Source organism: Leiobunum rupestre, chromosome 6 (genome assembly GCF_980474605.1).
Source record: "Leiobunum rupestre chromosome 6, qqLeiRupe1.1.hap1, whole genome shotgun sequence".
NCBI classification, from domain to species: domain Eukaryota; kingdom Metazoa; phylum Arthropoda; class Arachnida; order Opiliones; family Sclerosomatidae; genus Leiobunum; species Leiobunum rupestre.
In genome coordinates, this window is record NC_143389.1 from 58,051,716 (window position 1) to 58,123,333 (window position 71,618).

The 71,618-nt window shown below is 33.2% G+C and overlaps 1 long non-coding RNA gene and 30 other non-coding genes across 31 annotated transcripts; 30 read left to right on the forward strand and 1 right to left on the reverse strand.

The window, feature by feature from the left end:
- Positions 1-6,408: 6,408 nt before the first annotated feature.
- TRNAH-GUG (transfer RNA histidin (anticodon GUG)) lies at positions 6,409-6,480 on the forward strand. The gene has a single exon. It is a non-coding gene; the product is annotated as a tRNA-His (tRNA).
- A 5,282-nt stretch (positions 6,481-11,762) lies between these two features.
- On the forward strand, positions 11,763-11,834 carry TRNAH-GUG (transfer RNA histidin (anticodon GUG)). Its single transcript has one exon. It is a non-coding gene; the product is annotated as a tRNA-His (tRNA).
- An 804-nt stretch (positions 11,835-12,638) lies between these two features.
- Positions 12,639-12,710, forward strand: TRNAH-GUG (transfer RNA histidin (anticodon GUG)). Its single transcript has one exon. It is a non-coding gene; the product is annotated as a tRNA-His (tRNA).
- Positions 12,711-13,607: 897 nt separating this feature from the next.
- TRNAH-GUG (transfer RNA histidin (anticodon GUG)) lies at positions 13,608-13,679 on the forward strand. The gene has a single exon. It is a non-coding gene; the product is annotated as a tRNA-His (tRNA).
- An 804-nt stretch (positions 13,680-14,483) lies between these two features.
- Positions 14,484-14,555, forward strand: TRNAH-GUG (transfer RNA histidin (anticodon GUG)). Its single transcript has one exon. It is a non-coding gene; the product is annotated as a tRNA-His (tRNA).
- Positions 14,556-15,359: 804 nt separating this feature from the next.
- Positions 15,360-15,431, forward strand: TRNAH-GUG (transfer RNA histidin (anticodon GUG)). The gene has a single exon. It is a non-coding gene; the product is annotated as a tRNA-His (tRNA).
- Positions 15,432-16,235: 804 nt separating this feature from the next.
- On the forward strand, positions 16,236-16,307 carry TRNAH-GUG (transfer RNA histidin (anticodon GUG)). The gene has a single exon. It is a non-coding gene; the product is annotated as a tRNA-His (tRNA).
- Positions 16,308-17,111: 804 nt separating this feature from the next.
- TRNAH-GUG (transfer RNA histidin (anticodon GUG)) lies at positions 17,112-17,183 on the forward strand. The gene has a single exon. It is a non-coding gene; the product is annotated as a tRNA-His (tRNA).
- Positions 17,184-17,987: 804 nt separating this feature from the next.
- Positions 17,988-18,059, forward strand: TRNAH-GUG (transfer RNA histidin (anticodon GUG)). Its single transcript has one exon. It is a non-coding gene; the product is annotated as a tRNA-His (tRNA).
- An 804-nt stretch (positions 18,060-18,863) lies between these two features.
- On the forward strand, positions 18,864-18,935 carry TRNAH-GUG (transfer RNA histidin (anticodon GUG)). The gene has a single exon. It is a non-coding gene; the product is annotated as a tRNA-His (tRNA).
- An 804-nt stretch (positions 18,936-19,739) lies between these two features.
- TRNAH-GUG (transfer RNA histidin (anticodon GUG)) lies at positions 19,740-19,811 on the forward strand. The gene has a single exon. It is a non-coding gene; the product is annotated as a tRNA-His (tRNA).
- Positions 19,812-20,615: 804 nt separating this feature from the next.
- TRNAH-GUG (transfer RNA histidin (anticodon GUG)) lies at positions 20,616-20,687 on the forward strand. Its single transcript has one exon. It is a non-coding gene; the product is annotated as a tRNA-His (tRNA).
- An 804-nt stretch (positions 20,688-21,491) lies between these two features.
- TRNAH-GUG (transfer RNA histidin (anticodon GUG)) lies at positions 21,492-21,563 on the forward strand. Its single transcript has one exon. It is a non-coding gene; the product is annotated as a tRNA-His (tRNA).
- An 804-nt stretch (positions 21,564-22,367) lies between these two features.
- On the forward strand, positions 22,368-22,439 carry TRNAH-GUG (transfer RNA histidin (anticodon GUG)). Its single transcript has one exon. It is a non-coding gene; the product is annotated as a tRNA-His (tRNA).
- A 928-nt stretch (positions 22,440-23,367) lies between these two features.
- Positions 23,368-23,439, forward strand: TRNAH-GUG (transfer RNA histidin (anticodon GUG)). The gene has a single exon. It is a non-coding gene; the product is annotated as a tRNA-His (tRNA).
- Positions 23,440-24,243: 804 nt separating this feature from the next.
- TRNAH-GUG (transfer RNA histidin (anticodon GUG)) lies at positions 24,244-24,315 on the forward strand. Its single transcript has one exon. It is a non-coding gene; the product is annotated as a tRNA-His (tRNA).
- Positions 24,316-25,119: 804 nt separating this feature from the next.
- Positions 25,120-25,191, forward strand: TRNAH-GUG (transfer RNA histidin (anticodon GUG)). Its single transcript has one exon. It is a non-coding gene; the product is annotated as a tRNA-His (tRNA).
- Positions 25,192-25,995: 804 nt separating this feature from the next.
- TRNAH-GUG (transfer RNA histidin (anticodon GUG)) lies at positions 25,996-26,067 on the forward strand. Its single transcript has one exon. It is a non-coding gene; the product is annotated as a tRNA-His (tRNA).
- An 804-nt stretch (positions 26,068-26,871) lies between these two features.
- TRNAH-GUG (transfer RNA histidin (anticodon GUG)) lies at positions 26,872-26,943 on the forward strand. The gene has a single exon. It is a non-coding gene; the product is annotated as a tRNA-His (tRNA).
- An 804-nt stretch (positions 26,944-27,747) lies between these two features.
- TRNAH-GUG (transfer RNA histidin (anticodon GUG)) lies at positions 27,748-27,819 on the forward strand. Its single transcript has one exon. It is a non-coding gene; the product is annotated as a tRNA-His (tRNA).
- An 804-nt stretch (positions 27,820-28,623) lies between these two features.
- Positions 28,624-28,695, forward strand: TRNAH-GUG (transfer RNA histidin (anticodon GUG)). The gene has a single exon. It is a non-coding gene; the product is annotated as a tRNA-His (tRNA).
- Positions 28,696-29,499: 804 nt separating this feature from the next.
- Positions 29,500-29,571, forward strand: TRNAH-GUG (transfer RNA histidin (anticodon GUG)). Its single transcript has one exon. It is a non-coding gene; the product is annotated as a tRNA-His (tRNA).
- Positions 29,572-30,375: 804 nt separating this feature from the next.
- Positions 30,376-30,447, forward strand: TRNAH-GUG (transfer RNA histidin (anticodon GUG)). Its single transcript has one exon. It is a non-coding gene; the product is annotated as a tRNA-His (tRNA).
- Positions 30,448-31,251: 804 nt separating this feature from the next.
- On the forward strand, positions 31,252-31,323 carry TRNAH-GUG (transfer RNA histidin (anticodon GUG)). The gene has a single exon. It is a non-coding gene; the product is annotated as a tRNA-His (tRNA).
- An 804-nt stretch (positions 31,324-32,127) lies between these two features.
- Positions 32,128-32,199, forward strand: TRNAH-GUG (transfer RNA histidin (anticodon GUG)). Its single transcript has one exon. It is a non-coding gene; the product is annotated as a tRNA-His (tRNA).
- Positions 32,200-33,003: 804 nt separating this feature from the next.
- TRNAH-GUG (transfer RNA histidin (anticodon GUG)) lies at positions 33,004-33,075 on the forward strand. The gene has a single exon. It is a non-coding gene; the product is annotated as a tRNA-His (tRNA).
- Positions 33,076-33,879: 804 nt separating this feature from the next.
- TRNAH-GUG (transfer RNA histidin (anticodon GUG)) lies at positions 33,880-33,951 on the forward strand. The gene has a single exon. It is a non-coding gene; the product is annotated as a tRNA-His (tRNA).
- Positions 33,952-34,755: 804 nt separating this feature from the next.
- On the forward strand, positions 34,756-34,827 carry TRNAH-GUG (transfer RNA histidin (anticodon GUG)). Its single transcript has one exon. It is a non-coding gene; the product is annotated as a tRNA-His (tRNA).
- An 804-nt stretch (positions 34,828-35,631) lies between these two features.
- On the forward strand, positions 35,632-35,703 carry TRNAH-GUG (transfer RNA histidin (anticodon GUG)). Its single transcript has one exon. It is a non-coding gene; the product is annotated as a tRNA-His (tRNA).
- Positions 35,704-36,507: 804 nt separating this feature from the next.
- Positions 36,508-36,579, forward strand: TRNAH-GUG (transfer RNA histidin (anticodon GUG)). The gene has a single exon. It is a non-coding gene; the product is annotated as a tRNA-His (tRNA).
- Positions 36,580-52,086: 15,507 nt separating this feature from the next.
- Positions 52,087-53,814, reverse strand: LOC149942786 (uncharacterized). The gene is made up of 3 exons (XR_016481156.1): positions 53,678-53,814; positions 53,521-53,590; positions 52,087-52,173 (listed from the first exon to the last, which is right to left on the reverse strand). It is a non-coding gene; the product is annotated as an uncharacterized LOC149942786 (long non-coding RNA).
- Between the last annotated feature and the right edge of the window lie 17,804 nt (positions 53,815-71,618).

Consider the following 71,618-nt stretch of genomic DNA (forward strand, 5'->3'; position numbering starts at 1 on the left):
CTTATGTCAAATACTATTTTGGAAATTGAAGGCCAATTCACACCAGCCAACATTTTTGCAAAGCTTGGTTGTTGAGCATAATTTTCGACGTTAGTTCATTGGCGAAAACAATTATTACTAGTTCTTAAAAAAAACATTAACTACCAAATATGTCGATTTACATAAATTAAGGTATTAAATATGAATATTATTATCTCTTAGTTCTATTGAATCAAAAACTTGTTTATGAAAGTAATTAAATTATAAATTTTCTAGCTACGCATCGTTTTTTAAAACTTTGTCAAAAAAAGGCGTTTGTGAATGTATTAACTTGGCGCGTGCCCAAATATTATTTTTCAAAAGCCATGTGGTTTTTTATTTTTATCGTTTAAATTTAAATTAATTTTTTTTTTTAATTTTTATGGTTTTTTTTAAACCGAATCGTTTAAAAGAATACGACATTCTCGCGTTTATCTCTCACTATCGGAATGCGTACTATTAAATAATTGATTATCTGAGAGCGAAACCACTTCCGCTTGTGTCAGTTCTTTTGTATGTCGCTGAGCGAGTTTCATTATAATTCGGTGGGTGTGCGCCGCTGATCGGCTTCCCAAATTAAACCCAGTTAAGGGTTCCACGCCAGAGATATCAACATTACTCCCTAAATAGAGAATAGCACGTGCGCCGTATGCTTGTTCGAAAATGGGATCAAGATATCGAACACACCCATAAACGTTGCGCTTAGACTCTACAATAGTACACGCTATTACAAGCTGTTTATTATAATTTGACCCTTGACAAGTTGTATAACGAGTACGTACGCTGAGACGTAATTTCCTGTTTACCGGAATTCAAAACGACATATTACTTTGAAGCAATGGCTAAATATAGAACGGAATCAAAACTAGGAAGATGCTAATTTGGCAATACGAGGGGTCGGACATTCAGTTGATTTTTTTATTTTTCTTCCCTGAATAGGTATTTTTCAATGATTTCTGGATTTTTTTTAAATAGTATTGTAGTTTAAAAAATCAATGTATTAGGATTTTGTGCTGGATTTGTGACTGTTGTGCATTTGTTTCTTGGATTTTGTGGTTTTGTTAAGTTAAAAAAAATTTGTTGATGTTGTGGATTATATTTTCGAATTTTTTGGTGGATTATTTGTATATGATACAAAATCATTGAGATATTTATTTTCGTTGATTTCGGAGTTTTGAGTAGATTTGTGGAATTTTATGTGGGTTTGTGAAATTTTGAATATGTGGATTCTTGTATGTGGACTTCGAAGATATGTATAAAAAACCAGTATTTGTAAAAAGTACAAAATCATTGGGGATGAATTTTACATGAACTTTGTATAGTTATGTAGATTTTGTTGATTTGTAGATTTTTGTGGATTTGGTTGATTTTGTTGATTTGCAGATGTTGATTTGTAGCTTTTTGCGGATTTTGTTGATTTTTGGATTTTGTTGATTTGTGGATTTTGTTGATTTGTAGATTTTTGCGAATTTTGTTCATTTGTAGATTTTGTTGATTTGTAGATTTTAAAAAAAAAACAGCATTTTTAAAAAGTACAAAATCATTGCGGTTGAATTTTTCATGAACTTTTGTATATTTATGTGGATTTTGTTTATTTGTAGATTTTTGTGGATTTTGTTGATTTGTAGATTTTTGCGGATTTTGTTGATTTGTAGATTTTTGTTGATTTTTAGATTTTGGTGGATTTTGTTGATTATTAGATTTTCTTAATTAATAGATTTTTGTCGATTTTTTAATTGGTAATTTTTGTGGATTTGTAGATATTTTTTTATTTTTTAATTGGTGATTTTTGTGGATTTGTAGATATTTTTGTATTTTTTAATTGTTGATTTTTGTGGATTTATTTGATTTGTAGATTTTTGTGAATTTGTAATTTTTTTGGATTTTTAATTGGTGATTTTTGGACGATTCTGTAGATTTGTGTTAAAATAAATTCTATATTTTTACTAAGTACAAAACCTATGCGAACCTTTTTCGTTGATTTAGTATTTTTCGGTGAGCCTACGACACTTTTCTGAATGTCTAACCCCTAGAAGTATTTTCTCCGCTTAGCCTTGTAACGGGCTTGAAATGATAGAGAGAGATTACGTTTAGTGAAGAATTCGCCAAAAGTGGTTTTTTCAAGGCATTTCTTAAGCGTGGAACTACGAGAAGTTAGGCTTATCAAATGCCCTAGAAAAGCTGTTTGTTCTTAGACGTATTATCCAGGGTTCTGAATATCCGTACGATATCAGACGAGAATGGAGTGTTGTTGTTCGGAGTGAGAGGTGTGGTAGTTGAGGACAAAACAAACAAGCCTTAATTAGCGCGGAGAAAAGTAGAGAATTTCGTTTGATATTTTTCATAATGCCTTCAGCCCCGTCATTAAAAGTCGACAGTAATTAACGCCGATAACTTCTCGTAAGTGGCGGCTTAAATATACAGGGTGATTACAATTCCCTTCAATATTTCTTAAACATTAGGAAATTATATTTTTTTATTATATGTTAAAAAATAAAAGGAATATATAAATTTTTAATTTAAGAAATTTATGAAGTTGAATAAAAATCATTTTCCGAAAATAGATGTTCCTCTAAAATAAATCATTTTATAATAGAAGTATAAAAGTTTTTTTCATATGTCACAAGACTGAGCGTCATTAATATAATCGTAGCACGCGCGATTCGCACGCGCACTAGAAAATCCAAAATTCCTGGTGATTCTATCACGTTCTCCTAGGCTTATAAAAGTAAGTGACAGTGACGTAAAAGCAGTGGCGTAGCCAGGGGCGGCACGGGGGCACATGCCCACCGAAACGTATGGTCGTACGTACAAATATTTTTATTTTTTTTATTTTTTTTTCAACGGTGTGCCCCCCCCCCCCCGAAACAAAATCCTGGCTACGCCACTGCGTAAAAGAGACATTGAAATGAGCTAAGATTGATTTGAAATAGCAAAACAAAGATACTACTAGAATTTTATCTGAACAAAACGACGAACAAGCAAAAAAAATGTTTTACAAGAAGTCATCGAATTTGTACAAAACAAAATATATAAAAACTTTGCATTTAAAAATTACAACCTTTTTTAAGATACGTAACCATGTGTAGCATACGTCAATATGATTGTATCTACAAACTTGATATTGAAAATGTATAACTATACCTAACGCCCATTTAATTTGTAAGAAAAATTTATTTTGTTGGAAATAAACATTTTAATTTGGAAATTTAACTCATAAACAATATTATATTATTATATTATATTATATTTAAAATATTATAATACTTTATATAGTTTATGAAAACGTTTCCCTGAACGAGCGATTTAGTAAACCCTGTGTAAGATAAGTTTCTTTCGCGGTGTCGAAAGAACCTCCTTTTACTGTATAGCTAAGCCTTAATTACTAAGCGCTAATTTACAGACACTAATCTTAATTACGGTGATTTTCCGATACTCTTTTGGGGGGAACTCCCTGTAGGTCCCCTAATTACGGCTATACATTCGGAACAATGTTCTAAATCCGAATAATCATAATCGGTAATACTTATCGGTTGATTTCATAAGAGCCGCGGTTTGAAGCTGAATATTTGTATGATAATGTTCTCCGGGGCTTACTAAGTCATAATTATCAAAGTGTTACAGTTAAATACCAAACGCGCTCCTCCGTTCAAAGCAGAGTCCTTCGAAATTTGGAGGATTAATAAATTTATTATTATTATTATTATTATTATTATTATTAGGGTATACTAATAATTATGATGCTATAATTGTTATTCGTTTTTCACTAAACCATCGTATTTTTTATATATAATCAACACTTTTATCTGAAATAGTGATGGGCATTTTGCTGAAAAAGGCGCTCAGCTCACGAACCGCTCGTGCTCGCTATATTTGTATCCGCTCACGCACTTGCTCATTTGAGAGGTGAAATTTACATTATTCTCTTTTCACTCTCATTTTGAGAGATAAAATCACCGTTGCACTCTTTCCGCGCACATTTTGAGAGGTGAAATGTATTTTTAGTAGTTAACACAAAATTTCATGTCTATAGTTTATAATTAACAATTAATTAAAACTAAATTGAAATACAAATTTTAAATTTAAGTACAGATAAAATAAGAAAAATTGAAAACAACGGTACTTATTGTGCACAATATTTCAAAACTATAATATAATATTATATAATAATAATATTGTGCATAATAAATTTATTTTTTATTTTTTTAACTTACGCACAAGTATCTAAAAAAATTTAAAATGTAGATATAGTAACAATAAACAAAATTAAATCAGTACTGGATTTAAAATTGAAATTGAAATTTAAGATTAGAATGATGTAAGTTTAGTCTAGTTCAGACCATTAATAATTTTAAATTAAATTCATTTCCATACCATTTCGCACGATCTATATAATAAATAACTTAAACGTCAACAATACATTTTTTTCAATTATTTTCCCAAAACGGATTATCCCCGGGGCAAATTTGTGTCAAAGAACGCTTTATTTGCGAGCTAAGGAGGGAGTACCCGCCTAGATAATCCGTAATGAAATCGTAACGTTTTTTTAAGTAAAAGTCATACGCCCTCCCGGGTTTTTTCAAAGTTTAAAAGTATATAATGATTTTTATGGGAATACAAGCTCGGGTTGTGTATAGATGACCGCTTCTAACAACGCTTTCTTCGCAGGGGTGTTTTTGCGAGACCTTTGGGTTTCCCCGACTGTGTAGACAGGAAAAGGTCAAAGCGAGCCGCGCCTCGCTAAAAGTTTGTATTCTCGAAGGTTTTATGTCGAATTCCGGTAACTGTTTCTTGTCTAGCGTCTCAAAATGTTTAGCGCCAAACGTGATCCGCGTTTACAATCTCACGAAACAGTCAACTCGGATGCATACATTTTAAGACGGTTGCGAAATATTGTAAGACGTTTATACCTAATGTACGACCCACAAATGTTTACGTCAACTATAATTTATTATTGTTATTATTTTTGGTCAATTTCGTTCGCTGTCATACGTTTAATAAGATATCTTTTACCACAGTAGTATATCTAGGAATTGACCAATAAAAAACCAACGATACACTCAATACGGAGCAATATTAGCTTAGATGAAAGTCTTTTTTGAAAATTTCTAGTGGATTTATAAAAATTGTGAGGAATTTTCCAATAATTCTTAGGGATTTTCTTAAATTGTAAAGGATTTTTTAAAAATTGTAATTAATTTGTGAAAAATTGTAATTAATTTTAGAAAAATTGTAATTAATTTTTGAAAAATTGTAATTAATTTTAGAAAAATTGTAATTAATTTTTGAAAAATTGTAATTAATTTTTGAAAAATTGTAATTAATTTTTGAAAAATTGTAATTAATTTTTGAAAAATTGTAATTAATTTTTGAAAAATTGTAATTAATTTTTGAAAAATTGTAATTAATTTTTTTAAAAATTGTAATTAATTTTTGAAAATTGTAATTAATTTTTGAATAATTGTAATTAATTTTTGAAAAATTGTAATTAATTTTTGAAAAATTGTAGTTAGTTTTGAAAAGTAGACAATACACAAAGTTAACACATTCCCGTATGATTTTTTAAGGGGCGAGTTCTGTTCTTTAGGTTAATAAGTGCTTGGTTTGTGGAAAAAACTCAGAAAGAGAGCATTTTAGGGTATCGTTTTAGCTCACTTTGTTCCGTACATTTCTACATGATTTATCAGAAAAATTCTAATGGGGGAAAGATAGTTTGTATCAGTGTGATTAAATTATCAATTATTTTTGTTTAATAATTTTTGCGTAATTTGTCTACTGAAATAAATGAGTGGTATTATACGTTGGTGGCAATGTTAAAAGTGGTAAATAATGGTAAATAGTGGTAAGTAATGGTAATTTGTAGTAAATCTGGTAAAATTATGATAAATAATGGTAAATCTGGTAAAATAATGATAAATAATGGTATATCTGATAAAATAATGGTGAATCTGATAAAATAATGATAAATAATAGTAAATATTGGTTTATATGTGAAATCAAGAAAATCATAAGAAAACGAAATATATCAACTTTAGAAGATCTTAAACTTTATTTTCATTATTCTGCAAGTCTTTTATAAATCTTAAAGGTCTTATCTCCATAAATGTGGGTTTAAAGTTTCAAATATTATACTGTAAATAATTCATGAAAATATATTATTTACCATAACTTAGCACTTTTCCAAATTTATACCCTGGTCACAAGAATATTCGCTATTGACGAACGTGGAATGGGGAGGATTTCGGAAGGAAATAATTCCACAAGTTCGTTGAGTACTCTGTCGTCGACGTCACATTATCGTTTTGCATGAGTTACTTTTAAGATTGGGGAAGCGCTATCGCTCCAGATATTAGAAGACCATTCGATGAAGTCAGTAATGTGAAGGGGATAGCCGTGATCGTATAGTGGTTAGTACCTTGCGTTGTGGCCGCAATAACCCAGGTTCGAATCCTGGTCACGGCAAAACCTCATTTTTTCAACATTTTAAATTAAACTTTATTTCATTTTATTTAAAAAAAATCTGGTCAGCTAAGAAATAAATATTTAAAGGAAACAATACATTATGGGCTAGCCAGAAACACGACCCCGACGTGGGCGAAAGGTCAAAAACACCAGGTTGTAATTTATTCGGAACTCGAAACCAAGTAACTCAGTCACGCAACCTACATAACATGGTTTTTTTTTCTGTCTCGGGCCAGTGTCGAAATAAGTCATCAAACAATGATCGTGTCTCTTTAAGAGGCAGCGTGTATTTGATTCGTCTTAAAAGCTTCGCTAATGCGAGTTTATAAACAAAAGGAGAGAAGTATTTCAATTGCAGACTCCTAAATTACAGGCCCGGGTGGATATTCACCCTTAAAACATTCGCTTTTAACTGCGCCTTCGTTCCCAATTTCCACATTTTCATTTTTCGGTTCATTCTTAGTTACCAAAGTACACGCTATTTGGAAAAACACAATACGTTGTATTTTTTTTTAATAATGAGGATTAAGAGGGATTACGAGAGATTTAGATTGGGGATATAATTCGGATGTTATTTTACTGATACTAAAACGCGCAAAATATTATTACAGCTTTTTCTACAAATACTGTAAGTACGCATTAAACGAAAATGAAAATGTGGTAATTCAGAACGAAGGGTGCAGTTGAAAGTGAATGTTTTAAGGGTTCGATTACTACGCACTCGAGCCTGTAATTTAGAAATATATAATTTAAATATATTTCCTTTTGTTTATAAATATTTATTTTACTTCACCAGTGGCATTTTTAGTCTTTATTACAGAAGAAGTGGCCAAAGCAATTAGTACTGACCAAAGCAATAAAATAATAAAAATAAAAATAAAAATAAAATAGCGCAATATTACTCTAAAGTACGGGGACCCCGCCCCTGACCCCGGTACCGAATATTCAAAATTAAGTCGGGATTGGGTTCGGGGCTCAATCTGAAAAGGAAGGGGAATCGTTCCTAAAGATACAAAAATTTCCATATTCATTGGTTTTAAAACCACTCATTTAAAAATATCTTTCCTTTCCAAAACGTTCTCAGAATCCAAGAATTACATTCAATAAAGTGAATTTTGCTGCGTTCTTGCTAAAATTACATTTGCTTATACCGAAATATTAGTATATTATAAGTACTATTTACTTAAAATAAGGTAATCTCTAACATTGCCCCGACCCCCGACCCTTATTTGGTTTTTCCGGGTGTAACACTACCCTAACCATGAACCCGTCCAAGATACTTTTCTGAACCCGCACGAACACTTCTCCAAAGTAATTCGACCTCACCCATTATTATAAAATTATCTCAAGATGGCGGCCATAGAGAGATACTGCAGTCTTAAATGTAAATTTTTGCGTAAGTATTTAGAATTAAGTCGAAAGGTTGCTTAAGATTCTGAATTAAAGTGGTAAGCGTTTGCATAAACGCGAAATGTACTCAATAACTAGATGGTCAATACTAACTGCCATATTGTACGTAAAAATAAATCATTATTATTGATATTTACAAAGGTTTAATTAGATCGATAAATTAATAAAAATTTGTTAAAATTGGTAATAAATTCCTAAATCTTAACTAATAATTATATCCCTTATTTTTACGCGAAATATACTGATTTTATAAAAATATTTAACATTTTATTTTAAAAATTCATTTTTCAACAATGCAGACATTCCAATAAGCACAGAGTCCCAAAACCGGAGTATTTTGAAAGGGTAGTGTACCAAGATATTAGTTCTCAAAATGAAATAGTGAATCTCTAAAGGCACAGATTTCTAAAAGCGCAATACCCATAAATGCAGATTTATTTTAGCGCAATACCCATAAATGCAATTTCCATTAAGCGCAATACCCATAAATGCAATTTCCTTTAGGCGCAATAACCATAAATGCAATTTCCTTTAAGCGCAATACCCATAAATACAATTTCTTTTAGGCGCAATAACCATAAATACAATTTCTTTTAAGCGCAATATCCATAAATGCAATTTCCTTTAGGCGCAATAACCATAAATGCAATTTCTTTTAGGCGCAATAACCATAAATGCAATATCTTTTAAGCGCAATACCCATAAATGCTATTTCCTTTAGGCGCAATAACCATAAATGCAATTTCCTTTAAGCGCAATACACATAAATGCAATTGCATTTAAGCGCAATACCCATAAATGCAATTTCCTTTAGGCGCAATAACCATAAATGCAATATCTTTTAAGCGCAATACCCATAAATGCAATTTCCATTAAGCGCAATACCCATAAATGCAATTTCCTTTAGGCGCAATAACCATAAATGCAATTTCTTTTAAGCGCAATAACCATAAATGCAATTTCTTTTAGGCGCAATAACCATAAATGCAATTTCCTTTAGGCGCAATAACCATAAATGCAATTTCCTTTAAGCGCAATACACATAAATGCAATATCTTTTAAGCGCAATACCCATAAATGCAATTTCTTTTAGGCGCAATAACCATAAATGCAATATCTTTTAAGCGCAATACCCATAAATGCAATTTCTTTTAGGCGCAATAACCATAAATGCAATTTCCTTTAAGCGTAATACACATAAATGCAATTGCCTTTAAGCTCAATACCCATAAATGCAATTTCCTTTAGGCGCAATAACCATAAATGCAATATCTTTTAAGCGCAATACCCATAAATGCAATTTCTTTTAGGCGCAATAACCATAAATGCAATTTCCTTTAAGCGTAATACACATAAATGCAATTGCCTTTAAGCTCAATACCCATAAATGCAATTTCCTTTAGGCGCAATAACCATAAATGCAATATCTTTTAAGCGCAATACCCATAAATGCAATTTCCATTAAGCGCAATACCCATAAATGCAATTTCCTTTGGGCGCAATAACCATAAATGCAATTTCCTTTAAGCGCAATACACATAAATGCAATTTCCTTTAAGCGCAATACACATAAATGCAATTGCATTTAAGCGCAATACCCATAAATGCAATTTCCTTTAGGCGCAATAACCATAAATGCAATATCTTTTAAGCGCAATACCCATAAATGCAATTTCCATTAAGCGCAATACCCATAAATGCAATTTCCTTTAGGCGCAATAACCATAAATGCAATTTCTTTTAAGCGCAATAACCATAAATGCAATTTCTTTTAGGCGCAATAACCATAAATGCAATTTCCTTTAGGCGCAATAACCATAAATGCAATTTCCTTTAAGCGCAATACACATAAATGCAATATCTTTTAAGCGCAATACCCATAAATGCAATTTCTTTTAGGCGCAATAACCATAAATGCAATATCTTTTAAGCGCAATACCCATAAATGCAATTTCTTTTAGGCGCAATAACCATAAATGCAATTTCCTTTAAGCGTAATACACATAAATGCAATTGCCTTTAAGCTCAATACCCATAAATGCAATTTCCTTTAGGCGCAATAACCATAAATGCAATATCTTTTAAGCGCAATACCCATAAATGCAATTTCTTTTAGGCGCAATAACCATAAATGCAATTTCCTTTAAGCGTAATACACATAAATGCAATTGCCTTTAAGCTCAATACCCATAAATGCAATTTCCTTTAGGCGCAATAACCATAAATGCAATATCTTTTAAGCGCAATACCCATAAATGCAATTTCCATTAAGCGCAATACCCATAAATGCAATTTCCTTTGGGCGCAATAACCATAAATGCAATTTCCTTTAAGCGCAATACACATAAATGCAATTGCCTTTAAGCGCAATACCCATAAATGCAATTTCCTTTAGGCGCAATAACCATAAATGCAATATCTTTTAAGCGCAATACCCATAAATGCAATTTCCATTAAGCGCAATACCCATAAATGCAATTTCCTTTAGGCGCAATAACCATAAATGCAATTTCCTTTAAGCGCAATACACATAAATGCAATTGCCTTTAAGCGCAATACCCATAAATGCAATTTCCTTTAGGCGCAATAACCATAAATGCAATATCTTTTAAGCGCAATACCCATAAATGCAATTTCCATTAAGCGCAATACCCATAAATGCAATTTCCTTTAGGCGCAATAACCATAAATACAATTTCTTTTAGGCGCAATAACCATAAATACAATTTCTTTTAAGCGCAATACCCATAAATGCAATTTCCTTTAGGCGCAATAACCATAAATGCAATTTCTTTTAGGCGCAATAACCATAAATACAATTTCTTTTAAGCGCAATACCCATAAATGCAATTTACTTTAGGCGCAATAACCATAAATGCAATTTCTTTTAGGCGCAATAACCATAAATGCAATATCTTTTAAGCGCAATACCCATAAATGCTATTTCCTTTAGGCGCAATAACCATAAATGCAATTTCCTTTAAGCGCAATACACATAAATGCAATTGCCTTTAAGCGCAATACCCATAAATGCAATTTCTTTTAGGCGCAATAACCAGAAATGCAATATCTTTTAAGCGCAATACCCATAAATGCAATTTCTTTTAGGCGCAATAACCATAAATGCAATTTCCTTTAAGCGCAATACACATAAATGCAATTGCCTTTAAGCGCAATACCCATAAATGCAATTTCCTTTAGGCGCAATAACCATAAATGCAATTTCTTTTAAGCGCAATACCCGTAAATGCAATTTCCTTTAGGCGCAATAACCATAAATGCAATTTCTTTTAGGCGCAATAACCATAAATGCAATTTCTTTTAAGCGCAATACCCATAAATGCAATTTCTTTTAGGCGCAATAGCCATAAATGCAATTTCTTTTATTCACAATAACCATAAATGCAATTTCCTTTAAGCGCAATACCCATAAATACAATTGCCTTTAAGCTCAATACCCATAAATGCAATTTCTTTTAGGCGCAATAACCATAAATGCAATTTCCTTTAAGCGCAATACCCATAAATGCAATTTCCCTTAAACGCAATATACATTTTACATAAATGCAATTTCCCTTAAGCACAATACACAGAAATGGAATTTCCCTTAAACGCAATACACATAAATGCAATTTTCCTTAAATGTCATTTCTTTAAAGCGCAAAATTGAATATAATGTAATATGATTCATTTTCATGTGCAGTTCGGTTCAGTGCCGTTCAGTTTCCATTGAAGAAAGTGACAACAAGACGTGTCGCGTATAGCATGACGTCGTGTCCCCGCGGTCGTGCTTCAGTTGTTTCTGGAAGGATATTTTCAGTTCCTCCGTCTGCAAAAGAATTTGAAGATGTCTCATGAACGTGAAGGGGATAGCCGTGATCGTATAGTGGTTAGTACCTTGCGTTGTGGCCGCAATAACCCAGGTTCGAATCCTGGTCACGGCATCGTAACCCTACTTTTTGCCCCATTCACGATAATTTAATTGTCATTATTATTTTTGAAAATGTGCTCCGATATTTGATAATATATTTTTAAGCTCTAGTTGTGAGCAATAACCATAAATTCAATTTCCTTTAAGCGCAATACCCATAAATGCAATTTCCCTTAAACACAATACACATAAATGCAATTTCTTTTAAGCGCAATACCCGTAAATGCAATTTCCTTTAGGCGCAATAACCATAAATGCAATTTCCTTTAGGCGCAATAACCATAAATACAATTTCTTTTAGGCGCAATAACCATAAATGCAATTTCTTTTATTCACAATAACCATAAATGCAATTTCCTTTAAGCGCAATACCCATAAATACAATTGCCTTTAAGCTCAATACCCATAAATGCAATTTCTTTTAGGCGCAATAACCATAAATGCAATTTCCTTTAAGCGCAATACCCATAAATGCAATTTCCCTTAAACGCAATATACATTTTACATAAATGCAATTTCCCTTAAGCACAATACACAGAAATGGAATTTCCCTTAAACGCAATACACATAAATGCAATTTTCCTTAAATGTCATTTCTTTAAAGCGCAAAATTGAATATAATGTAATATGATTCATTTTCATGTGCAGTTCGGTTCAGTGCCGTTCAGTTTCCATTGAAGAAAGTGACAACAAGACGTGTCGCGTATAGCATGACGTCGTGTCCCCGCGGTCGTGCTTCAGTTGTTTCTGGAAGGATATTTTCAGTTCCTCCGTCTGCAAAAGAATTTGAAGATGTCTCATGAACGTGAAGGGGATAGCCGTGATCGTATAGTGGTTAGTACCTTGCGTTGTGGCCGCAATAACCCAGGTTCGAATCCTGGTCACGGCATCGTAACCCTACTTTTTGCCCAATTCACGATAATTTAATTGTCATTATTATTTTTGAAAATGTGCTCCGATATTTGATAATATATTTTTAAGCTCTAGTTGTGAGCAATAACCATAAATTCAATTTCCTTTAAGCGCAATACCCATAAATGCAATTTCCCTTAAACACAATACACATAAATGCAATTTCTTTTAAGCGCAATACCCGTAAATGCAATTTCCTTTAGGCGCAATAACCATAAATGCAATTTCCTTTAGGCGCAATAACCATAAATACAATTTCTTTTAGGCGCAATAACCATAAATGCAATTTCTTTTAGGCGCAATAACCATAAATGCAATTTCTTTTAAGCGCAATACCCATAAATGCAATTTCTTTTAGGCGCAATAGCCATAAATGCAATTTCTTTTATTCACAATAACCATAAATGCAATTTCCTTTAAGCGCAATACCCATAAATACAATTGCCTTTAAGCTCAATACCCATAAATGCAATTTCTTTTAGGCGCAATAACCATAAATGCAATTTCCTTTAAGCGCAATACCCATAAATGCAATTTCCCTTAAACGCAATATACATTTTACATAAATGCAATTTCCCTTAAGCACAATACACAGAAATGGAATTTCCCTTAAACGCAATACACATAAATGCAATTTTCCTTAAATGTCATTTCTTTAAAGCGCAAAATTGAATATAATGTAATATGATTCATTTTCATGTGCAGTTCGGTTCAGTGCCGTTCAGTTTCCATTGAAGAAAGTGACAACAAGACGTGTCGCGTATAGCATGACGTCGTGTCCCCGCGGTCGTGCTTCAGTTGTTTCTGGAAGGATATTTTCAGTTCCTCCGTCTGCAAAAGAATTTGAAGATGTCTCATGAACGTGAAGGGGATAGCCGTGATCGTATAGTGGTTAGTACCTTGCGTTGTGGCCGCAATAACCCAGGTTCGAATCCTGGTCACGGCATCGTAACCCTACTTTTTGCCCCATTCACGATAATTTAATTGTCATTATTATTTTTGAAAATGTGCTCCGATATTTGATAATATATTTTTAAGCTCTAGTTGTGAGCAATAACCATAAATTCAATTTCCTTTAAGCGCAATACCCATAAATGCAATTTCCCTTAAACACAATACACATAAATGCAATTTCTTTTAAGCGCAATACCCGTAAATGCAATTTCCTTTAGGCGCAATAACCATAAATGCAATTTCCTTTAGGCGCAATAACCATAAATACAATTTCTTTTAGGCGCAATAACCATAAATGCAATTTCTTTTATTCACAATAACCATAAATGCAATTTCCTTTAAGCGCAATACCCATAAATACAATTGCCTTTAAGCTCAATACCCATAAATGCAATTTCTTTTAGGCGCAATAACCATAAATGCAATTTCCTTTAAGCGCAATACCCATAAATGCAATTTCCCTTAAACGCAATATACATTTTACATAAATGCAATTTCCCTTAAGCACAATACACAGAAATGGAATTTCCCTTAAACGCAATACACATAAATGCAATTTTCCTTAAATGTCATTTCTTTAAAGCGCAAAATTGAATATAATGTAATATGATTCATTTTCATGTGCAGTTCGGTTCAGTGCCGTTCAGTTTCCATTGAAGAAAGTGACAACAAGACGTGTCGCGTATAGCATGACGTCGTGTCCCCGCGGTCGTGCTTCAGTTGTTTCTGGAAGGATATTTTCAGTTCCTCCGTCTGCAAAAGAATTTGAAGATGTCTCATGAACGTGAAGGGGATAGCCGTGATCGTATAGTGGTTAGTACCTTGCGTTGTGGCCGCAATAACCCAGGTTCGAATCCTGGTCACGGCATCGTAACCCTACTTTTTGCCCCATTCACGATAATTTAATTGTCATTATTATTTTTGAAAATGTGCTCCGATATTTGATAATATATTTTTAAGCTCTAGTTGTGAGCAATAACCATAAATTCAATTTCCTTTAAGCGCAATACCCATAAATGCAATTTCCCTTAAACACAATACACATAAATGCAATTTCTTTTAAGCGCAATACCCGTAAATGCAATTTCCTTTAGGCGCAATAACCATAAATGCAATTTCCTTTAGGCGCAATAACCATAAATACAATTTCTTTTAGGCGCAATAACCATAAATGCAATTTCTTTTATTCACAATAACCATAAATGCAATTTCCTTTAAGCGCAATACCCATAAATACAATTGCCTTTAAGCTCAATACCCATAAATGCAATTTCTTTTAGGCGCAATAACCATAAATGCAATTTCCTTTAAGCGCAATACCCATAAATGCAATTTCCCTTAAACGCAATATACATTTTACATAAATGCAATTTCCCTTAAGCACAATACACAGAAATGGAATTTCCCTTAAACGCAATACACATAAATGCAATTTTCCTTAAATGTCATTTCTTTAAAGCGCAAAATTGAATATAATGTAATATGATTCATTTTCATGTGCAGTTCGGTTCAGTGCCGTTCAGTTTCCATTGAAGAAAGTGACAACAAGACGTGTCGCGTATAGCATGACGTCGTGTCCCCGCGGTCGTGCTTCAGTTGTTTCTGGAAGGATATTTTCAGTTCCTCCGTCTGCAAAAGAATTTGAAGATGTCTCATGAACGTGAAGGGGATAGCCGTGATCGTATAGTGGTTAGTACCTTGCGTTGTGGCCGCAATAACCCAGGTTCGAATCCTGGTCACGGCATCGTAACCCTACTTTTTGCCCCATTCACGATAATTTAATTGTCATTATTATTTTTGAAAATGTGCTCCGATATTTGATAATATATTTTTAAGCTCTAGTTGTGAGCAATAACCATAAATTCAATTTCCTTTAAGCGCAATACCCATAAATGCAATTTCCCTTAAACACAATACACATAAATGCAATTTCTTTTAAGCGCAATACCCGTAAATGCAATTTCCTTTAGGCGCAATAACCATAAATGCAATTTCCTTTAGGCGCAATAACCATAAATACAATTTCTTTTAGGCGCAATAACCATAAATGCAATTTCTTTTATTCACAATAACCATAAATGCAATTTCCTTTAAGCGCAATACCCATAAATACAATTGCCTTTAAGCTCAATACCCATAAATGCAATTTCTTTTAGGCGCAATAACCATAAATGCAATTTCCTTTAAGCGCAATACCCATAAATGCAATTTCCCTTAAACGCAATATACATTTTACATAAATGCAATTTCCCTTAAGCACAATACACAGAAATGGAATTTCCCTTAAACGCAATACACATAAATGCAATTTTCCTTAAATGTCATTTCTTTAAAGCGCAAAATTGAATATAATGTAATATGATTCATTTTCATGTGCAGTTCGGTTCAGTGCCGTTCAGTTTCCATTGAAGAAAGTGACAACAAGACGTGTCGCGTATAGCATGACGTCGTGTCCCCGCGGTCGTGCTTCAGTTGTTTCTGGAAGGATATTTTCAGTTCCTCCGTCTGCAAAAGAATTTGAAGATGTCTCATGAACGTGAAGGGGATAGCCGTGATCGTATAGTGGTTAGTACCTTGCGTTGTGGCCGCAATAACCCAGGTTCGAATCCTGGTCACGGCATCGTAACCCTACTTTTTGCCCCATTCACGATAATTTAATTGTCATTATTATTTTTGAAAATGTGCTCCGATATTTGATAATATATTTTTAAGCTCTAGTTGTGAGCAATAACCATAAATTCAATTTCCTTTAAGCGCAATACCCATAAATGCAATTTCCCTTAAACACAATACACATAAATGCAATTTCTTTTAAGCGCAATACCCGTAAATGCAATTTCCTTTAGGCGCAATAACCATAAATGCAATTTCCTTTAGGCGCAATAACCATAAATACAATTTCTTTTAGGCGCAATAACCATAAATGCAATTTCTTTTATTCACAATAACCATAAATGCAATTTCCTTTAAGCGCAATACCCATAAATACAATTGCCTTTAAGCTCAATACCCATAAATGCAATTTCTTTTAGGCGCAATAACCATAAATGCAATTTCCTTTAAGCGCAATACCCATAAATGCAATTTCCCTTAAACGCAATATACATTTTACATAAATGCAATTTCCCTTAAGCACAATACACAGAAATGGAATTTCCCTTAAACGCAATACACATAAATGCAATTTTCCTTAAATGTCATTTCTTTAAAGCGCAAAATTGAATATAATGTAATATGATTCATTTTCATGTGCAGTTCGGTTCAGTGCCGTTCAGTTTCCATTGAAGAAAGTGACAACAAGACGTGTCGCGTATAGCATGACGTCGTGTCCCCGCGGTCGTGCTTCAGTTGTTTCTGGAAGGATATTTTCAGTTCCTCCGTCTGCAAAAGAATTTGAAGATGTCTCATCAACGTGAAGGGGATAGCCGTGATCGTATAGTGGTTAGTACCTTGCGTTGTGGCCGCAATAACCCAGGTTCGAATCCTGGTCACGGCATCGTAACCCTACTTTTTGCCCCATTCACGATAATTTAATTGTCATTATTATTTTTGAAAATGTGCTCCGATATTTGATAATATATTTTTAAGCTCTAGTTGTGAGCAATAACCATAAATTCAATTTCCTTTAAGCGCAATACCCATAAATGCAATTTCCCTTAAACACAATACACATAAATGCAATTTCTTTTAAGCGCAATACCCGTAAATGCAATTTCCTTTAGGCGCAATAACCATAAATGCAATTTCCTTTAGGCGCAATAACCATAAATACAATTTCTTTTAGGCGCAATAACCATAAATGCAATTTCTTTTATTCACAATAACCATAAATGCAATTTCCTTTAAGCGCAATACCCATAAATACAATTGCCTTTAAGCTCAATACCCATAAATGCAATTTCTTTTAGGCGCAATAACCATAAATGCAATTTCCTTTAAGCGCAATACCCATAAATGCAATTTCCCTTAAACGCAATATACATTTTACATAAATGCAATTTCCCTTAAGCACAATACACAGAAATGGAATTTCCCTTAAACGCAATACACATAAATGCAATTTTCCTTAAATGTCATTTCTTTAAAGCGCAAAATTGAATATAATGTAATATGATTCATTTTCATGTGCAGTTCGGTTCAGTGCCGTTCAGTTTCCATTGAAGAAAGTGACAACAAGACGTGTCGCGTATAGCATGACGTCGTGTCCCCGCGGTCGTGCTTCAGTTGTTTCTGGAAGGATATTTTCAGTTCCTCCGTCTGCAAAAGAATTTGAAGATGTCTCATGAACGTGAAGGGGATAGCCGTGATCGTATAGTGGTTAGTACCTTGCGTTGTGGCCGCAATAACCCAGGTTCGAATCCTGGTCACGGCATCGTAACCCTACTTTTTGCCCCATTCACGATAATTTAATTGTCATTATTATTTTTGAAAATGTGCTCCGATATTTGATAATATATTTTTAAGCTCTAGTTGTGAGCAATAACCATAAATTCAATTTCCTTTAAGCGCAATACCCATAAATGCAATTTCCCTTAAACACAATACACATAAATGCAATTTCTTTTAAGCGCAATACCCGTAAATGCAATTTCCTTTAGGCGCAATAACCATAAATGCAATTTCCTTTAGGCGCAATAACCATAAATACAATTTCTTTTAGGCGCAATAACCATAAATGCAATTTCTTTTATTCACAATAACCATAAATGCAATTTCCTTTAAGCGCAATACCCATAAATACAATTGCCTTTAAGCTCAATACCCATAAATGCAATTTCTTTTAGGCGCAATAACCATAAATGCAATTTCCTTTAAGCGCAATACCCATAAATGCAATTTCCCTTAAACGCAATATACATTTTACATAAATGCAATTTCCCTTAAGCACAATACACAGAAATGGAATTTCCCTTAAACGCAATACACATAAATGCAATTTTCCTTAAATGTCATTTCTTTAAAGCGCAAAATTGAATATAATGTAATATGATTCATTTTCATGTGCAGTTCGGTTCAGTGCCGTTCAGTTTCCATTGAAGAAAGTGACAACAAGACGTGTCGCGTATAGCATGACGTCGTGTCCCCGCGGTCGTGCTTCAGTTGTTTCTGGAAGGATATTTTCAGTTCCTCCGTCTGCAAAAGAATTTGAAGATGTCTCATGAACGTGAAGGGGATAGCCGTGATCGTATAGTGGTTAGTACCTTGCGTTGTGGCCGCAATAACCCAGGTTCGAATCCTGGTCACGGCATCGTAACCCTACTTTTTGCCCCATTCACGATAATTTAATTGTCATTATTATTTTTGAAAATGTGCTCCGATATTTGATAATATATTTTTAAGCTCTAGTTGTGAGCAATAACCATAAATTCAATTTCCTTTAAGCGCAATACCCATAAATGCAATTTCCCTTAAACACAATACACATAAATGCAATTTCTTTTAAGCGCAATACCCGTAAATGCAATTTCCTTTAGGCGCAATAACCATAAATGCAATTTCCTTTAGGCGCAATAACCATAAATACAATTTCTTTTAGGCGCAATAACCATAAATGCAATTTCTTTTATTCACAATAACCATAAATGCAATTTCCTTTAAGCGCAATACCCATAAATACAATTGCCTTTAAGCTCAATACCCATAAATGCAATTTCTTTTAGGCGCAATAACCATAAATGCAATTTCCTTTAAGCGCAATACCCATAAATGCAATTTCCCTTAAACGCAATATACATTTTACATAAATGCAATTTCCCTTAAGCACAATACACAGAAATGGAATTTCCCTTAAACGCAATACACATAAATGCAATTTTCCTTAAATGTCATTTCTTTAAAGCGCAAAATTGAATATAATGTAATATGATTCATTTTCATGTGCAGTTCGGTTCAGTGCCGTTCAGTTTCCATTGAAGAAAGTGACAACAAGACGTGTCGCGTATAGCATGACGTCGTGTCCCCGCGGTCGTGCTTCAGTTGTTTCTGGAAGGATATTTTCAGTTCCTCCGTCTGCAAAAGAATTTGAAGATGTCTCATGAACGTGAAGGGGATAGCCGTGATCGTATAGTGGTTAGTACCTTGCGTTGTGGCCGCAATAACCCAGGTTCGAATCCTGGTCACGGCATCGTAACCCTACTTTTTGCCCCATTCACGATAATTTAATTGTCATTATTATTTTTGAAAATGTGCTCCGATATTTGATAATATATTTTTAAGCTCTAGTTGTGAGCAATAACCATAAATTCAATTTCCTTTAAGCGCAATACCCATAAATGCAATTTCCCTTAAACACAATACACATAAATGCAATTTCTTTTAAGCGCAATACCCGTAAATGCAATTTCCTTTAGGCGCAATAACCATAAATGCAATTTCCTTTAGGCGCAATAACCATAAATACAATTTCTTTTAGGCGCAATAACCATAAATGCAATTTCTTTTATTCACAATAACCATAAATGCAATTTCCTTTAAGCGCAATACCCATAAATACAATTGCCTTTAAGCTCAATACCCATAAATGCAATTTCTTTTAGGCGCAATAACCATAAATGCAATTTCCTTTAAGCGCAATACCCATAAATGCAATTTCCCTTAAACGCAATATACATTTTACATAAATGCAATTTCCCTTAAGCACAATACACAGAAATGGAATTTCCCTTAAACGCAATACACATAAATGCAATTTTCCTTAAATGTCATTTCTTTAAAGCGCAAAATTGAATATAATGTAATATGATTCATTTTCATGTGCAGTTCGGTTCAGTGCCGTTCAGTTTCCATTGAAGAAAGTGACAACAAGACGTGTCGCGTATAGCATGACGTCGTGTCCCCGCGGTCGTGCTTCAGTTGTTTCTGGAAGGATATTTTCAGTTCCTCCGTCTGCAAAAGAATTTGAAGATGTCTCATGAACGTGAAGGGGATAGCCGTGATCGTATAGTGGTTAGTACCTTGCGTTGTGGCCGCAATAACCCAGGTTCGAATCCTGGTCACGGCATCGTAACCCTACTTTTTGCCCCATTCACGATAATTTAATTGTCATTATTATTTTTGAAAATGTGCTCCGATATTTGATAATATATTTTTAAGCTCTAGTTGTGAGCAATAACCATAAATTCAATTTCCTTTAAGCGCAATACCCATAAATGCAATTTCCCTTAAACACAATACACATAAATTCAATTTCTTTTAAGCGCAATACCCGTAAATGCAATTTCCTTTAGGCGCAATAACCATAAATGCAATTTCCTTTAGGCGCAATAACCATAAATACAATTTCTTTTAGGCGCAATAACCATAAATGCAATTTCTTTTATTCACAATAACCATAAATGCAATTTCCTTTAAGCGCAATACCCATAAATACAATTGCCTTTAAGCTCAATACCCATAAATGCAATTTCTTTTAGGCGCAATAACCATAAATGCAATTTCCTTTAAGCGCAATACCCATAAATGCAATTTCCCTTAAACGCAATATACATTTTACATAAATGCAATTTCCCTTAAGCACAATACACAGAAATGGAATTTCCCTTAAACGCAATACACATAAATGCAATTTTCCTTAAATGTCATTTCTTTAAAGCGCAAAATTGAATATAATGTAATATGATTCATTTTCATGTGCAGTTCGGTTCAGTGCCGTTCAGTTTCCATTGAAGAAAGTGACAACAAGACGTGTCGCGTATAGCATGACGTCGTGTCCCCGCGGTCGTGCTTCAGTTGTTTCTGGAAGGATATTTTCAGTTCCTCCGTCTGCAAAAGAATTTGAAGATGTCTCATGAACGTGAAGGGGATAGCCGTGATCGTATAGTGGTTAGTACCTTGCGTTGTGGCCGCAATAACCCAGGTTCGAATCCTGGTCACGGCATCGTAACCCTACTTTTTGCCCCATTCACGATAATTTAATTGTCATTATTATTTTTGAAAATGTGCTCCGATATTTGATAATATATTTTTAAGCTCTAGTTGTGAGCAATAACCATAAATTCAATTTCCTTTAAGCGCAATACCCATAAATGCAATTTCCCTTAAACACAATACACATAAATGCAATTTCTTTTAAGCGCAATACCCGTAAATGCAATTTCCTTTAGGCGCAATAACCATAAATGCAATTTCCTTTAGGCGCAATAACCATAAATACAATTTCTTTTAGGCGCAATAACCATAAATGCAATTTCTTTTATTCACAATAACCATAAATGCAATTTCCTTTAAGCGCAATACCCATAAATACAATTGCCTTTAAGCTCAATACCCATAAATGCAATTTCTTTTAGGCGCAATAACCATAAATGCAATTTCCTTTAAGCGCAATACCCATAAATGCAATTTCCCTTAAACGCAATATACATTTTACATAAATGCAATTTCCCTTAAGCACAATACACAGAAATGGAATTTCCCTTAAACGCAATACACATAAATGCAATTTTCCTTAAATGTCATTTCTTTAAAGCGCAAAATTGAATATAATGTAATATGATTCATTTTCATGTGCAGTTCGGTTCAGTGCCGTTCAGTTTCCATTGAAGAAAGTGACAACAAGACGTGTCGCGTATAGCATGACGTCGTGTCCCCGCGGTCGTGCTTCAGTTGTTTCTGGAAGGATATTTTCAGTTCCTCCGTCTGCAAAAGAATTTGAAGATGTCTCATGAACGTGAAGGGGATAGCCGTGATCGTATAGTGGTTAGTACCTTGCGTTGTGGCCGCAATAACCCAGGTTCGAATCCTGGTCACGGCATCGTAACCCTACTTTTTGCCCCATTCACGATAATTTAATTGTCATTATTATTTTTGAAAATGTGCTCCGATATTTGATAATATATTTTTAAGCTCTAGTTGTGAGCAATAACCATAAATTCAATTTCCTTTAAGCGCAATACCCATAAATGCAATTTCCCTTAAACACAATACACATAAATGCAATTTCTTTTAAGCGCAATACCCGTAAATGCAATTTCCTTTAGGCGCAATAACCATAAATGCAATTTCCTTTAGGCGCAATAACCATAAATACAATTTCTTTTAGGCGCAATAACCATAAATGCAATTTCCTTTAGGCGCAATAACCATAAATACAATTTCTTTTAGGCGCAATAACCATAAATGCAATTTCCTTTAGGCGCAATAACCATAAATACAATTTCTTTTAGGCGCAATAACCATAAATGCAATTTCTTTTATTCACAATAACCATAAATGCAATTTCCTTTAAGCGCAATACCCATAAATACAATTGCCTTTAAGCTCAATACCCATAAATGCAATTTCTTTTAGGCGCAATAACCATAAATGCAATTTCCTTTAAGCGCAATACCCATAAATGCAATTTCCCTTAAACGCAATATACATTTTACATAAATGCAATTTCCCTTAAGCACAATACACAGAAATGGAATTTCCCTTAAACGCAATACACATAAATGCAATTTTCCTTAAATGTCATTTCTTTAAAGCGCAAAATTGAATATAATGTAATATGATTCATTTTCATGTGCAGTTCGGTTCAGTGCCGTTCAGTTTCCATTGAAGAAAGTGACAACAAGACGTGTCGCGTATAGCATGACGTCGTGTCCCCGCGGTCGTGCTTCAGTTGTTTCTGGAAGGATATTTTCAGTTCCTCCGTCTGCAAAAGAATTTGAAGATGTCTCATGAACGTGAAGGGGATAGCCGTGATCGTATAGTGGTTAGTACCTTGCGTTGTGGCCGCAATAACCCAGGTTCGAATCCTGGTCACGGCATCGTAACCCTACTTTTTGCCCCATTCACGATAATTTAATTGTCATTATTATTTTTGAAAATGTGCTCCGATATTTGATAATATATTTTTAAGCTCTAGTTGTGAGCAATAACCATAAATTCAATTTCCTTTAAGCGCAATACCCATAAATGCAATTTCCCTTAAACACAATACACATAAATGCAATTTCTTTTAAGCGCAATACCCGTAAATGCAATTTCCTTTAGGCGCAATAACCATAAATGCAATTTCCTTTAGGCGCAATAACCATAAATACAATTTCTTTTAGGCGCAATAACCATAAATGCAATTTCTTTTATTCACAATAACCATAAATGCAATTTCCTTTAAGCGCAATACCCATAAATACAATTGCCTTTAAGCTCAATACCCATAAATGCAATTTCTTTTAGGCGCAATAACCATAAATGCAATTTCCTTTAAGCGCAATACCCATAAATGCAATTTCCCTTAAACGCAATATACATTTTACATAAATGCAATTTCCCTTAAGCACAATACACAGAAATGGAATTTCCCTTAAACGCAATACACATAAATGCAATTTTCCTTAAATGTCATTTCTTTAAAGCGCAAAATTGAATATAATGTAATATGATTCATTTTCATGTGCAGTTCGGTTCAGTGCCGTTCAGTTTCCATTGAAGAAAGTGACAACAAGACGTGTCGCGTATAGCATGACGTCGTGTCCCCGCGGTCGTGCTTCAGTTGTTTCTGGAAGGATATTTTCAGTTCCTCCGTCTGCAAAAGAATTTGAAGATGTCTCATGAACGTGAAGGGGATAGCCGTGATCGTATAGTGGTTAGTACCTTGCGTTGTGGCCGCAATAACCCAGGTTCGAATCCTGGTCACGGCATCGTAACCCTACTTTTTGCCCCATTCACGATAATTTAATTGTCATTATTATTTTTGAAAATGTGCTCCGATATTTGATAATATATTTTTAAGCTCTAGTTGTGAGCAATAACCATAAATTCAATTTCCTTTAAGCGCAATACCCATAAATGCAATTTCCCTTAAACACAATACACATAAATGCAATTTCTTTTAAGCGCAATACCCGTAAATGCAATTTCCTTTAGGCGCAATAACCATAAATGCAATTTCCTTTAGGCGCAATAACCATAAATACAATTTCTTTTAGGCGCAATAACCATAAATGCAATTTCTTTTATTCACAATAACCATAAATGCAATTTCCTTTAAGCGCAATACCCATAAATACAATTGCCTTTAAGCTCAATACCCATAAATGCAATTTCTTTTAGGCGCAATAACCATAAATGCAATTTCCTTTAAGCGCAATACCCATAAATGCAATTTCCCTTAAACGCAATATACATTTTACATAAATGCAATTTCCCTTAAGCACAATACACAGAAATGGAATTTCCCTTAAACGCAATACACATAAATGCAATTTTCCTTAAATGTCATTTCTTTAAAGCGCAAAATTGAATATAATGTAATATGATTCATTTTCATGTGCAGTTCGGTTCAGTGCCGTTCAGTTTCCATTGAAGAAAGTGACAACAAGACGTGTCGCGTATAGCATGACGTCGTGTCCCCGCGGTCGTGCTTCAGTTGTTTCTGGAAGGATATTTTCAGTTCCTCCGTCTGCAAAAGAATTTGAAGATGTCTCATGAACGTGAAGGGGATAGCCGTGATCGTATAGTGGTTAGTACCTTGCGTTGTGGCCGCAATAACCCAGGTTCGAATCCTGGTCACGGCATCGTAACCCTACTTTTTGCCCCATTCACGATAATTTAATTGTCATTATTATTTTTGAAAATGTGCTCCGATATTTGATAATATATTTTTAAGCTCTAGTTGTGAGCAATAACCATAAATTCAATTTCCTTTAAGCGCAATACCCATAAATGCAATTTCCCTTAAACACAATACACATAAATGCAATTTCTTTTAAGCGCAATACCCGTAAATGCAATTTCCTTTAGGCGCAATAACCATAAATGCAATTTCCTTTAGGCGCAATAACCATAAATACAATTTCTTTTAGGCGCAATAACCATAAATGCAATTTCTTTTATTCACAATAACCATAAATGCAATTTCCTTTAAGCGCAATACCCATAAATACAATTGCCTTTAAGCTCAATACCCATAAATGCAATTTCTTTTAGGCGCAATAACCATAAATGCAATTTCCTTTAAGCGCAATACCCATAAATGCAATTTCCCTTAAACGCAATATACATTTTACATAAATGCAATTTCCCTTAAGCACAATACACAGAAATGGAATTTCCCTTAAACGCAATACACATAAATGCAATTTTCCTTAAATGTCATTTCTTTAAAGCGCAAAATTGAATATAATGTAATATGATTCATTTTCATGTGCAGTTCGGTTCAGTGCCGTTCAGTTTCCATTGAAGAAAGTGACAACAAGACGTGTCGCGTATAGCATGACGTCGTGTCCCCGCGGTCGTGCTTCAGTTGTTTCTGGAAGGATATTTTCAGTTCCTCCGTCTGCAAAAGAATTTGAAGATGTCTCATGAACGTGAAGGGGATAGCCGTGATCGTATAGTGGTTAGTACCTTGCGTTGTGGCCGCAATAACCCAGGTTCGAATCCTGGTCACGGCATCGTAACCCTACTTTTTGCCCCATTCACGATAATTTAATTGTCATTATTATTTTTGAAAATGTGCTCCGATATTTGATAATATATTTTTAAGCTCTAGTTGTGAGCAATAACCATAAATTCAATTTCCTTTAAGCGCAATACCCATAAATGCAATTTCCCTTAAACACAATACACATAAATGCAATTTCTTTTAAGCGCAATACCCGTAAATGCAATTTCCTTTAGGCGCAATAACCATAAATGCAATTTCCTTTAGGCGCAATAACCATAAATACAATTTCTTTTAGGCGCAATAACCATAAATGCAATTTCTTTTATTCACAATAACCATAAATGCAATTTCCTTTAAGCGCAATACCCATAAATACAATTGCCTTTAAGCTCAATACCCATAAATGCAATTTCTTTTAGGCGCAATAACCATAAATGCAATTTCCTTTAAGCGCAATACCCATAAATGCAATTTCCCTTAAACGCAATATACATTTTACATAAATGCAATTTCCCTTAAGCACAATACACAGAAATGGAATTTCCCTTAAACGCAATACACATAAATGCAATTTTCCTTAAATGTCATTTCTTTAAAGCGCAAAATTGAATATAATGTAATATGATTCATTTTCATGTGCAGTTCGGTTCAGTGCCGTTCAGTTTCCATTGAAGAAAGTGACAACAAGACGTGTCGCGTATAGCATGACGTCGTGTCCCCGCGGTCGTGCTTCAGTTGTTTCTGGAAGGATATTTTCAGTTCCTCCGTCTGCAAAAGAATTTGAAGATGTCTCATGAACGTGAAGGGGATAGCCGTGATCGTATAGTGGTTAGTACCTTGCGTTGTGGCCGCAATAACCCAGGTTCGAATCCTGGTCACGGCATCGTAACCCTACTTTTTGCCCCATTCACGATAATTTAATTGTCATTATTATTTTTGAAAATGTGCTCCGATATTTGATAATATATTTTTAAGCTCTAGTTGTGAGCAATAACCATAAATTCAATTTCCTTTAAGCGCAATACCCATAAATGCAATTTCCCTTAAACACAATACACATAAATGCAATTTCTTTTAAGCGCAATACCCGTAAATGCAATTTCCTTTAGGCGCAATAACCATAAATGCAATTTCCTTTAGGCGCAATAACCATAAATACAATTTCTTTTAGGCGCAATAACCATAAATGCAATTTCTTTTATTCACAATAACCATAAATGCAATTTCCTTTAAGCGCAATACCCATAAATACAATTGCCTTTAAGCTCAATACCCATAAATGCAATTTCTTTTAGGCGCAATAACCATAAATGCAATTTCCTTTAAGCGCAATACCCATAAATGCAATTTCCCTTAAACGCAATATACATTTTACATAAATGCAATTTCCCTTAAGCACAATACACAGAAATGGAATTTCCCTTAAACGCAATACACATAAATGCAATTTTCCTTAAATGTCATTTCTTTAAAGCGCAAAATTGAATATAATGTAATATGATTCATTTTCATGTGCAGTTCGGTTCAGTGCCGTTCAGTTTCCATTGAAGAAAGTGACAACAAGACGTGTCGCGTATAGCATGACGTCGTGTCCCCGCGGTCGTGCTTCAGTTGTTTCTGGAAGGATATTTTCAGTTCCTCCGTCTGCAAAAGAATTTGAAGATGTCTCATGAACGTGAAGGGGATAGCCGTGATCGTATAGTGGTTAGTACCTTGCGTTGTGGCCGCAATAACCCAGGTTCGAATCCTGGTCACGGCATCGTAACCCTACTTTTTGCCCCATTCACGATAATTTAATTGTCATTATTATTTTTGAAAATGTGCTCCGATATTTGATAATATATTTTTAAGCTCTAGTTGTGAGCAATAACCATAAATTCAATTTCCTTTAAGCGCAATACCCATAAATGCAATTTCCCTTAAACACAATACACATAAATGCAATTTCTTTTAAGCGCAATACCCGTAAATGCAATTTCCTTTAGGCGCAATAACCATAAATGCAATTTCCTTTAGGCGCAATAACCATAAATACAATTTCTTTTAGGCGCAATAACCATAAATGCAATTTCTTTTATTCACAATAACCATAAATGCAATTTCCTTTAAGCGCAATACCCATAAATACAATTGCCTTTAAGCTCAATACCCATAAATGCAATTTCTTTTAGGCGCAATAACCATAAATGCAATTTCCTTTAAGCGCAATACCCATAAATGCAATTTCCCTTAAACGCAATATACATTTTACATAAATGCAATTTCCCTTAAGCACAATACACAGAAATGGAATTTCCCTTAAACGCAATACACATAAATGCAATTTTCCTTAAATGTCATTTCTTTAAAGCGCAAAATTGAATATAATGTAATATGATTCATTTTCATGTGCAGTTCGGTTCAGTGCCGTTCAGTTTCCATTGAAGAAAGTGACAACAAGACGTGTCGCGTATAGCATGACGTCGTGTCCCCGCGGTCGTGCTTCAGTTGTTTCTGGAAGGATATTTTCAGTTCCTCCGTCTGCAAAAGAATTTGAAGATGTCTCATCAACGTGAAGGGGATAGCCGTGATCGTATAGTGGTTAGTACCTTGCGTTGTGGCCGCAATAACCCAGGTTCGAATCCTGGTCACGGCATCGTAACCCTACTTTTTGCCCCATTCACGATAATTTAATTGTCATTATTATTTTTGAAAATGTGCTCCGATATTTGATAATATATTTTTAAGCTCTAGTTGTGAGCAATAACCATAAATTCAATTTCCTTTAAGCGCAATACCCATAAATGCAATTTCCCTTAAACACAATACACATAAATGCAATTTCTTTTAAGCGCAATACCCGTAAATGCAATTTCCTTTAGGCGCAATAACCATAAATGCAATTTCCTTTAGGCGCAATAACCATAAATACAATTTCTTTTAGGCGCAATAACCATAAATGCAATTTCTTTTATTCACAATAACCATAAATGCAATTTCCTTTAAGCGCAATACCCATAAATACAATTGCCTTTAAGCTCAATACCCATAAATGCAATTTCTTTTAGGCGCAATAACCATAAATGCAATTTCCTTTAAGCGCAATACCCATAAATGCAATTTCCCTTAAACGCAATATACATTTTACATAAATGCAATTTCCCTTAAGCACAATACACAGAAATGGAATTTCCCTTAAACGCAATACACATAAATGCAATTTTCCTTAAATGTCATTTCTTTAAAGCGCAAAATTGAATATAATGTAATATGATTCATTTTCATGTGCAGTTCGGTTCAGTGCCGTTCAGTTTCCATTGAAGAAAGTGACAACAAGACGTGTCGCGTATAGCATGACGTCGTGTCCCCGCGGTCGTGCTTCAGTTGTTTCTGGAAGGATATTTTCAGTTCCTCCGTCTGCAAAAGAATTTGAAGATGTCTCATGAACGTGAAGGGGATAGCCGTGATCGTATAGTGGTTAGTACCTTGCGTTGTGGCCGCAATAACCCAGGTTCGAATCCTGGTCACGGCATCGTAACCCTACTTTTTGCCCCATTCACGATAATTTAATTGTCATTATTATTTTTGAAAATGTGCTCCGATATTTGATAATATATTTTTAAGCTCTAGTTGTGAGCAATAACCATAAATTCAATTTCCTTTAAGCGCAATACCCATAAATGCAATTTCCCTTAAACACAATACACATAAATGCAATTTCTTTTAAGCACAATACCCGTAAATGCAATTTCCTTTAGGCGCAATAACCATAAATGCAATTTCCTTTAGGCGCAATAACCATAAATACAATTTCTTTTAGGCGCAATAACCATAAATGCAATTTCTTTTATTCACAATAACCATAAATGCAATTTCCTTTAAGCGCAATACCCATAAATACAATTGCCTTTAAGCTCAATACCCATAAATGCAATTTCTTTTAGGCGCAATAACCATAAATGCAATTTCCTTTAAGCGCAATACCCATAAATGCAATTTCCCTTAAACGCAATATACATTTTACATAAATGCAATTTCCCTTAAGCACAATACACAGAAATGGAATTTCCCTTAAACGCAATACACATAAATGCAATTTTCCTTAAATGTCATTTCTTTAAAGCGCAAAATTGAATATAATGTAATATGATTCATTTTCATGTGCAGTTCGGTTCAGTGCCGTTCAGTTTCCATTGAAGAAAGTGACAACAAGACGTGTCGCGTATAGCATGACGTCGTGTCCCCGCGGTCGTGCTTCAGTTGTTTCTGGAAGGATATTTTCAGTTCCTCCGTCTGCAAAAGAATTTGAAGATGTCTCATGAACGTGAAGGGGATAGCCGTGATCGTATAGTGGTTAGTACCTTGCGTTGTGGCCGCAATAACCCAGGTTCGAATCCTGGTCACGGCATCGTAACCCTACTTTTTGCCCCATTCACGATAATTTAATTGTCATTATTATTTTTGAAAATGTGCTCCGATATTTGATAATATATTTTTAAGCTCTAGTTGTGAGCAATAACCATAAATTCAATTTCCTTTAAGCGCAATACCCATAAATGCAATTTCCCTTAAACACAATACACATAAATGCAATTTCTTTTAAGCGCAATACCCGTAAATGCAATTTCCTTTAGGCGCAATAACCATAAATGCAATTTCCTTTAGGCGCAATAACCATAAATACAATTTCTTTTAGGCGCAATAACCATAAATGCAATTTCTTTTATTCACAATAACCATAAATGCAATTTCCTTTAAGCGCAATACCCATAAATACAATTGCCTTTAAGCTCAATACCCATAAATGCAATTTCTTTTAGGCGCAATAACCATAAATGCAATTTCCTTTAAGCGCAATACCCATAAATGCAATTTCCCTTAAACGCAATATACATTTTACATAAATGCAATTTCCCTTAAGCACAATACACAGAAATGGAATTTCCCTTAAACGCAATACACATAAATGCAATTTTCCTTAAATGTCATTTCTTTAAAGCGCAAAATTGAATATAATGTAATATGATTCATTTTCATGTGCAGTTCGGTTCAGTGCCGTTCAGTTTCCATTGAAGAAAGTGACAACAAGACGTGTCGCGTATAGCATGACGTCGTGTCCCCGCGGTCGTGCTTCAGTTGTTTCTGGAAGGATATTTTCAGTTCCTCCGTCTGCAAAAGAATTTGAAGATGTCTCATGAACGTGAAGGGGATAGCCGTGATCGTATAGTGGTTAGTACCTTGCGTTGTGGCCGCAATAACCCAGGTTCGAATCCTGGTCACGGCATCGTAACCCTACTTTTTGCCCCATTCACGATAATTTAATTGTCATTATTATTTTTGAAAATGTGCTCCGATATTTGATAATATATTTTTAAGCTCTAGTTGTGAGCAATAACCATAAATTCAATTTCCTTTAAGCGCAATACCCATAAATGCAATTTCCCTTAAACACAATACACATAAATGCAATTTCTTTTAAGCGCAATACCCGTAAATGCAATTTCCTTTAGGCGCAATAACCATAAATGCAATTTCCTTTAGGCGCAATAACCATAAATACAATTTCTTTTAGGCGCAATAACCATAAATGCAATTTCTTTTATTCACAATAACCATAAATGCAATTTCCTTTAAGCGCAATACCCATAAATACAATTGCCTTTAAGCTCAATACCCATAAATGCAATTTCTTTTAGGCGCAATAACCATAAATGCAATTTCCTTTAAGCGCAATACCCATAAATGCAATTTCCCTTAAACGCAATATACATTTTACATAAATGCAATTTCCCTTAAGCACAATACACAGAAATGGAATTTCCCTTAAACGCAATACACATAAATGCAATTTTCCTTAAATGTCATTTCTTTAAAGCGCAAAATTGAATATAATGTAATATGATTCATTTTCATGTGCAGTTCGGTTCAGTGCCGTTCAGTTTCCATTGAAGAAAGTGACAACAAGACGTGTCGCGTATAGCATGACGTCGTGTCCCCGCGGTCGTGCTTCAGTTGTTTCTGGAAGGATATTTTCAGTTCCTCCGTCTGCAAAAGAATTTGAAGATGTCTCATCAACGTGAAGGGGATAGCCGTGATCGTATAGTGGTTAGTACCTTGCGTTGTGGCCGCAATAACCCAGGTTCGAATCCTGGTCACGGCATCGTAACCCTACTTTTTGCCCCATTCACGATAATTTAATTGTCATTATTATTTTTGAAAATGTGCTCCGATATTTGATAATATATTTTTAAGCTCTAGTTGTGAGCAATAACCATAAATTCAATTTCCTTTAAGCGCAATACCCATAAATGCAATTTCCCTTAAACACAATACACATAAATGCAATTTCTTTTAAGCGCAATACCCGTAAATGCAATTTCCTTTAGGCGCAATAACCATAAATGCAATTTCCTTTAGGCGCAATAACCATAAATACAATTTCTTTTAGGCGCAATAACCATAAATGCAATTTCTTTTATTCACAATAACCATAAATGCAATTTCCTTTAAGCGCAATACCCATAAATACAATTGCCTTTAAGCTCAATACCCATAAATGCAATTTCTTTTAGGCGCAATAACCATAAATGCAATTTCCTTTAAGCGCAATACCCATAAATGCAATTTCCCTTAAACGCAATATACATTTTACATAAATGCAATTTCCCTTAAGCACAATACACAGAAATGGAATTTCCCTTAAACGCAATACACATAAATGCAATTTTCCTTAAATGTCATTTCTTTAAAGCGCAAAATTGAATATAATGTAATATGATTCATTTTCATGTGCAGTTCGGTTCAGTGCCGTTCAGTTTCCATTGAAGAAAGTGACAACAAGACGTGTCGCGTATAGCATGACGTCGTGTCCCCGCGGTCGTGCTTCAGTTGTTTCTGGAAGGATATTTTCAGTTCCTCCGTCTGCAAAAGAATTTGAAGATGTCTCATGAACGTGAAGGGGATAGCCGTGATCGTATAGTGGTTAGTACCTTGCGTTGTGGCCGCAATAACCCAGGTTCGAATCCTGGTCACGGCATCGTAACCCTACTTTTTGCCCCATTCACGATAATTTAATTGTCATTATTATTTTTGAAAATGTGCTCCGATATTTGATAATATATTTTTAAGCTCTAGTTGTGAGCAATAACCATAAATTCAATTTCCTTTAAGCGCAATACCCATAAATGCAATTTCCCTTAAACACAATACACATAAATGCAATTTCTTTTAAGCGCAATACCCGTAAATGCAATTTCCTTTAGGCGCAATAACCATAAATGCAATTTCCTTTAGGCGCAATAACCATAAATACAATTTCTTTTAGGCGCAATAACCATAAATGCAATTTCTTTTATTCACAATAACCATAAATGCAATTTCCTTTAAGCGCAATACCCATAAATACAATTGCCTTTAAGCTCAATACCCATAAATGCAATTTCTTTTAGGCGCAATAACCATAAATGCAATTTCCTTTAAGCGCAATACCCATAAATGCAATTTCCCTTAAACGCAATATACATTTTACATAAATGCAATTTCCCTTAAGCACAATACACAGAAATGGAATTTCCCTTAAACGCAATACACATAAATGCAATTTTCCTTAAATGTCATTTCTTTAAAGCGCAAAATTGAATATAATGTAATATGATTCATTTTCATGTGCAGTTCGGTTCAGTGCCGTTCAGTTTCCATTGAAGAAAGTGACAACAAGACGTGTCGCGTATAGCATGACGTCGTGTCCCCGCGGTCGTGCTTCAGTTGTTTCTGGAAGGATATTTTCAGTTCCTCCGTCTGCAAAAGAATTTGAAGATGTCTCATGAACGTGAAGGGGATAGCCGTGATCGTATAGTGGTTAGTACCTTGCGTTGTGGCCGCAATAACCCAGGTTCGAATCCTGGTCACGGCATCGTAACCCTACTTTTTGCCCCATTCACGATAATTTAATTGTCATTATTATTTTTGAAAATGTGCTCCGATATTTGATAATATATTTTTAAGCTCTAGTTGTGAGCAATAACCATAAATTCAATTTCCTTTAAGCGCAATACCCATAAATGCAATTTCCCTTAAACACAATACACATAAATGCAATTTCTTTTAAGCGCAATACCCGTAAATGCAATTTCCTTTAGGCGCAATAACCATAAATGCAATTTCCTTTAGGCGCAATAACCATAAATACAATTTCTTTTAGGCGCAATAACCATAAATGCAATTTCTTTTATTCACAATAACCATAAATGCAATTTCCTTTAAGCGCAATACCCATAAATACAATTGCCTTTAAGCTCAATACCCATAAATGCAATTTCTTTTAGGCGCAATAACCATAAATGCAATTTCCTTTAAGCGCAATACCCATAAATGCAATTTCCCTTAAACGCAATATACATTTTACATAAATGCAATTTCCCTTAAGCACAATACACAGAAATGGAATTTCCCTTAAACGCAATACACATAAATGCAATTTTCCTTAAATGTCATTTCTTTAAAGCGCAAAATTGAATATAATGTAATATGATTCATTTTCATGTGCAGTTCGGTTCAGTGCCGTTCAGTTTCCATTGAAGAAAGTGACAACAAGACGTGTCGCGTATAGCATGACGTCGTGTCCCCGCGGTCGTGCTTCAGTTGTTTCTGGAAGGATATTTTCAGTTCCTCCGTCTGCAAAAGAATTTGAAGATGTCTCATGAACGTGAAGGGGATAGCCGTGATCGTATAGTGGTTAGTACCTTGCGTTGTGGCCGCAATAACCCAGGTTCGAATCCTGGTCACGGCATCGTAACCCTACTTTTTGCCCCATTCACGATAATTTAATTGTCATTATTATTTTTGAAAATGTGCTCCGATATTTGATAATATATTTTTAAGCTCTAGTTGTGAGCAATAACCATAAATTCAATTTCCTTTAAGCGCAATACCCATAAATGCAATTTCCCTTAAACACAATACACATAAATGCAATTTCTTTTAAGCGCAATACCCGTAAATGCAATTTCCTTTAGGCGCAATAACCATAAATGCAATTTCCTTTAGGCGCAATAACCATAAATACAATTTCTTTTAGGCGCAATAACCATAAATGCAATTTCTTTTATTCACAATAACCATAAATGCAATTTCCTTTAAGCGCAATACCCATAAATACAATTGCCTTTAAGCTCAATACCCATAAATGCAATTTCTTTTAGGCGCAATAACCATAAATGCAATTTCCTTTAAGCGCAATACCCATAAATGCAATTTCCCTTAAACGCAATATACATTTTACATAAATGCAATTTCCCTTAAGCACAATACACAGAAATGGAATTTCCCTTAAACGCAATACACATAAATGCAATTTTCCTTAAATGTCATTTCTTTAAAGCGCAAAATTGAATATAATGTAATATGATTCATTTTCATGTGCAGTTCGGTTCAGTGCCGTTCAGTTTCCATTGAAGAAAGTGACAACAAGACGTGTCGCGTATAGCATGACGTCGTGTCCCCGCGGTCGTGCTTCAGTTGTTTCTGGAAGGATATTTTCAGTTCCTCCGTCTGCAAAAGAATTTGAAGATGTCTCATCAACGTGAAGGGGATAGCCGTGATCGTATAGTGGTTAGTACCTTGCGTTGTGGCCGCAATAACCCAGGTTCGAATCCTGGTCACGGCATCGTAACCCTACTTTTTGCCCCATTCACGATAATTTAATTGTCATTATTATTTTTGAAAATGTGCTCCGATATTTGATAATATATTTTTAAGCTCTAGTTGTGAGCAATAACCATAAATTCAATTTCCTTTAAGCGCAATACCCATAAATGCAATTTCCCTTAAACACAATACACATAAATGCAATTTCTTTTAAGCGCAATACCCGTAAATGCAATTTCCTTTAGGCGCAATAACCATAAATGCAATTTCCTTTAGGCGCAATAACCATAAATACAATTTCTTTTAGGCGCAATAACCATAAATGCAATTTCTTTTATTCACAATAACCATAAATGCAATTTCCTTTAAGCGCAATACCCATAAATACAATTGCCTTTAAGCTCAATACCCATAAATGCAATTTCTTTTAGGCGCAATAACCATAAATGCAATTTCCTTTAAGCGCAATACCCATAAATGCAATTTCCCTTAAACGCAATATACATTTTACATAAATGCAATTTCCCTTAAGCACAATACACAGAAATGGAATTTCCCTTAAACGCAATACACATAAATGCAATTTTCCTTAAATGTCATTTCTTTAAAGCGCAAAATTGAATATAATGTAATATGATTCATTTTCATGTGCAGTTCGGTTCAGTGCCGTTCAGTTTCCATTGAAGAAAGTGACAACAAGACGTGTCGCGTATAGCATGACGTCGTGTCCCCGCGGTCGTGCTTCAGTTGTTTCTGGAAGGATATTTTCAGTTCCTCCGTCTGCAAAAGAATTTGAAGATGTCTCATGAACGTGAAGGGGATAGCCGTGATCGTATAGTGGTTAGTACCTTGCGTTGTGGCCGCAATAACCCAGGTTCGAATCCTGGTCACGGCATCGTAACCCTACTTTTTGCCCCATTCACGATAATTTAATTGTCATTATTATTTTTGAAAATGTGCTCCGATATTCGATAATATATTTTTAAGTGATTTAAAAAACATTGGATATTATTTGGATTTTTTTTCAGAGCTCTAGTTGAATGAAATTGATACTTAAATAATCACACCGTGTCAAAACGGAACAAATACGCGGTATGAAAAATCGTCATTTGAATTTCCTAAATACCAACTCTTTCATTTAACCCACATCATATTAATTCGTAGTTTATTCCCCCACTATCTCGACACGTCCGACATTTCTTGATTCAACAAAGTATCTCAAAACCTTGATATTTAAGTAGTCCTTTTGTATAACGCGCTGACAATGCGAATGCAACGTTAATAAAGTGGCGCGCATTATTAAACATGAATATAATGCCATTTAATAACACTCCGAGAGATAAAAAAAACCAGCACCTTTATTAAGGTGTCTTTGACCAAATAGAAACCATTTATTCTCTAGAGGCTTGATGAAAATTATACAGTCTTACCATGGACCCATTTGGGTTAACTGACCGTCGCCTTTCTACTCTGTTCTAGTTCAATTACTAAAGCCCCCCTACGAGTAATTGTCCAAGTTCCATTAATTTAAACCATAAGTATATAATATGTCTGTTAGGCAGAAGTTTCCATATTTCTGTCATGCTAGCAGTGGCGTCGAAAGTATTTTGAGAATGGGTGAGGGTTTAAAATATACCGAATTCGAAAAGGTTCAGAAAATGATAAAAAAAAATTAAAAAAAAAATTTAGATTTTGTTTTAAAGTAAACATTATAGATAGCTGTAGAGTATTATAATAGTTTTCTAAGCAATGACTGTTGTAAGTGCGTTTTATAAAATCAGGAACACATTATTGACAAAAGAAATTTCCTGCTAGAATATCGAAAATTCTGGAGGGGGGAGTTGCTTGAACCTCCCCTCTACCCCCCCCCCCCCAGTTAATATGCCTTCGGGTCCGACGCCCCTGTCTGCTAGATTTTCCAAAATACGTTTCAGAAGAGAAAAATTATTGGAAAAACTATGAGTTGTTAATAAGTTAATATCCTTAAGCAGTTAACATTTAGGTGAATAAATTTTAACACATCCGCCATTTTTAAAATTGTCTCGAGTCTGCGAAGGTACGTGTTTCATTTTTAAATCCTAGTAGCGTACTTCTCTCTTATTTATATATACTTCTGGTTAAACCTCTAAGTCAACTCATTTTAATTTAGATGAATAATTTCACGCGGGGATTTTCCCACTATAGGGTGCGCCCGAAAAAACGTTGGACCACTGGTACCAACGAGAAGAAAAGGCTACCGTGGAAAGCATTAACAAGATAAAATATTCCTTTAACTGATATTAATTCTCTCAGAAGAAACATAATAACGAAGCCGCAACTCAGTCGCCTTTAATCGGACATAATCTGGACTCCTGGAGAGACCCAACCCTTCAGTTCGCTGTCCTAATGATAGTGTCTGTGTGGTCAATGTGGGCCAACGCTATATAAATTGCATTGTTTACGACTAAATCCTTTTCATTTGGCCCATTTGGCACCCCTTTTGGTCGCCCCGCCATATTCGATATCGGAATTTTTAGATTTAAAGATTAGGAACAATTCATAATATTCACTCTCTCTCTCACCAGCGTAATATTTTTTGTTATTACCTTTTACGGAATTTTGCATTTTTTTCTCTTTTATTACGACAGGTTTTAGGCCGGTTTGCTTTTTTTTCTTTTCTTATTAGAACGGTGCTTTTTTTTTTCGTTGAAAAGCGGCCAATGGGTTCACGCCCAAATATTTAGACGCGGCGTTTAGAATTATTACATTATATTATTATATTTATTAAACATCACGGAGGTATATTCATGGTCAGAACTAATATTAAGAAAATAAATAGAAATTCTATAAAACAAAATTATATTAAATAAAATTCTATAAAATTAAAATTCTATAAAGTAAACGTTTATTCTATAAAATAAAATTCTATAACTTAAACGTTTATTCTATATAATAAAATTCTATAGCGTAAACGTTTATTCTATAAAATAAAATTCTATAACTTAAACGTTTATTCTATAAAATAAAATTCTATAACGTAAACGTTTATTCTATAAAATGAAATTCTATAACGTAAACGTTTATTCTATAAAATAAATTGTCTGCAAAATCTCATAGGCTAAGTTGTTTGTGATAAGTCTAATATGCTAATGATGATTTTTAAGAAAAGGTAAACTTGGGTTATATCTGCATATTTATTTAAAATCAATGATATTTACAGTTAGACAAAACACTGTAAATATCATTGATTTTAATTAAATATGCAAATATAATGAAGTTTACCCTTTTTTAATAGTCATCATTAGCATTCTTTTTTTTTAAATCTCATAGTTCGGCGAGCGAGCAAAGACTCCAAATATTTGTTTTAACTTAAAAGGAAAAAGTAATACACGAAGAATTATTTAAAAAATATTCTCTATTTATGTGTTTGTGTGTCTTGTCGTGACGCGTGAGCTATCGCTAGATTTCCCCAAAAGGGTACAAATTTTAGCATTTCATCAATTGATATATTCTTTGCTGGATAGTCTGAAGCCTTCTAGTTGAAAAAAGTAAATAAAACCTATATATGTAGTCTAAAATATTGTTTTGTACAAAACAGATGACTTCCTATAACTTTTTTTCTATTCTTTGGTTAAGATCAAAGTGTAGTATCTCTTCGCATCAACAAAATAGATAACGCCATTAAAATAATATTTTTGAGAAATTGGAAATAAATTTTTTTGTCGTTTAGCTAAAATGAAAGTGCAGTACAATAGCTGTGAAACATATGTACTGCAACTGGCGAATTAGGTCCGTAATTTAACACGGGGCCAAAAAATAAATTCCCGAAAAACAGATTCACCGAATCGATTTCTTGGAGCTCCTAACGATGTAAGAAATCGAGGTTGAAATGAAGGAACTACGAAACACCTTTCCACAAATTTCCATTTAAAAAGAAAAACAATTATTTTGAATATTAAAGACCAATCGTCCTAAGAGCGAAATGGCCATATTGGAACAAGTGTATTTATTAAACTTGTCCTTACGGCCAATATATTGAAATTATATTTTACGCTTTCTCGTTAACCCGGTTCCCAAAGGAAAAAGAGATCAGCGCCGCGTAGTGTCGAGAGTTGAAACGTGTTCGCGTTTTATAATGACTTTAAATATTTACGCGCCCCGAAGCACCCAAGTCATGTTTATGATCACGTACAATAAATTCTCTTGGATATCTCTTCCCGATATCTAGACTCGATATCGCGCTTTTCAAAATTGTATTTTTTTATTGATGGCGGCGACCGCTAATCGGGGAAAGGATGATGTTTTCAAACCAAACGGTTCTCTAAAGAAAATGCTACCATGAACTTGTTATATATACGCTTTCTATAAGACTGTCTTTACGCGCTCTTGTTAAATATTTTCCCATTTGACCTACGTTTGACCCCGCACGCTCAGTTTATTTTTTTTTTATATTTTTTAAACTTGATTTTTTTTTAAAATAATAATTTTGATAGCACGAAATTAACAAAAAACGTCTTCGTTCTAAAAATATACTTCGGAAAATATCCGCTTTTGTAAATGATCTTTTTTAGAGGCTGGTTATCCTACACAATATCGAGGTCGACTTTAAATTGATTTCGTTCTAAGTTAACGTTTCATTTTTGACCATTAGTGCTCTTCGCGGTTATTTGGTACCAAAAAATATCGCCGTTTTCCCGAAGATACGTAATTAAAAGATTTAATTTCAAACAGTTATATAAAATCAACTTCATAAATTAATTGAATACGCTAAATATTTTGAGTCTCTCCTTGGCCAATAATAATTACAATAAAACTAATTTAACATACAATACATAATTAAACCTACAAACCTAAAATGCATCTTGCAAACGTAATTTAACCTACAAACTTACTTTAATCGATAAAAATTAACGAACCTAACCTAATTTCACTTTCAAGCCTAACCTATTTGGCAATCTGCAAATCTAACCTATTTGGCAATCTGCAAATCTAACCTATTTGGCAATCTGCAAATCTAACCTATTTGGAAATCTGCAAATCTAACCTATTTGGCAATCTGCAAATCTAACCTATTTGGAAATCTGCAAATCTAACCTATTTGGCAATCTGCAAATCTAACCTATTTGGCAATCTGCAAATCTAACATATTTGGCAATCTGCAAATCTAATTTAACTTACTAACCTAAGACGCCCTAGCTTTCATTATGCAAATCTAATTCACCCTACAAACGGTACAAACCTAACCTAACCCGCAATACGCAAACCTAATTTTACCTACAATCTTAATTGTACCTAACCTAAACTCCAAATCTAATTCACCCCTAATAATTAGTAAACGAGCCTAATATAAACCAAACGAAGTTATTTTCCGTTGTAGTGTGGTCCAGCCACGCTTTTTGTCGTCGTGTATTCTTCCGTATCAAATTCGCCACATTTTACACAAAAAACCTTTCATTGAACACTGAACAGGGCACCCCTTTTTAGCGAATGGAGGGAGCTTCCTCTTAAATTAATTTGGTCAGTGGGCAAAACTAGATCCTGTTGTCAAAATCAGATCCAGTCGAAAAATCCTATCTAGTGAGCAAAATTAGGTCCAGTTGGCCAAATCAGATCTAGTGAGCAAAATTAGGTCCAGTTGCCCAAATCAGATCTAGTGGGCAAAATTAGGTCCAGTTGGCAAAATCAGATCCAGTTCGAAAAATCAGATCGATAGAGCAAAATTAGGTCCAGTTGACAAAATTAGATCCCGTTCGAAAAATCAGATCTAGAGAGCAAAACTAGGCCCAGTTGGAAAAATCAGATCGAGTTTGAAAAATCAGATCTTGTGAGCAAAATTAGGTTCAGTTGGAAAAATCAGATCTAGTTCGAAAAATATATCTAGTGAGCAAAATTAGGTTCAGTTTTGGCAAAATTAGATCAAGTTAGAAAAATCAGATATAGTGAGCAAAATTAGGTCCAGTTGGCAAAATCAGATATAGTGAGCAGATTTAGGTCCAGTTGGCAAAATCAGATCTAGTGAGCAGATTTAGGTCTAGTTGGCAAAATCAAATCCAGTTCGAAAAATCCGATCTAGTGAGCAAAACTATGTCCAGTTGGTAAAATTAGATCCAGTTCAAAAAATCAGATCTAGTGAGCAAAATTAGGTCTATTTGGCCAAATAAAATCCAGTTAAAATTAAGAATGTGAAGAAACATTTCGCCAAATGAGTCTAAAAAGTAAGATTGAATTGGCAAAATCAGGGCTTCTCCCAATGAACAAATGTGACCATTGAAATTTAGTAGGCAAACACTGCATCGAAAGCAAAGGTTGGGTGGGTGAGGAGTTGACATTTCGAGGTAAAATCAGCAGAATTCTTTAGCAAAAATAAGAGATTCCCTCGAAATTAGGTCTCAACCATAAAGAACGCGTGCTGCCTCAGCGCTCGGAATTTGCGTCCCCGATTTTGAAACAAACCAACGTCAGACGGAATTTCCTGTTGCTTGCCAAGGTGAGTTTATTGCACCTTTGCTCATCTCTTTTCAGCCCTCCGACGTAACCCCCCCCCCCCCCCCCGCTTCTGCTTCAGAAAACATGATGTAACGCGTCGTTCGATGGTGTAAATAAAAACACTTCGTCTTTAATTATTTGGATGTATGACGCAAAAATAAATTATAATATTTCCCCGTAACTAATTAGCCCAGATATTGTGAGAAAATCTCGCAATGAACCCTTTTGGATTCGTCGCCAGTTACGTCTTACACAATATTTGTAAAACGCTGCGCGTAGTTAATTGGTCTTCAATTTCATGGATGATTATATATTTATTAGTTATTATTAAACCTAAAAAAATGCGTATATACCGGTCTTAAGCTTTATATTCTGGGTATAAATTGCAAAAAAAAATCATACACGCGTATTAGTGACTATTCTTTTAAGCATAAGAAGTTGTTCACGCCATATTGGTGGTAGAAGTGCCGCCTTAGCATCACTGACAAATGAACACAGGGATTTAGCAAATCAATAATCGGGAAATTTAGTTTTTTTGTGGGTTTTTTTTAATCTATTTTCAGATAAATTCTAATTCTGCTAATGCCATAATACTCCGAAACTGTCGGGTGATGTTGATACATTTCCAAAACAATCACGTTTAGATCCCAAATTCTAATGCAATTATTACATCCCAAATTCTAATGCAATTATTACATCCCCAATTCTAATAATATTTTTACATCCCAAATTCTAATAATATTATTGCATCCCAAATTCCAATAATATTATTACATCACAAATACTAATGCAATTATTACATCCCCATTTCTAATAATATTATTACGTCCCAAATTCTAATAATATTATTACGTCCTAAATTTTTATATTATTTCTACGTCCCAAATTCAAATAATATTATTACATCACAAATTCTAATACTATTAGTACATCCCAAATTCTAATAATATTATTACGTCCTAAATTTTTATATTATTACTACGTCCCAAATTCAAATAATATTATTACATCACAAATTCTAATACTATTAGTACATCCCAAATTCTAATAATATTATTACATCCCAAATTCTAATAATATTATTACATCCGAAATTCCAATAATATTACTACATCCTAAATTTTTATATTATTACTACGTCCCAAATTCTAATAATATTATTACGTCCTAAATTTTTATATTATTACTACGTCCCAAATTCAAATAATATTATTACATCACAAATTCTAATACTATTAGTACATCCCAAATTCTAATAATATTAATACATCCCAAATTCTAATAATATTATTACATTCTAAATTTTTATATTATTACTACGTCCCAAATTCAAATAATATTATTATATCACAAATTCTAATAATATTATTACATGATAAATTAGAATACTATTATTACATTACAAATTCTAATAATAATAATATTTAGTCCTTAATTCGAATAATAATATTACTTCTAGAAATGAGTCAACTATTTGTAAATACTAAATTTTATGTTAAAATTAAATAACTCAGACGACGCTTCCGATAAGAAAGAATGTGCCTTAGCAAAACCGGAAACGGAAATACTATGATTTCTAAATAAAACTCGTGAGCTTGTAACATTCGATTTCGTCGTGCTCAACCGTGAAACAACGAAATAGGCAAGTTTCTGTTTCAAACCCGCGTTTCTAAAAATGCACGCATATTTTTACTCGTAAGAAAATCCGAGAACAAAGAAATTTATTATAATTATTATTATTATTATACTGGAGTGTAAAATGCTTGACACGACACTAAAAATAATTAATTGGCCATCGGCGAAAATCAGGGCAAGAGGAAATACAACAACGTTATGTTTTTCGTAAACAATACAGATTGGGACATTTCAAATTCGATAGTTCCAGTTTGATCAGCCGAACTTGAAATTATAGGCCTCCTCCAAATTTTTCCTCCTTCTAAAAATAATCGATATCTTAACTCCAAAGAAAAAAAACCGAAACAACGAAATGTACTCTTAACCCTAATTTATCTCGAAGACCTATTGTTAATATTTGCGCTGGGTTCATTTATATCCTTATAAAAACGTAACCCAAAATGATATAGCTTCTTCAAATTATATAGTAAAAGGTCCAGAAGAAAAAGCAGAATTTTCTTTCTTACTCTAATTTGAGTACTTCCCTCACCCTGGCGTGTCGTTGGAGTTCAACAATTAATATCGTAATATTTTAATAACCATTGGTCTTGGACGCTAATAACGGTAATGTCTTGGGGGTGACCTCATCTAGATATTGAAACCACGAACAGTTCGAGGAACGGTGAAATGAATATACTGGTTCTGGGCTCGAGCCCCGAAGCGGAGATAAAAAAAGTGGATTTTAATTCGCGAAGCGACGAACTTCAATTTTCTCGTTCGTTTTTCGTCCAGAAAAGGAAAGATGATCTCGTATTTTGAGCAAAACGACCGTAAGCGGGGAGAGTCTGACCCAGTGATCTACTAAACGAAATTTGCTTCTCACTGAACGGAGGAAGAAGAGCCCGAAACGTTCGAAGGGATCGAATTTTGCTTTTTTTAAACTTTGTTCTTTCTGGTACGTCTTGTTCCATGGCGCCAGCGAAAAATAGGATATGTCCTTTGTGGATTGATGTACCTTTAAAGATTTTTTTCATCACTAATTCGTTCTTTCTTTTTAGAGTGTCTTTTTTCACGCGCCTCTCATTGTCGCCTTTTGTCGCTCGTATTTTAAATGACGCCTTATCCTTCACACTAGCAGAAATTATTTTTAGAGGAACGTGTTTTTGGGCTATTTTTATTTTATTTTATAAGTACAATTACCCATCGCGAGAAAAATATCGTTTCATCGAAACGTAATACAAGAAACTTTCAAACGAACAATAAATCTCAAGCATAGCCTTTTTCTTTTACATAAACTGCTGGACTTTCGACTGCTAAACCGACGCTTTGTGATTTATTATCTGCTTAGCTGACGAATATTCCAGCAGTCAGTTTGTGTAATCCTCACGTTGTCCACAACGAGGCTCTATTTAAACTTAAAAGGCCAAATACAGGATTGCTTAGACAATTTCTTCATTTCTAGAAACGAATATGATAATCTTGACGCACCCAATAATAGGTTTTGTTGTACAAAGACCAAATTATTTTCATTCACAATTTTGGTCTAGATTTAGCTGCCCATTGGCAACATTATTACGAACGTTTTATGTGGTAGTTTTGACGCACCCAAAAATAGATTTTATGGTCCAAAGATTAAATAATTTTAATCTAGAATTTTCACCTAGATTTATCTGCCCACCGACCACATTATTTATTTATTTCGCTTAGACCTTTTGTGATTTCTAGGAACGAAGGTCAAAGTCTTGACGCACCCAAAGATAGATTTTGTTGTCCACCAACAACATTATTTATTTAATTCGCTTAGACGTTTTGTGATTTCTAGGAACGAATGTGGCTGTATTGACGCACCCAAATATAGATTTTGTTGTCCACCGACAACATTATTTATTTATTTATTTCGCTTAGACTTTTTGTGATTTCTAGGAACGAATGTGGCTGTATTGACGAACCCAAAGATAGATTTTGTTGTCCACCGACAACATTATTTATTTATTTCGCTTAGACGTTTTGTGATTTCTAGGAACGAAGGTAGCAGTCTTGATTCTTGACGAACCTAAAGATAGATTTTGTTGTCCGTAGATCAAATTGTTTTTCTTTAAAACGGTTTTGGCCGAGATTTAGGTACCGACCGACGATCAGGGCCATAGTAAGGCATGTGCCATGTGTGCAAAATAAATATTTTTTTTTTTCATTTTTTTTATACTGTTATTTCAATATTTATTTAAGGTCTGAATTTTTTTAGGGGCCCTTAATTCTACTTTACAATAGTGTTAATCTGGCCATGCCGAAGACATTATTTACTTATCTAATTCTAACTTTATTTATTTCTAGGACCAATTCCGTGATCTTGACGCACCCCAAAATAAATTTTGTTGTCCAAAGCTTAAATTATTTTTATCAAGAACGCATAGAGGTACTAAGAAATATGAAAAACTTAAATGGTGGCGCCATGAAGTTATACTTTTCCCATGGCTTAACCTAACTTGGGCCTTGATGTAATGGATTTTTACATAGAGATAGAACCGTCGACTGCTTAGACTGCTTCTGAAAGTATAACAACAATGCAGCATGGGCGAATGTTAAGGTTCATAGTTCTTAGTACCTCTATTCGTTCTTGTTTTTATATACAATTTTTGCCTAGATTTAGCACTGCTGCCCACCGCCCACAATATTACAATTATAATTATTAATTATAATTTTAATCTACAATATTTGCATGAATTTTGCTGTCCAACGACCATATAACTTACTTAACTTAATTATTGGCATTATATGCTGTACATCAGCTAATTATCTTCATTGGTGGAATACAACTTTCAAAGATATATGCATACCTAACTAATATTACTATTTTACTAAATTTAGTTATTTGATTCTCCTAGTAGTAGAAGGATAACTATCAGACTAAGGTGATGCCGACAAACATTTCTTTCAGTTCAGTTCCAAATGCTCTAGATCCATTTGGTAGCATTGTCTCCACATATTTTATTTTCTAGTTTAGGCTTACGTGTTGGACGGCCTTTTTAAATATTGGCTGTTTTGCTGAATATTTAGCGCGCCTCGCGACATCTACCGTCGATTCTAGGTACTATTTTTCCCCATTTTTATATTACGCCCAGGATTTCCCGGGTATCCCAACCATTTCTTACAAAGATTAAGATTATATTCTTCACATTTTTTAATCTATTGTTTTCAAAGTTCACTCTTGAAAGAAGGGATTAGGTGGGTGGGGTGTTGTAATCCACACCCAATTTTGCAACTTCTAACTTCAGTAAAAAAATAAAAAAATTAAACATTTCACGTCTTTGAAATAAAATATCTACTTTTATTTATTTTTATTACGAATAAATTTTATATAATCTTAAATCGAATTAGATATTTTAATATTACATCATGGGTGGTGGGCGCGTGGATAAAAGTAATTCTTTTTTGTCTCGGACATGGTGGGCGTCTGATCGCTTCAAAAAAATGCAAACAGTTTTTTAGAGGGTGGTAATATTTCCAAAAACTTGATAACTTGCCTTGAAAAATAAAGCGTACGGCACTCATCAAGCCGTTGACTGAAAGTTAAAAGAAAACCCTTGTTGGAAAAACCTATTCTTTTTATTTTTAATCTACATCCCGACCTGAACCACTACTAGCAAAAATATATAGTCATGACAACAGAGAATATGTGACTCCAACTAGCGCCTCTGTTTTCAGGATTTCCGCAAGATACACTACGCCTACGTGGAGAGAGAGCCTGCAATTATACTGGTGTAAGGGGAAAAAAAGGGGCAATATTACACGGACAAAGATGAAGGGGCGTGACCTTTCTTCCGGGTATCACGAGGCGCACAGGGTGCTGTTTACGTATTCTACGTTAACCCTAACGCATTCTTGGTATTATCTGTGAAGTAAAAAAGGCGATGAAAAATCCTTGGCTCAATTTAAGAAAAATTGAGAGCGATTTCTTCGATTGCATTCTTAAGAATTGCGCAATATCTCCGCTCTCTTTGTTAGGTTTTTCCAAATGAATTTAAAGGTTTTTCTTTTTAATTTTATCTCACCTTGGTTTGCGTACGCTGACGCACGCGCCCGAGCGACTTTGAACTTTCACCGTTCGCTGTCAGTCGCTAATCAGTTTCTACGAACTTAATTAATTTCAAATTGAAACGATGACCCTAATACGGCAGAACGTAGAAGTAGCCAAGCTAATAAATCATCCTTTTCTCGCTGAATTTCGAACCTGGTTTATTTCCATTTTAAAATATCAATTTAACGAATTTATATACATGTATATAACCACCCACCTCCGGTGCCTATTTACTACAGTGCCATCAACAGTTAATAAATCTAACTAGTGGCTGCTAAATTCGTCCGCTTGATTCTCTAACTGTTGTTAGAGTGATTCGTTTATGATTTTATGAAGGTTTTGAAAATACCCTGACGATATATACAACCGCTTGTTAAATTTTTAACGTCACTAGTGTTGTGAGAAATTACTATTCTTACAGGTGTCCTCCCAAAGGAGTCAAACATAAGACAAAAATTGTACGGATATTTGAAATTCCGAATTTTATTTTGATTTCTTCTTGGATTTTGAAATCTTACTGGATTCTTGGTCGTTGGGCTAAGATCAAATTGAAGTATCTTTTCGCATCAACGACATATATGACTTTATATAAAATGAGTGTTTTTCAAATTTAATATTAAGCTTCTTCATCGCTTGACTAAGATGAAAATGTAGTATCTTTCACATCAGCCAAATAAATGACTTCGTATAAAATATTTTGGTGAAATTTAATAAATATCTTCTTCATCGTTTCCTAAGATAAAAGTGTAGTATCTTTCACATCAGCAAAATAGATGACTTCGTATAAAATATTTTTGTGAAATTTAGTTATAAGCTTCTTCATCGTTTGACTAAGATTAAAGTGTAGTTTATTTTTCTATCAGCATTAAAATGGATTATTTCTATACAATAGAGTAATGGCAGTGCGACGTCACACGACGTCACCCATGCTTTTTCCAATTCATTTAAAAATCGCGCTTACAATGGCGGCCATGGCCAAAGCTTCGGAGTGATACTACTCTAAACACACTAGCTCACCCCAATTGTATAGGAAAATCAACTACATCCTAATAAATTAAATTTAATTGTTTTAATTACGATTATCTTTAGTTTAGTTTTAAAACGTCGTAACTTTATCTACGTTAAAGCTAGAGTTAGGACTTTTTGAAACGAAGGTGTATTTAATTGAACGGTTAAGTTTGGACATCAACGCGTAAGCCAGTTGCTTATTGGACATTTCACATAACCCAAATTTTGCGAAATTTACAATACATTCGAATCGATACATTATTTTTTTATTTCCCAGTCTAGTTATTTCGCCAGCAGGAGTCCGGTTTCTAGGTAACGGCATTCTGATCAAATAAAAGTTTCTCTGGTCGTCAGAGAAAAGGTTTGAAAACTTTCGCTTTTTCTCACCATTGATAAAACTGGTCAATTCAATTGGGTCAGATTCACTGGCGTCGCATCTCCATAGAATGGCATATTTGCTGCTTCCTCGCGAATAACACTCGGCAATTACGAGGTACCCAATACGCGTGTTAACCGCAATACTTCCAATACCTGAAATACGTGCTTCGGTCCAGGTAATTGGCCATCTACTGTGCAATTTGTTTTATTGAACAAAGAAAATGTAGTAGAGGAATAGAAACTATAGCTCTTCCTAGACGAGTGAAATGTTCTAACGTATCCCGAGATAAAACAGGCTTAGTATAATATTGTATAGTATAAATACGTGCTTTGGTCCAGGTAATTGGCCATCTACTGTGCAATTTGTTTTATTGAACAAAGAAATAGAAGAGGAATAGAAACAATAGCTCTTCCTAGAAGCGTTAAAACTATATATCGACTGAAAGTGAAAAGTTCTAACGTATCCCGAGATAAAACAGGCTTAGTATAATCATTTCCAAGCAAACATATTAACATATTATCAAGAATTCATCAACATAAGCAGTATTCAACTTTGATCGGTTAAATAAAAGGGTGTTAGGCTTCTGGTGGCAACCTACTTGTTTCTGTCACCTTGATTTGTGGGTAAAATTTAAAGGCATTGATAAAATGTTTAGAGCGTAATAGTCAATATGATTGGTTTTATTGCAGAGGGTCCGTGCAAACTGGCCGCCTCGGTGGATTGGGTAGCCTACAGTGGGGCGGCGGGCCTCCGTATGAGGGCATGGCGGTCCTGTTTCCCGGCCTTCTGGAGTCACACCGGGATCTCCGGTGCCGGCTGTGCCGGGTTACTTGGACTGCTGTGTGCTCGTCGTTCCCCTTTAGGAGCTCTCTCCAAAGGGTTTGACTCTTTACCTACGTAGGTAGGGTGTCGGCTGGAGTTGCTACAGCATCCACTCTTAATCCCACTGCTGTGTGCGAAGTGGGGATTGGTCCACCCATTGCTGCACCTTCTGCTGGGTTGAGTGGCTAGCGTCAAAGGTGCGATCATCAGTAGTAGGGTACTGCTACCCATGCTGGATTTGTCACCTGTCCGGGCTAGGTGGACGCTGGCGTAGGGCACTATGATGATAGGCACACCGGGCTATAAATTCTGACACACTGTTTATTTTGGTATTTTGTCTTCGGTTTCATTGGCTTCCGTATGTTTTCACTCTTCATACGCTTAGCCCACCCAAAAATTAAAAAACAATTGAAAACTCAAATATTATGGTCATTTCCGGTCTCATTTACGAGAAAAACCCAGAAATACCATGTTTGGTTGAAGGTTTGTCTCATTTATTACTCTTTAACCCGTACTCAATTCCAAATATCGCTATGGATTCGCAACAATTAATTGAGTTGTTGCAAAACCTCAACTGAATTGCGAAAGATGTCAAGTGTCCCAAGTGCGACGATATGGTTTCACCAGGAAGGAAAAGAACACGCTTGACGTTGTAATAAAAGACGAAAATTACCGAAACAGAAACAGTTCCTGCAGTGTCAAACCGAATTTTCAATTAAGAGAAACTCATTATTTTCTTAATCAATAAAAATTTTCATTATTTTTGAATTTATTTGTGACAAAGGTAACTCGGCAAATATTTTTTCACCAGTAAAGTCCCACCCAAAACTATGTTAAGGTAGCCTAATTTTCCATAACTATTCAATTAATTGTTTGCGGCAAATAATTTTGGCACCAATAAATTCCACTTAAAGGGAATATAACCTCAGGTATTTGATGTGGAACACCAACGTTTGCAGCTCTGACCGCTCTTGTCTTTGGCTTTAGAAATGTTTGGCGCCACTGTACAGGGTAATTTGAAAAATTTAAGGATTGCTTTTCAGGTTAAATTACCTTTAAAAATTTGTTAAGGGGGAGGGAATTTGGGAAGGGAAAGGGGGTGGTGGGCCTATTGAACCAAATTACCTTTATTTATATTTAGAGAGAACGACTAAGTTGAAACAATCCACGAACATCATAGTCGAATTTGAATAGGCAAATTTCCCTTGGCATGAGAGCGGAGATATTAAAACTTCAGCCACGTGTTTCAATAGCGTCGGAAGACGTCAGTCTTATGGAACCAATGAGATAGCGGGCTCATTTGATCGACTCTTAAGGGGAGGAGCATAGTGGTCGAGCGTTCATTCTAGTGTTGTAAGTCGGAAATTTTCCGGAAAAGGACCGAGGCCTTTTTTCCGCAAAATGTTTCCGAAAAAAAAGTTTTCATTCCATGATTAGTCTAATATTGTTTGCAAATTTAAATAAAGCGGCATTTTCACCTCATTTTTTCGAATCTAAAAGTAAAACTAAACCTCTAGACTAGTTTCAACTGATTAACAATGTAACACTATTAATATTTTGTAGTATGTTTACGGTTATTAGACATTTTATATCGATAAAAAGATAAAAACCTTATAAACCCTTAAAAAGTAATTTATGTTTCAATTTTTTATTTTTCCGATTTGTGGAAAATTTTCTGGAAATTTTTCCCCATTTTATTTTTCCGGAAAAATAACAACTCTAGTTCATTCTAATTAAATACATTCTTGATAAAATCACTTCCAACCAAAGTGTTCTCTGAATACGAATTTTGCGAAATACTTTGATAACTGCGTTGACATTCTCATTATTCGGCGTTTTCCATTTTGGCGCCGGGTTCAAAACGAAACTTAAAATATTTTTTGAAATAACGTGAGTGGATAAATTGAAATGATCTCAAAGTGCCAATCACGGCTTTTGTGTGATCGAAACGGTTGATATCCCTTCATTTTGGAATTGACAAACGCCGTCTTTTGTTACACTTGTCAGTCGGGCCATTTTCCGCGTACTTTCATTTTCACCCTCGATGGATTTTTTAACGAAGAGGGCTTGAAATTTGGATTAAACACCGTTTTCAATCGATTATTTTGCTAAGGAAATTACATAGCCTGTAGTAAAAAATATGATACGTTGAAAAAAAATAAGACAGTGCAATTTAAAAAATAATATATCGAGTAGACCCTATTTTTTTCGTGTCAAATGGGTGAAGGGAAAAGTTAATGTTCTTTTTCACAATTTTTTTATTACTCCGTCGACGATCTCAATTCAATATTTCATTTACTCAAAATTATTTGTGTGTGTTTGGTTTTGACGCAATAACTGACGCTGGGTAACTACGTCATTTGATGTATGTACGTTTTGGTGTGATACTGTAACAAACATTTTGACAAACCTAAATAAAATATTTGGCTTTAAACATAATTTTTTTTTAATTTAAAAATAAGGTTCTTCGTCGTTTACCCAAGATCAAAGTGTAGTATATTTGGGCATCCACAAAATAGATGATTTTGTAAACATCAATTTTTTAAATTTAAAAATAAGGTTTTTCGTCGTTTACCCAAGATCAAAGTGTAGTATATTTGGGCATCCACAAATGTTTTCGTAAACATAAATTATATTTTTATAATTTAAAAATAAGCTTCTTCGTCATTTGGTTAAGATCAAAGTGTAGTATTTTTCAGCCAAAACGCGCAATCATACACGCGTATTATTTAATGGTCATATTTTCCCGATATAATCGTTTTAGAAAGTAATTAAATAACGATTTTATTTTACTCACAACACCGTGAAAAAAGTAGGATACATTTTTCAAAATCGGAAAGCAACGCAAATAAATATGAATTGTAGACCTTTACATTTATTCGTCTGCTACTCAAATTGAGTTGGCTAATGTGTATAAATTAATACTTTTACGTATTATTTAGGTTACACTCTGACCTTTTGATTTTCACCGAGTTCTCTCAATTTTAAACGAAGTATGAACTAAATGCTAAAATAATCTGCTAAAAACCGTTACTACTAGTTATTTAACGTAACTAGCACCAATCATATCTAGCTTCTATTAAACCTGGTGGAAAAAAATTAAAATTCGTCTGGTAGTTCATTTTAACCGATTTACCGCGATTGCCTATAATTTGAACACCTGAATATTTAAGCGAGATTTTTCCTCCACCGAGTAGTAAAAGAAGCTAGGAATTTTTAACGTAACTAGCGCCAACTACCCTTAGCTTCTATTAAACCTGTTGGCAGGGAAAGTGAAAGTTGTTGATATGGAAACACATTCTTCGTTTAAGTTTTAACCGAATGAAAGTGGCGAGGTTTATTAGATTTTCGGTCATGGTGAGGTTGGGGAAATTCGATAAACGTGATGGTCACAATGGGAAAACGACTTTGTTGTATAAAGAATGACTGATTAGAACCCCCGCGAAAAAGAACCCGTGTGGCTGGCGGTGTACCTGATGACCCCTTTCGTAATATCCCAACCAAGATAATAACGTAGTAAGCAGCTGTTCGGAAGATCAAGATCTAGTACAAGAAAGACCTTCTTCAGTCGAGCGAACCAGAAATGAGATTACGCCGAAGAGTACATTGTACTTTCATTATGTAAGTTACCTGATAATAAGATGGCCGAATTCTTTTCATTTCTCTCTTCGACGGCGGCAATTCGGGATTAATGGGAGGAGATTCGTGACCCTTCGCGAAACCCGAATTCAACCGCGAGTTCATCCGAAGTTAATTACGCGAATACTTCACCTCTAGCGCGTACTCTGAATTCAGCGTCGGGTGGCGGTTTGACAAATATGAAATGAGGATCTCCCGCTAGAGGGCCATCGCTGTTGGAAGAAAGGCGTGTATAGATCGGATGAAAACGAGTTCCACGTCGGCTCCCCGGCTTCGGTGATGGCTTAATTAGCGGCGGACACGTTCGTTTGCGCCTAATTACCTAATTGTTCTTACATCTTCCCGCAATTGGCACCGCTGCATTCTCTGCACCCTACACTGGCATCGCGAAGACGTACCGATTTCACCAGGTGCCCCCCCCCGCCCCCTTGGAATGTGTGGGTGAGGAATTCCAATTTCTAAGAAACACAGAGAAATTGTTCGTTAATTATCCCCCTTGACGAAATTTCGGTCGTTAGTGGGAAATTTTATTCATGCCATTATTTTTTCTTCTGCTTTGATTTTTTTCTTTCGGTATTTCATTCTGATTTTTTCTATGGGTATTTTATTAGGATTTTTTTCTTTGGGTATTTCATTCTGATTTTTTCTCTGGGTATTTCATTATGATTTTCTTCTCTGGTATTTTATTATGATTTTTTTGGGTATCTCATTGGGATTTTTTTCTCTGGGTATATCATTATGATTTTTTCTCTGGGTATTTTATTATGATTTTTTTCTCTGGGTATTTCATTATGACTTTTTTCTTTGGGTATTTCATTATGATTTTTTTCTCTGGGTATTTCATTATGATTTTTTCTCTGGGTATTTCATTATGATTTTTTTCTCTGGTATTTTATTATGTTTTTTGGGTATCTCATTGGGATTTTTTTCTCTGGGTATATCATTATGATTTTTTCTCTGGGTATTTCATTATGATTTTTTTTCTCTGGGTATTTCATTATGACTTTTTTCTTTGGGTATTTCATTATGATTTTTTCTCTGGGTATTTCATTATAATTTTTTCTCTGGGTATTTCATTATGATTTTTTTTCTCTGGGTATTTCATTATGACTTTTTTCTTTGGGTATTTCATTATGATTTTTTCTCTGGGTATTTCATTATAATTTTTTCTCTGGGTATTTTATTATGATTTTTTCCTTTGGGTATTTCATTATGACTTTTTTCTTTGGGTATTTCATTATGATTTTTTTCTCTGGGTATTTCATTATGATTTTTTCTCTGGGTATTTCATTATGATTTTTTTCTCTGGTATTTTATTATGTTTTTTGGGTATCTCATTGGGATTTTTTTCTCTGGGTATATCATTATGATTTTTTCTCTGGGTATTTCATTATGATTTTTTTTCTCTGGGTATTTCATTATGACTTTTTTCTTTGGGTATTTCATTATGATTTTTTCTCTGGGTATTTCATTATAATTTTTTCTCTGGGTATTTCATTATAATTTTTTCTCTGGGTATTTTATTATGATTTTTTCCTTTGGGTATTTCATTATGACTTTTTTCTTTGGGTATTTCATTATGATTTTTTCTCTGGGTATTTCATTATAATTTTTTCTCTGGGTATTTTATTATGATTTTTTCCTTTGGGTATTTCATTATGACTTTTTTCTTTGGGTATTTCATTATAATTTTTTCTCTGGGTATTTCATTATAATTTTTTCTCTGGGTATTTTATTATGATTTTTTCCTTTGGGTATTTCATTATGACTTTTTTCTTTGGGTATTTCATTATAATTTTTTCTCTGGGTATTTTATTATGATTTTTTCCTTTGGGTATTTCATTATGACTTTTTTCTTTGGGTATTTCATTATGATTTTTTCTCTGGGTATTTCATTATAATTTTTTCTCTGGGTATTTCATTATGATTTTTTTTCTCTGGGTATTTCATTATGACTTTTTTCTTTGGGTATTTCATTATGATTTTTTCTCTGGGTATTTCATTATAATTTTTTCTCTGGGTATTTTATTATGATTTTTTCCTTTGGGTATTTCATTATGACTTTTTTCTTTGGGTATTTCATTATGATTTTTTTCTCTGGGTATTTCATTATGATTTTTTCTCTGGGTATTTCATTATGATTTTTTTCTCTGGTATTTTATTATGTTTTTTGGGTATCTCATTGGGATTTTTTTTCTCTGGGTATATCATTATGATTTTTTCTCTGGGTATTTCATTATGATTTTTTTTCTCTGGGTATTTCATTATGACTTTTTTCTTTGGGTATTTCATTATGATTTTTTCTCTGGGTATTTCATTATAATTTTTTCTCTGGGTATTTCATTATGACTTTTTTCTTTGGGTATTTCATTATGATTTTTTCTCTGGGTATTTCATTATAATTTTTTCTCTGGGTATTTCATTATAATTTTTTCTCTGGGTATTTCATTATAATTTTTTCTCTGGGTATTTCATTATGATTTTTTCTCTGGGTATTTTATTATGATTTTTTTGGGTATCTCATTGGGATTTTTTTCTCTGGGTATATCATTATGATTTTTTCTCTGGGTATTTTATTATGATTTTTTTGGGTATCTCATTGGGATTTTTTTCTCTGGGTATATCATTATGATTTTTTCTCTGGGTATTTCATTATGACTTTTTTCTTTGGGTATTTCATTATGATTTTTTTCTCTGGGTATTTCATTATGATTTTTTCTCTGGGTATTTCATTATGATTTTTTTCTCTGGTATTTTATTATGTTTTTTGGGTATCTCATTGGGATTTTTTTCTCTGGGTATATCATTATGATTTTTTCTCTGGGTATTTCATTATGATTTTTTTTCTCTGGGTATTTCATTATGACTTTTTTCTTTGGGTATTTCATTATGATTTTTTCTCTGGGTATTTCATTATAATTTTTTCTCTGGGTATTTCATTATGATTTTTTTTCTCTGGGTATTTCATTATGACTTTTTTCTTTGGGTATTTCATTATGATTTTTTCTCTGGGTATTTCATTATAATTTTTTCTCTGGGTATTTTATTATGATTTTTTCCTTTGGGTATTTCATTATGACTTTTTTCTTTGGGTATTTCATTATGATTTTTTTCTCTGGGTATTTCATTATGATTTTTTCTCTGGGTATTTCATTATGATTTTTTTCTCTGGTATTTTATTATGTTTTTTGGGTATCTCATTGGGATTTTTTTCTCTGGGTATATCATTATGATTTTTTCTCTGGGTATTTCATTATGATTTTTTTTCTCTGGGTATTTCATTATGACTTTTTTCTTTGGGTATTTCATTATGATTTTTTCTCTGGGTATTTCATTATAATTTTTTCTCTGGGTATTTTATTATGATTTTTTCCTTTGGGTATTTCATTATGACTTTTTTCTTTGGGTATTTCATTATAATTTTTTCTCTGGGTATTTCATTATAATTTTTTCTCTGGATATTTTATTATGATTTTTTCCTTTGGGTATTTCATTATGACTTTTTTCTTTGGGTATTTCATTATGATTTTTTCTCTGGGTATTTCATTATAATTTTTTCTCTGGGTATTTTATTATGATTTTTTCCTTTGGGTATTTCATTATGACTTTTTTCTTTGGGTATTTCATTATGATTTTTTCTCTGGGTATTTCATTATAATTTTTTCTCTGGGTATTTCATTATAATTTTTTCTCTGGGTATTTTATTATGATTTTTTCCTTTGGGTATTTCATTATGACTTTTTTCTTTGGGTATTTCATTATAATTTTTTCTCTGGGTATTTCATTATAATTTTTTCTCTGGGTATTTTATTATGATTTTTTCCTTTGGGTATTTCATTATGACTTTTTTCTTTGGGTATTTCATTATAATTTTTTCTCTGGGTATTTTATTATGATTTTTTCCTTTGGGTATTTCATTGACTTTTTTCTTTGGGTATTTCATTATGATTTTTTCTCTGGGTATTTCATTATGATTTTTTTCTCTGGTATTTTATTATGTTTTTTGGGTATCTCATTGGGATTTTTTTCTCTGGGTATATCATTATGATTTTTTCTCTGGGTATTTCATTATGATTTTTTTTCTCTGGGTATTTCATTATGACTTTTTTCTTTGGGTATTTCATTATGATTTTTTCTCTGGGTATTTCATTATAATTTTTTCTCTGGGTATTTCATTATAATTTTTTCTCTGGGTATTTCATTATAATTTTTTCTCTGGGTATTTTATTATGATTTTTTCCTTTGGGTATTTCATTATGACTTTTTTCTTTGGGTATTTCATTATGATTTTTTCTCTGGGTATTTCATTATAATTTTTTCTCTGGGTATTTTATTATGATTTTTTCCTTTGGGTATTTCATTATGACTTTTTTCTTTGGGTATTTCATTATAATTTTTTCTCTGGGTATTTCATTATAATTTTTTCTCTGGGTATTTTATTATGATTTTTTCCTTTGGGTATTTCATTATGACTTTTTTCTTTGGGTATTTCATTATGATTTTTTCTCTGGGTATTTCATTATAATTTTTTCTCTGGGTATTTTATTATGATTTTTTCCTTTGGGTATTTCATTATGACTTTTTTCTTTGGGTATTTCATTATGATTTTTTCTCTGGGTATTTCATTATAATTTTTTCTCTGGGTATTTCATTATAATTTTTTCTCTGGGTATTTTATTATGATTTTTTCCTTTGGGTATTTCATTATGACTTTTTTCTTTGGGTATTTCATTATAATTTTTTCTCTGGGTATTTCATTATAATTTTTTCTCTGGGTATTTTATTATGATTTTTTCCTTTGGGTATTTCATTATGATTTTTTCCTTTGGGTATTTCATTATGACTTTTTTCTTTGGGTATTTCATTATGATTTTTTCTCTGGGTATTTCATTATAATTTTTTCTCTGGGTATTTCATTATAATTTTTTCTCTGGGTATTTTATTATGATTTTTTCCTTTGGGTATTTCATTATGACTTTTTTCTTTGGGTATTTCATTATAATTTTTTCTCTGGGTATTTCATTATAATTTTTTCTCTGGGTATTTTATTATGATTTTTTCCTTTGGGTATTTCATTATGACTTTTTTCTTTGGGTATTTCATTCTGATTTTTTCTCTGGGTATTTCATTATAATTTTTTCTCTGGGTATTTTATTATGATTTTTTCCTTTGGGTATTTCATTATGACTTTTTTCTTTGGGTATTTCATTATGATTTTTTCTCTGGGTATTTCATTATAATTTTTTCTCTGGGTATTTTATTATGATTTTTTCCTTTGGGTATTTCATTATGACTTTTTTCTTTGGGTATTTCATTATGATTTTTTCTCTGGGTATTTCATTATAATTTTTTCTCTGGGTATTTTATTATGATTTTTTCCTTTGGGTATTTCATTATGACTTTTTTCTTTGGGTATTTCATTATGATTTTTTCTCTGGGTATTTCATTATAATTTTTTCTCTGGGTATTTCATTATAATTTTTTCTCTGGGTATTTTATTATGATTTTTTCCTTTGGGTATTTCATTATGACTTTTTTCTTTGGGTATTTCATTAAAATTTTTTCTCTGGGTATTTCATTATAATTTTTTCTCTGGGTATTTTATTATGATTTTTTCCTTTGGGTATTTCATTATGATTTTTTCCTTTGGGTATTTCATTATGACTTTTTTCTTTGGGTATTTCATTATGATTTTTTCTCTGGGTATTTCATTATAATTTTTTCTCTGGGTATTTCATTATAATTTTTTCTCTGGGTATTTCATTATGATTTTTTCCTTTGGGTATTTCATTATGACTTTTTTCTTTGGGTATTTCATTATAATTTTTTCTCTGGGTATTTCATTATAATTTTTTCTCTGGGTATTTTATTATGATTTTTTCCTTTGGGTATTTCATTATGACTTTTTTCTTTGGGTATTTCATTCTGATTTTTTCTATGGGTATTTTATTAGGATTTTTTTCTTTGGGTATTTCATTCTGATTTTTTCTCTGGGTATTTCATTATGATTTTCTTCTCTGGTATTTTATTATGATTTTTTTGGGTATCTCATTGGGATTTTTTTCTCTGGGTATATCATTATGATTTTTTCTCTGGGTATTTTATTATGATTTTTTTCTCTGGGTATTTCATTATGACTTTTTTCTTTGGGTATTTCATTATGATTTTTTTCTCTGGGTATTTCATTATGATTTTTTCTCTGGGTATTTCATTATGATTTTTTTCTCTGGTATTTTATTATGTTTTTTGGGTATCTCATTGGGATTTTTTTCTCTGGGTATATCATTATGATTTTTTCTCTGGGTATTTCATTATGATTTTTTTTCTCTGGGTATTTCATTATGACTTTTTTCTTTGGGTATTTCATTATGATTTTTTCTCTGGGTATTTCATTATAATTTTTTCTCTGGGTATTTCATTATAATTTTTTCGCTGGGTATTTCATTATAATTTTTTCTCTGGGTATTTTATTATGATTTTTTCCTTTGGGTATTTCATTATGACTTTTTTCTTTGGGTATTTCATTATGATTTTTTCTCTGGGTATTTCATTATAATTTTTTCTCTGGGTATTTTATTATGATTTTTTCCTTTGGGTATTTCATTATGACTTTTTTCTTTGGGTATTTCATTATAATTTTTTCTCTGGGTATTTCATTATAATTTTTTCTCTGGGTATTTTATTATGATTTTTTCCTTTGGGTATTTCATTATGACTTTTTTCTTTGGGTATTTCATTATGATTTTTTCTCTGGGTATTTCATTATAATTTTTTCTCTGGGTATTTTATTATGATTTTTTCCTTTGGGTATTTCATTATGACTTTTTTCTTTGGGTATTTCATTATGATTTTTTCTCTGGGTATTTCATTATAATTTTTTCTCTGGGTATTTCATTATAATTTTTTCTCTGGGTATTTTATTATGATTTTTTCCTTTGGGTATTTCATTATGACTTTTTTCTTTGGGTATTTCATTATAATTTTTTCTCTGGGTATTTCATTATGATTTTTTTCTCTGGTATTTTATTATGTTTTTTGGGTATCTCATTGGGATTTTTTTCTCTGGGTATATCATTATGATTTTTTCTCTGGGTATTTCATTATGATTTTTTTTCTCTGGGTATTTCATTATGACTTTTTTCTTTGGGTATTTCATTATGATTTTTTCTCTGGGTATTTCATTATAATTTTTTCTCTGGGTATTTCATTATAATTTTTTCTCTGGGTATTTCATTATAATTTTTTCTCTGGGTATTTTATTATGATTTTTTCCTTTGGGTATTTCATTATGACTTTTTTCTTTGGGTATTTCATTATGATTTTTTCTCTGGGTATTTCATTATAATTTTTTCTCTGGGTATTTTATTATGATTTTTTCCTTTGGGTATTTCATTATGACTTTTTTCTTTGGGTATTTCATTATAATTTTTTCTCTGGGTATTTCATTATAATTTTTTCTCTGGGTATTTTATTATGATTTTTTCCTTTGGGTATTTCATTATGACTTTTTTCTTTGGGTATTTCATTATGATTTTTTCTCTGGGTATTTCATTATAATTTTTTCTCTGGGTATTTTATTATGATTTTTTCCTTTGGGTATTTCATTATGACTTTTTTCTTTGGGTATTTCATTATAATTTTTTCTCTGGGTATTTCATTATAATTTTTTCTCTGGGTATTTTATTATGATTTTTTCCTTTGGGTATTTCATTATGACTTTTTTCTTTGGGTATTTCATTATAATTTTTTCTCTGGGTATTTCATTATAATTTTTTCTCTGGGTATTTTATTATGATTTTTTCCTTTGGGTATTTCATTATGACTTTTTTCTTTGGGTATTTCATTATAATTTTTTCTCTGGGTATTTCATTATAATTTTTTCTCTGGGTATTTTATTATGATTTTTTCCTTTGGGTATTTCATTATGACTTTTTTCTTTGGGTATTTCATTATAATTTTTTCTCTGGGTATTTCATTATAATTTTTTCTCTGGGTATTTTATTATGATTTTTTCCTTTGGGTATTTCATTATGACTTTTTTCTTTGGGTATTTCATTATAATTTTTTCTCTGGGTATTTTATTATGATTTTTTCCTTTGGGTATTTCATTATGACTTTTTTCTTTGGGTATTTCATTATGATTTTTTCTCTGGGTATTTCATTATGATTTTTTTCTCTGGTATTTTATTATGTTTTTTGGGTATCTCATTGGGATTTTTTTCTCTGGGTATATCATTATGATTTTTTCTCTGGGTATTTCATTATGATTTTTTTTCTCTGGGTATTTCATTATGACTTTTTTCTTTGGGTATTTCATTATGATTTTTTCTCTGGGTATTTCATTATAATTTTTTCTCTGGGTATTTCATTATAATTTTTTCTCTGGGTATTTCATTATAATTTTTTCTCTGGGTATTTTATTATGATTTTTTCCTTTGGGTATTTCATTATGACTTTTTTCTTTGGGTATTTCATTATGATTTTTTCTCTGGGTATTTCATTATAATTTTTTCTCTGGGTATTTTATTATGATTTTTTCCTTTGGGTATTTCATTATGACTTTTTTCTTTGGGTATTTCATTATAATTTTTTCTCTGGGTATTTCATTATAATTTTTTCTCTGGGTATTTTATTATGATTTTTTCCTTTGGGTATTTCATTATGACTTTTTTCTTTGGGTATTTCATTATGATTTTTTCTCTGGGTATTTCATTATAATTTTTTCTCTGGGTATTTTATTATGATTTTTTCCTTTGGGTATTTCATTATGACTTTTTTCTTTGGGTATTTCATTATGATTTTTTCTCTGGGTATTTCATTATAATTTTTTCTTTGGGTATTTCATTATAATTTTTTCTCTGGGTATTTCATTATAATTTTTTCTCTGGGTATTTTATTATGATTTTTTCCTTTGGGTATTTCATTATGACTTTTTTCTTTGGGTATTTCATTATGATTTTTTCTCTGGGTATTTCATTATAATTTTTTCTCTGGGTATTTTATTATGATTTTTTCCTTTGGGTATTTCATTATGACTTTTTTCTTTGGGTATTTCATTATAATTTTTTCTCTGGGTATTTTATTATGATTTTTTCCTTTGGGTATTTCATTATGACTTTTTTCTTTGGGTATTTCATTATGATTTTTTCTCTGGGTATTTCATTATAATTTTTTCTCTGGGTCCCCTGTAGCATTTTAGAGTCGGGCCGACGTCGGCTAGTGTCTTAAAACAGAAAGGTCGGCCTACTGTCGGGCCACCCCACTCTGAAAGGTCGAAATGTCCTAGTAGAAAAGTAGTCGGCCGACCGTCGATCGACAAGAAAATTCGACTCACTTCCGATGTATGTCCTACTCAGAAAGGACTATGGACCGACTCAGAAAGGACTATGGGCCGACTCAGAAATGACTATGGACCGACTCAGAAATGACTCTGGACCGACTCAGAAAGGACTATGGGCCGACTCAGAAAGGACTATGGGCCGACTCAGAAATGACTATGGACCGACTCAGAAATGACTATGGACCGACTCAGAAAGGACTATGGGCCGACTCAGAAAGGACTATGGGCCGACCCAGAAAGGACTATGGGCCGACTCAGAAAGGACTATGGGCTGACTCAGAGAGGACTATGGGCCGACTCAGAAATGACTATGGGCCGACTCAGAAATGACTATGAGCCGACTTCAAATAGGCATATTTCCGACTCGGAAACGACGTTGTGCCGACGTCAAATTAAATCGCACTTCGGAACTCCCACTTAATACCAATTTGATGCCTTAACAGTAATTTAGCTGAGATTGAATCGATAATAATTTTCAATAAAAATGAGCTATTTATATTAATAGAACTAATCCAAACAATATACAAGTCTGAAAATCTTTTGGCGAAGTACATAGAATTAATAAAGTAGTGATATAGAAAAGAAACATTTTAATTAAGCTTCTAGATTTTAATACGTAAAAACAATTACAATTCAAATACTTTTAACAAATATCATTATCTTTTGATGTTGTAGTCTAATTATATTTTATTTATAAAACACATGACCTTGTAATTGCCAAGGCCTAACAGCTCATGCAAAACATTGTTCACAAAGCTATAATTAATTGATATAGATATTATTTATATTGATATATTATTGAAAAACTTACTTTTTTAGTTTAGATTTAATGTATTTCTCAAGATTCCAATGATTTTCCATTAATTTTGAATAGAAAATTAAGCGCACAAGTCAACAATTACACCTCCCATCTCAAGCGAGTTCGCCAATAAAATTCTATAATACTGCTAGTCCGGAGATGGCGCTGCGAAAGTATTAACTGGCGCGTGCTTTTGAATTTTTTAAACTATGAAGCGTTTGTGATCGTATCAATAGGCCTATTTATTAATACATTTTAAATTTTTTAATCTATTTAGAGTATAATTAATCAATATAAATAAAAATCAGGAATTAATATTTTGAAATAATATCGTAAATCGCAAACCCCTGTAACACATGAAGTCGGTTTAGAGCAAAGACTATATACGCTTCGCTTACTAGACAGGCGTCTCCATACAAAAAACCTGTTAACACTTTCGAAACACGGGAGAAGCCTTTGACCAGCCGTTAGAGGCACCACTAGTAGCACTCTGAAGCGCGAGGAAAATTTTGACCAGCGTCTGCTATCGTATGCAAGTTGAGCCATTGAACACGCCAATCTATTTATATATAGTCTTTGGTTTAGGGTCGGGGTACGGTCGATAAGTCGGTTTATAGCATTGAGTTGGGAATAAATAGAGGTACAACTAAATCTGTCTGGCGCGGGACCAATTTCGTTCCAAAAGGAGACTTTATCAACTTTATCGTTCAACCGTGGGGGCATCTGTCTTTATTGGTGGCAACTATTGCAATTGAATTTTTTCGCGAATCTGATGCGAAATTGAAATCTATGATTTCTCGTAACAAACAAACCTTTGAAGTTGTTTAAAAATAATTTTATTCTGTCAACACGATTCTTTTTAACTCAAGTTACGGTGAGTTAGCTAATAATTATTTATTTTTAGCCATATAACTTTACAAAATATAGATGGCGCTACCGCCTAGTTATAAAGATGAATTTCGTACAGTCTTATCAGATTAGGCCCCGCGTAACCATGGCAACTGGAATCGTAATTTTAATTCTAGCAGTATTATTTCGACACTAAAACCGTAATTTTTTTTGGGACTATTTATGGTCGGTATGCCGACCATTATCCAACTTAAAATAGACCTTACATTTAATTATTGGATTCGACATTAACTTTATGAAACCGACCATATTTATTTAGGAAAAGGGGATATTTTAATTATTTTCTGACTATTTGATGATGATGAATTTTTTATTCACTTTTATTTTTTCTTCAAACTTATTTGTATTCGAAAATCTAATAATGAGATCAGTTTTGGGTCGGAAATAAGCATTAATATAAAGTCGGCCCGACGTCGTTTCGGAGTCGGTTCTTAGTTCTATTAATTGGCGGTAAAGAGTCGACGTTTTGCAGTCGGCCGACCATTTTACCCCTACGACATTTCGACCCTCAATCCAAAGGTCGGCCGACTTTAGCGTTTAGTACCTTTTGCCGACGTCGGCCCGACTCTAATTTGCTACAGGGAAGTAACTTCTTATGCAAATTAATTTCTAAAAATTAATTAATCATAATTAGTAAAAATGAACTTCAAGTATAATTATAATTATACAATAAAATACAATTATTTTAAAAATATGAAAAAAATACGTGTGGTCCTTATCAAGTCGGCATATCGACTGTACATTAAAGTCGACTTGCCGACTTTATAAAGTCTCAAAATGGAAATTTGTAATTTTTGGGGTAAAAAAATTGAACAATTTGAGTCGGCATACGGTCGTCGACCTGAAAACGACTTTTAGACCCATACCCGACTCTTGACCGACACCCTAATGCTACAGGGGGTATTTCATTATAATTTTTTCTCTGGGTATTTTATTATGATTTTTTCCTTTGGGTATTTCATTATGACTTTTTTCTTTGGGTATTTCATTATAATTTTTTCTCTGGGTATTTCATTATAATTTTTTCTCTGGGTATTTTATTATGATTTTTTCCTTTGGGTATTTCATTATGACTTTTTTCTTTGGGTATTTCATTATAATTTTTTCTCTGGGTATTTCATTATAATTTTTTCTCTGGGTATTTTATTATGATTTTTTCCTTTGGGTATTTCATTATGACTTTTTTCTTTGGGTATTTCATTATGATTTTTTCTCTGGGTATTTCATTATAATTTTTTCTCTGGGTATTTTATTATGATTTTTTCCTTTGGGTATTTCATTATGACTTTTTTCTTTGGGTATTTCATTATGATTTTTTCTCTGGGTATTTCATTATAATTTTTTCTCTGGGTATTTTATTATGATTTTTTCCTTTGGGTATTTCATTATGACTTTTTTCTTTGGGTATTTCATTATAATTTTTTTTCTGGGTATTTCATTATAATTTTTTCTCTGGGTATTTCATTATAATTTTTTCTCTGGGTATTTTATTATGATTTTTCCTTTGGGTATTTCATTATGACTTTTTTCTCTAGGTATTTCATTAGGTCACTGATGTAAAACTCTTTTTTGTAGTGTACTGCCTTGTAGGTGCTGACCGCACTGTTGTTGTGCACTCTAAATAAAGCTTTCATTTCATTTCATTTCATTATTTTATTCTCTAGGTATTTCATTATTATTTTATTCTCTAGGTATTTCATTATTATTTTATTCTCTAGGTATTTCATTATTATTTTATTCTCTAGGTATTTCATTATTATTTTATTCTCTAGGTATTTCATTATTATTTTATTCTCTAGGTATTTCATTATTATTTTATTCTCTAGGTATTTCATTATTATTTTATTCTCTAGGTATTTCATTATTATATTATTCTCTAGGTATTTCATTATTATTTTATTCTCTAGGTATTTCATTATTATTTTATTCTCTAGGTATTTCATTATTATTTTATTCTCTAGGTATTTCATTATTATTTTATTCTCTAGGTATTTCATTATTATTTTATTCTCTAGGTATTTCATTATTATTTTATTCTCTAGGTATTTCATTATTATTTTATTCTCTAGGTATTTCATTATTATTTTATTCTCTAGGTATTTCATTATTATTTTATTCTCTAGGTATTTCATTATTATTTTATTCTCTAGGTATTTCATTATGATTTTTCATCGCAAAAATGAAACACTTTTTGTGATTTAATACTATTTAACTTTTAATTTTTGAAATCATGTTTTTGCCGTTATTTACCAAACTGTGGGCTCAGCCATTTTGTACAAGCTATGATTACTATGGTTGTTTATTATATTTAACTAGTTTTAACACTATTTAATTCGGAATTTTCTAAATTCTCAGTCATAAGTTTATTTTTATTTTTTTCCCAAAATACACCAATATTATATACGAAACATTGATATATCGGTATCAGGGTTGGCAAAATCCTTGTTTTTTTCAAAAAGAACAAAAACAATGTTTTTGATTGTTTTAAACAAGATTCATTGTTTTTAACTGTTTTTAAATCAAACAATAAAAAACAAATAATAAACAATAAAAACTATGTTTAAAACACGTTTTAAACTATTCATTATACTTATGTATCAGAATCACGAGAAAACTCATTTAAATAAATATTACGTATCATTAAACGTATTATCATAAGTGGCATAAATACCCTCAGTGTGTCAATAAGAACGAAGGTGACGTAAATTACGTAAATTTCGTCACTGGAAAAAATTACGTCATGTGTTTGCGAAGCGGCGTCTGCGGCGCGTGCATTAAAAATACCATATAGGGTACTTGAACGGAATTCGTGAGTCCTACGTTTCTTTCGTCTGTTTAGAACAAGCTCAAATTGAAGATTTTCTGCGGGAAAGGCTCCTATTGGCACACTTAGGGTAATTATGCCACTTATGGTATTATAAATTAACTCACAGTGAGAAGAACCAAAGAGTACACGCTTATTTAAACGAGCGAAGAATTTCGCTAAGCGTTGTTGACCAATCATTGACGGCCTTAAGAGTTTTCGATGCCCCATGCAAATACTACCTAACCTGTAGTAGGGTTTTTAATATTGCTATCATCCTGGAATTTTCGGTCGGATAGTACTAAGAAAAGGGAAAATAGCTAGTTATCCACACATTGTTTTTAGTTTTGGTTTATTGAAATGTGCACGTCTGCAGTCATAAATCATCACAAATAAACAATGTTATAAAAAAATAAGAATTTCTAAAAAATTGAGAAAGGGGACCGAAATCCCTTGATTTTTATTTAGGAGTGCCGCCTAGTCGGTTTTAACCCGATCTGTCCACACCGGCCGTGTTTCTTGTTACTTAAAACCCGGCACAACCCGACTAAACAGCAACACTACTTTTATATCGTGCATAGGTAGTGTCCCAAATAGATGTTTATTGGCAGCTATATACATTCTATTTAAACAAAAAGACAAAATTCAATTCGTTCGTAGGATTTTTGCACTGGTAGGAAATTTATAAAATCATATCGAGCCCTTTCAGTAGCTCTTTTCAGAGAATCTTAAAATCAAACTACCCGTTATCAATACAATTTACCTTTCTTAGAGCCTTGGAATGGTTTTTCTACCTTTTCCCTAATATTAATTAACCAAAATCTTACAAAAAAAACAATGAAAATTTACCTTATAAAAACATGTTTAAAACAGATAGTTTAAAACGTTTAAAACAAATTGGTGTTTGTTTAAAATATTTGTTTTAAACGTGTTTTAAACACTTGTTTTAAACATTTTGTTTAAAACTTGCCAACCCTGATCGGTATTTGATTGTACTACGGCTGTGCGAGTAGTGGTTTTAGGCAATCGAGTCGCGTATCGAGTACTACATTTGTTTTCATCGAGTAATATTGAAGTCGAGTCGAGTAATCGAGTATACTTGATAAGGAGTTGGTTTTTTGTCGAGTAATTAGGAAATTAAATTTAAAATTAGTATAAACTAACTTTCAATACTGAAAAATATTCCATTAATTTAAATGATCCACAGTTTCCACTAGTGAGATATGAAAGACCAGTATACTAGGCTTCTAGCCTAATTATAGTAATTAATAGTAAAATAACAATACAATATATATTTTTTTCAATTATTAATGTACCTTCTGTCCGTATATTGCTTAGGAAGTTAAGACTCTGGAGTTCAAACGCCGGCCGACATCCGAACTCGTGAAGTGACACTCCAAACCAAAACCAAAACTTAATAATAGGTGGGTTTACTGATGTATAACTGGGTAGTAAGTCACAGGGGCAGGGCGATCTTAGAATTTTGTTTTTAATTTAAGAAGTTCTTGAGATGGCGCCACTATTACGTTTTCGGTACAATTTAGGAACTTTTGGCGCCATCTCTCGATTGAAAGAAGCTAAAAAAATCTGAGTTTTTGCGTACCCCTGTAAAACAAACTCTGCGTCGAACGAACTGTAAACCGACCTATATGGTTTGAAAAAAACCTTGCAGGTGCACTACGTATTAAAATCCATGATCCATCCCCAAGTTCATTCAAAGCATTTGTGGTTTGTACGTCTTGCTACCCCAAAACGTTGTAAAAACCCCTCTTTGAATATGAAGCAACGAGGATAGAAAAAACAAATACTCGACGAGTTTAGAGAGCAGCTTATTCGAGTATTCGGGTAACCGACTTTGCAATTTTTTGGTACTCGATGATCGACGAGTATTTTCCAATTACTTATTCGAGGTCGAATTCGAGTACTCGACCTAGTAATCGATGATGTTCGACTACTCGCACAGCTCTGAATTGTATGTACTAGTAAAGCAAGGTGAGGGAACCGATTTGTTATTAGTAAAGTGAGGGAGGTTGAGTTTGCACTATTAAAACTTTCAGTATTAAATTGACGGAAGTGAAGTGTTAACTAGGGTAGTAGAGTTTACACTACTTAAATGATATCTAAAAGTAGTAGAGTTTTCACTAGTTAAATTTTAACTAATAGCAGCAGAGTTTTCACTTGTTAAATTTTAACTAATGGCAGTAGGGTTTTCACTAGTTAAATTTTAACTAATGGCAGTAGGGTTTTCACTAGTTAAAGTTTAACTAATGGCAGTAGGGTTCTCACTAATTAAATTTTAACTAATGGCAGTAGGGTTTTCACTAGTTAAATTTTAACTAATGGCAGTAGGGTTTTCACTAGTTAAATTTTAACTAAGGGTAATAGATTTTACACTACTTAAATGATATCTAACGGTACTAGAGTTTTCACTATTTACATTTTAACTAGGGTAGGAGGTTCCACTAGTTAAATTTTAACTAAGGGTAGTAGATTTTACACTACTTAAATGATATCTAACGGTACTAGAGTTTTCACTATTTACATTTTAACTAGGGTAGGAGGTTCCACTAGTTAAATTTTACCTAGGGTAGGAGATTCCACTAGTTGAATTTCAACTAGGGTAGGATGTTTCACTAGTTGAATTTTAACTACGGCAGGAGGCTCCACTAATTAAATTTTAACTAGGTTAGGAGTTTTCACCAGTAACGTCTTAACTAAAGGTGGTAAACTAGAAAAAAAATGATTTTTTCAATGTTGATATTAGAAATTAGAAAATTAAAATCTCTTAATTTGTAGCTTTTACAGAAATTGTTTTTAAAACAAGGTACGAATTGAGACATCCAGAATAAGGCGTGACAACCGCGACTTATATGTTTATATCATATGAGACTGCTAATAAGTTGTAATTATACAAAATATCATTTATAGGAGAGGATAATTGACATAGTTCTTAAAGGAAAAAGCGGGAGCCGATACTTGGGCACGGTCGATTTGGAGTTCACTTATTAATGGATAAATGAAAAGGGCCGAAGTTTGATTTGCGAAATTAGCGGAAATGTGTTAATGAAGTTTAATCTTATCACGAGCAGCGGCGCCCGCTTCAAACCATTTAATGTCATTTTAAGCAGAAAGTAAGAAAGAAATAATCAGGTTGGGTCGTCGTCGCAGCTGCTAATTGAACGCGTTAAAATATCGGTGCGAAAAGTTCAACCCCGACGGCGTAACCCTAGCAACGCCCTCATCCTCGCTAAGCCAAACTATCTACTTTAAAGGGAGTAGCGAGTGTTTGGACATTTAGGGGTGGGGGAGATTGAGTGTGTGTGTGTGGGGGGGGGGGGGGGTTAATTCGCTGGCGCGGCCATCTTTGTTTGTGTCAAGAGTTTTTTAAGATAGCAAAATAAAATGGGAACCGCTGCCCTATTTCATACCTGGCCAGGTGGGCAAAATCACGTAGCCAGTTTGCATAGTGGACCACCTGACTAATACATGTCAGTCTGCCGTGTATTCTGGTATAGTACGATTGGAGTATTCCTCAACTACAGCTAAAACCCATTCACTTGTTCTGAACTTTTCTTCTGTTATCGCGATATTCAAAGTTACGAATTCCAAGCCCGAAATTGATTCAGCTGGTACTTACGTATGATAAATAACTCAACAGATTTTGTGATCAACCAGGATATATGACCAAGAAAAATGTTATTGGACGATACTACAGCAATGATAAAAATTAGTGCTCGGAATTGTTTATTCATTATCCACAAATTTTCCGATTTATTTAAAAAAACGTTGGTAAAACGAATATCATTTAAACTTATTTAATTATGTTTTTTACGCAACCAAGCATTAATTTTGCATAAAAGTGGTATTTATTTAATTAATTGTTGGTTTTATTTAAATAATAGGTTTATTCACCTTCGATTATTTAAACATTTTACAATTTTTATTCAACTATTGGTTATTTAAATAAATATTATTTAGATATCGCCGTGCTTATTTTATTCATGGATAAAAATTAATCGAAATCCGAGCACTAATAAAAATGTCCATAGTAGCGCATTCCTACTTTCTATTTCGTCGTCTT